The 72,089-nt window shown below is 29.1% G+C and overlaps 1 long non-coding RNA gene and 1 other non-coding gene across 3 annotated transcripts; both read right to left on the bottom strand.

Moving 5' to 3' along the window:
• Positions 1-20,897: 20,897 nt before the first annotated feature.
• LOC136087451 (uncharacterized) lies at positions 20,898-57,845 on the bottom strand. 2 transcript variants are annotated; one of them, XR_010641804.1, is made up of 6 exons: positions 57,501-57,845; positions 54,604-54,714; positions 53,363-54,461; positions 41,995-42,054; positions 21,068-21,168; positions 20,898-20,989 (listed from the first exon to the last, which is right to left on the bottom strand). It is a non-coding gene; the product is annotated as an uncharacterized LOC136087451 (long non-coding RNA). The 2 variants fall into 2 exon arrangements; XR_010641803.1 differs by having other exon boundaries at positions 54,608-54,714; positions 57,501-57,844.
• A 75-nt stretch (positions 57,846-57,920) lies between these two features.
• On the bottom strand, positions 57,921-58,059 carry LOC124814203 (U4 spliceosomal RNA). The gene has a single exon (XR_010641973.1). It is a non-coding gene; the product is annotated as a U4 spliceosomal RNA (small nuclear RNA).
• Positions 58,060-72,089: the final 14,030 nt, after the last annotated feature.

The raw sequence follows: 72,089 nt of genomic DNA, 5'->3' as shown, positions 1-72,089 counted from the left end.
GAATAGTACTTTATTTTAGCTTGTTTTAAGTTATTTTGATAAAACTTTTTATATGATTTGTACGCATTTTCGTCAATTTCCTTTTTAGATTTTAGAAATTTTATATAAAGCTTTTGTTTTCTTTTTGATGATTTTATCAAATTATTTGTCATCCATGGGTTTTTAAGTTGTTTATTTTTTATTTCAGTGGTTAATTTTGGGCAGACATAGTCATAAACATTTTGAAAAGTATTCAAAAAATTGTCGAACGCGCTATTGGGGTCTGCTGAGGAATAGACATCTTCCCATCGCTCTTCGTACAACTTCTTTTTAAGTTTATCTAGGCTTTTAATACAAAGATTTCTTTTAGTAACAAATACTTTTTTATTGCCGTCGTTACATGAAACTCCGTGCGCAATGTGATAGATAGGAAAATGATCAGAGAAATCTGAAATAAAAATGCCAGATTCGAAATAAGTATCTAAAAAATTATTAGTTAAAATATTATCAATTGAGGACGAAGTAGTTTTTGTAATACGCGTTGGCTTAAAAATGGTAGATATAATGTTAAATTCAAGTAGTAAATTAAAAAAGTTTTTTGTATTTAAAAACTTTTCATAACACATAGCATCCAAGTTTAAATCACCAGCGAAAAAAATATGCTTATTCTGAATGCTCATTTGCGATATAATTGCTCTAAGGCTATTTTGAAAGTTAATTTGCTTACCGCATGGTGGTCGATAAAGCGAGGAGATTAAAAAAGGCTTACCAGTTTTATTTAGAATTTCAATACACAAAGTTTCAATATGTTTGTTTGCTTTACAAAATGTTTTTTTTGCTTTAAATACAAACTTGTCAAGAATATAGATTGCAACGCCGCCTCCCATGCTTCCAACACGTGGTTGACTTATTATTTTGTATGATGATAAATTGTACAAAGAATTTTCTGACAAAGGCATTTTTGCATCTTCCCAAGTTTCTGAGATACATATAACATCAAAAAGATAGTTTATAGAGTAATAAAAATGTTTAAAAGCCTCAAAGTTTTTATTCATTGATCTTATGTTTATACTTAGGATACTAAAATCTTTATTGTTTTTTTCTCTATTAAACCCATCAGGTTTATAGTATGAGTTGTCGAGACAACTAATATTTATTTCAGTCAAAAAACTATATTCATTTTTGTTAGCTCTTAAAAAGTTTAAAACTGGAGACTCTAAGTTTTCAATATTAATTGTTATATTATTCTTGTTAGTTAAACTCATTTCTTATTAGATCGTTTAATAATTTTTAATCAAGTCAATAAGTAATATAAAAATAAAAACAATAAAAATAAATTTGTTTTCACTTATCTTTGTTTGACGTCGCATTGCTTATACTCGGCATTTCTCTTACGATCAGGTGGTTGTATACTACCTTCGCATATTTTCCCTGACTTCGATGGATTTTTGCTTGTGCAAATAATTCTTTGCGGATTCTCATAGTTTCTTCACTAAAGTCTTCATTAATAAAAATATTTTTCCCCTTAAGATTTCTTGCCCTAGCCAGAACGTTTTCTTTTTCCTGCCAGTTTAATAATTTGCAAATAATTGTCCTAGGTTTGTTTTCAAATTTTCCAACCCGATGGGCTCTTTCTATCATTATTGGTTCATTTATTTGAAGATCCTCTTTAATAAGCGTTTTCAATTTTTTTAAAACTTCCTCGCTTGTCTCATTGGGTCTCTCTTCAACACCCACAATTCGCAAATTGTTTCGGCGATTTCGATCTTCCAAGTCAACTGTTTTCCTTTTATTCTCGGTGGATTCGCTGACTAATTTTCCTTGAAAAGATTTGATTCCGATTAACGAAGTTTTAATTTCGTCCATTTTTTTGTCAACTTTGCTTATTTTTGTCTCAAGTTGATCACCGTTAAAATTTAGGCCACGTTTAAGGTCTTCAACATCTCTTTCTAAGCTATCAATTTTTTCTTGGAAGCTTCTGAAAGTTTCTTTAAAGCACTTTAAAATTGTGTCAGATTGAATTGACATTAATTCCCTTAGCATTCCCATAGTAATTACCTTTTCATTCTCCATAACAATAATCAAAAAAATATAAAAGTCAAATATAATAAAATATCTCTAACTTTCTTCGTTTACACGTGCGCTCTGCTCAATGCTCAATGTAAATATGTAATCTTTTAGAATCTAGTCATAAAAAAATATTTGGAATTGAACTTTTTGAATAGTATTATTTTCAGTAAATGATATGCCCCACAAAATGACTTTGTGGGGCATATCGGGACAACAAGCTATTTATATAATTGACTAAATTACTACCATTTCGTGATGTTGTTTACAGTTTGATGATTTTATTTTAATCTAAAATAATATTATTTTTATTTAGAAAATCAATTTAAGTAATAAATTCAAAGAAATTCTTATAACTTAGCTTATATAACTTAGCTTCGATTATTAATAGTGTTTAATGTCAACAAAGAAGTTAAGATATTATATTAGGCACTTCAGTCCATTTTATGATCTCGTAATATAATTAAGCTAAAATGTTAATTTTAATTTTATTGCATTCAAAATGTTAATCTTGTTTTAAAATGGGTTTAACCAATTTTGTAGCACTTCTGGTTGTCAAGAAAGTTGCATTTTTATATTACCTAATTTGGCATTTTTTTAGACAAAAAAATGCGTTTTTTTTTTTTAGTTTTTTTTTTTACATTTTTTTTACCATCATAACTGCGTAAAAATTTTACGCAACGACTTTAGGCAATTATCTATAACTTACAGGGTTACAGTAAACCCTGTTACAGGGTTGCCAGATAGGCCACTTGGTGGCCAAATCCGTCAATCTGGCCACCGCAAAAAATAATCGGCTAAACGGCAATTTAGCTATATTTGGTTTTTTATTATATTTCTATTTTATTTCTTAATTGGCTTACTAAGATTTTTATTTTATTAAGTGTAAAATAATGTTATTTTTAAACTTTTACAATGTTATAGTTATAATTTTTTTTTTAACTTTTCATAAAAATTCTATTAAAAAACAAAGCAAGAACAACAGTTTCATTTTATTCATTTTTAGAATCTAAAAAAATTTATCAGTATGTCTTCAGAAAAATGGAAGACTTCTTATGATGTTAATCGCCAATATAAAAAGATATGGGAGCAAAAGTTTTCATAACTTCAAATGGTTGAAGATGGTACCCATAGAGCATATTGGAAATGGTGTCACTGCATTATTAAGCCCAAAATGACCAATCTTGTCAAACATAACAAATCTTTGAAACACAAACAAAGTACTCCATTAATTGAGAATTTCATTTTAGAAAATTTTAGTTAAAAATACCAATGGGTTCCAGAGATATCGTCACTTGAAATAATGCTGACTCAGCATTTTAGTGATTTTCTGAAGTGACTACAAAGCAACTTTGACATACAGTATCTTCATAATGGCTTGGGAAAATTTCGTAAAATTTGGTACTCTAATAGATTTTAACTTGAGAAATCCAAAAATAGCACTCTTAAGACTCGACGATTATCTCAAGAAATGCCTCATTTATCCAATTTTGTTCAAAATTATTGACTTGTAAATTAGTGATTTTTAGAGGTAAAATGAAGACTGTGGCCCGAAATCCCGAGTAAAAAGTTTAATTGTATTTATTAGATTCATCAATTGTCTCTCTAATACGTGATCAAAATTTGCATTTAAAAATGGTGTCTTTTTAGAAAAATTTAAATTTCGTAACAAAAGCAATTAAAATATTTTTTAAAACATTTATTTGAATAAAACATCAAATAGTGTAATTTATTGACTAGTTTAGGACATTTATAGTCATGGGCCAAGGGAGATACCCTCCCCTCCCACGGGAGGCCCCTACGCCAATCCCCCAATCTCCCTAGATTTTTTTTTTTTTTTCATAAAATGAATAAATAATGTAAAAACATACAATTTAATTTTAATTTTGGAAAAAAAGAAAATTTCATTATTTCAAATTGGTGACTTAAAACCTCCTTTTATATAAAAAACAAACATAAGTTTTGTTTTGTTCTTTTTAAAGGTATTTACTTAATTTTATAGTTTTTATACTATTTTGTTAGGTAATAAATAATAAAAATAATTAATATGGAGAAATGTGACATTGGAAAAAGTCTTAACATTCATTGCCACAAAACTGGATTTTCAAGAAAACAAGGTTTTGTTCAATTTAAAGATCTTCCTTGTGAAAAACAAGAAGAAATAATATGGCGAGCAAATTTAAAGGAAAAATTTATAGTTCAATAAGAGTTATATGTTGTTATCATGAGCGATTCTATGGAAAATATTTTGAGAGAAAAATTACAAAGTGTTGCAATCCTTTTGGAACACACAAGGAAAGTAAAAAAATTGCTATAAAAGGTAATCTTACCTTATTTACAACAGAATTGATATGGAAATTAAAAGAAAACAATTTATTTATAAAATGTTTGATAATTTCAGTTATTTTAACCACGTAAATCTAAATTTGTTTTTTAGGTAATATAAAGATTTCCATAGACATGGCAAACTATTTGCAAAAAAATAATGTTTATGTAACCCCAGGTTGGAAATTCTGCAGTAAATGTTACAAAAAAGCAATAGAAACTGATGAAGATTTAAATTTACAGGAGGAATGGGAATCCAAAAGTGAGAAAAAAATTAAGTTAGATACCACTATAGAATTGCTTGGAATTTCACCAGTCAAACTAAAAAGTCTTTCAAAACACAGCAAATTGCCTGTAGCAAAACAAAAGTTTGAGAACACTATTGACAGAGTTGCAAAAATGGTCTCATTAGCATATAATATTAAAGAAACTTTTTTAACAACAGAAATAAAAAGCCCCATTTTAAACAACAACATTAACAATGACCATGATCTAGACATTTTAATGTATGAAATAAAAAATAAAATTTCATAGACTGACTCTTATTGCCATAAGGTGCATATGTTAACACTCGCACCAAAATCATGGACACGTAAAAAGATATCAAGCTACTTTGAAGTGTCTGAGTATCTTGTTCGAACAGCAAGAAAAGTTAAAAATGAGAATGGAATTCTATCATTACCCGGTAAAAAAACTGGAAACCCACTTTCACCAGAAACAGTTAATTTAGTGATTAACTTTTATCAAAGTGATGAATTTTCAAGAATTATGCCAGGAAAAAAAGATTATGTAAGTATTAAGAAAAACCAACATGTTCAAAAAAGATTATTGCTACTCAATCTTAATGAATTACATGTTGCATTTAAAAAAGACTACCCTAACGTCTAAGTCAGTTTGTCAAAATTTTGTACTCTTAAACCTACATGGTGTATTACAACTAATGCGTCAGGTACCCACAATGTATGTGTTTGCATACTTCACCAAAATACAAAATTTCTCATTGATGCCATTAGGTGGAATAAAAGTTATAAAGATTTCATGGCATTGATTGTTTGCTCTTTTGAAAATGCAGAATGTATGTTGCATCGATGTAACCAATGCCCTGGTATTGAAGCGTTAAAAAGTTTTTTAGTGCAGGAGTTTATGGACCATGAGCATGAAGAAGATGTAGTATTTAAGCAATGGCAGAGTACCAATCGTACACTACTTTCACAGTCATTGCCACTAGATGAGTTTAATGATTTATTATGTGACAGCATTTACAACCTTACTACTCATTCATATATTGCAAAAACACAAAGTAGATACTTGAAAAACTGTAAAGAAAATCTTAACCAAAACGAATGCTTAATTTTAGGAGATTTTGCTGAAAACTATCAATATGTTGTTCAGGATGAGGTTCAAAGTTATCACTGGAGCAAAAGTCAATGCTCACTTTAAACAATTGTACTTTATTTTATAGAGAACAAACTTCTCAAACATAAATCTTTTTGTTACCTTTCAGAAGATGTTGATCATGACACAGGATTTATTTACAAGACTCAGGAAGATATAACTAGATATATCAAAGAAAATCTACCTGATGTGTCAAGTGTGAAATACTTTTCCGATGATTGTGCAGCACAATTTAAAAATTTTAAAAATTTTATCAATCTTTGTCATCACAATAAAGACTTTGATTTAAATGCTGAATGGGTATTTTTTGCTACCAGTCATGGTAAATCCCCCTGTGATGGTATTGGTGGGACTGTTAAAAGAGTAGTATGTCAAGAAAGTCTAAAACAAATAACTACTGGGCAGATTTTAGATGTTAATTTAATGTACACCTTTTGTAAAGCCAAGATAAATGGAATTTATTTTAAGTTATTTTTAAAAGAAGAAATTGATCAAACACGAGCACAATTAGAAAAAAGATATTTAGGTGGAAGAACAGTTCCTGGCACAAGGATGAATCATCATTTTATTCCAATTGCTCCAAACACTATAAGTTATAAAAAAGTAAGTACTGATGCATGCACTGAAATATTTGATATCATTCCAAAAAGCAAACATTATGTAGATATTTCATTAAATATTAAAAAAATGGATTATATTGCATGTTTTTATGATGGATTTTGGTGGGTAGGGATTGCTGAAGATGTAAGTGAGCTTGATATAAAAGTCAGATTCATGCATCCACATGGACCAGGTAAAAACTTCTTTTGGCCAATGAGAACTGATGAGTGTTGGATGCTCAATTCTGAAGTTATATGCCTAATTTCTACACCGCGAACAATACAGGTCGAACATACAACATATCTGATTTAGATTTGAAGAATATAAACTGTTGGTTACAAAAAAAATTAATTATGTTTAAATTAATTTTGTTTTTATTTTATTTACTTATTTTGCATTTAAAATGTCTTTTATTTTTTTCAAATTCTTGAATTGTAGGCTGAGAAGGAGGGGTGGGGGTTTAAATAAATCACAAATCACTCCCATCTTATTATGTCAATGACTATATTAGTCTAAAACTACATAAAGATATTGATTGTCAAAATGTTTTAAAAACGTTTTAATATCTTTGGTTTTAAAATTTATGACCTAAAATCGTAAAAAGATCTTTGAAATAAGAGGTAAGTATTTATCGATTTGAAGTAACGCAAATAAACTGTTTCTCAAACTTAAACTGAAAAAATATGTTCTTAAAATGTATTTTAACAATCAACTATTATTTATTCATTTTATGTAAAAAAAAAAATTAAAAAAAATCTAGGGAGATGGGGAGCGGCGTGGGGGCCTTCCGTGGGAGGGGAGGGCGTCTTCCTTGGCCCATGACTATAAATATCCTAAACTAGTCAATAAATAACACTATTTGATGTTTTATTCAAATAAATGTTTTACAAAATATTTCAATTGCTTTTGTTACAAAATTTAAATTTTTCTAAAAAGACACCATTTTTAAATGCAAATTTTGATCATGTATTAGAGAGACAATTGATGAATCTAATTTTTTTCAGTAGACCTAAGATGAAATAATGATATACAATTAAAATTTTTACTCGGGATTTTGGGCCACAGTCTTTATTTTACCTCCAAAAATCACTAATTTACAAGTCAATAATTTTGAACAAAATTGGACAAATGAGGCATTTCTTGAGATAATCGAGTCTTGAGGGTGCTTTTTTTGGATTCCTCAAGTTAAAATCTATTAGAGTACCAAATTTTAGGAAACTTCCCCAAGCCATTATGAAGATACTGTATGTCAAAGTTGCTTTGTAGTCGCTTCAGAAAATCACTAAAATTCTGAGTCAGCATTATTTCAAGTGACGATATCTCTGGAACCCATTGGTATTTTTAACTAAAATTTTCGCAGTTATTATTTTTTTGATATGGACTGCAAGTGGTGTAATAATAAACAAGTTCTGAGACGTAAGGGTGTCGAAAATTATTTTTTTTGGATGATTTCATATATTTTTACCCGTTAACTATGACTTGCCACTGTGCTGTGCGTACTGTTGATCACTTAAATGAAGTTTTTGTTGTTTATGGACGTGGAAGTTTACTTGAACATGTAAAAATCCATAGAACTAAATGTGTGGGATTGATAAAAAATGTTATTTCTCCTTCATTGAGAGATGATGTTGTTAAAGACTTTAAAAACAAAAAATATGCCTTAATAACAGATGAGCCTACTGACATTTCAGCAAACAAACATTTGTGCATTTTAGTTCGTTTTTTTAGTGTTTTAAAAAATGAAATTGTGACGAAATTCTAGTCCATGAGACTACAGGAAAAAATACATTTCACTTGCTTGATGAAGAAATTAAAAAATATGGTCAGAGTCTTGCTAATTGTATTGGATTTGCTACAGATGGCGCATCAAACATGACAGGATGTAATAATTCTGTTTGGACAAGAATTAAAGGTGTTTCACCTAACTGTGTTCAGTTTAAGTGCATCTGTCATTAATTAGCATTGTGCATTGAAAGCGCAGTCTAAATTGCCTTCTAATATTGCATTTTTATTATCAGAAATACCCCATTGGTTTCGTAATAGCTCATTAAGACGTAAAAATTACATCGATTTGTTTAATGTAATAAATGCTTCTACGGAATCTGAGACAGCTCGATATGCCCCTCTTCCATTTGAAAAATCTTCCTTTACAAGGTGGCTTGCTCGTGGAAAAGTGCAAGCCTACATTAAACAAATCGATGTAATTTTCACGTCTTAATGAGCTAATTAAGTGCACCATCATCAATGGAGACATTTAAAAATTTATCGAACTTGAATCCAGACATTATTTTAAGTAAAGAATCAAGACCCGATGTTTCTGAACTCCCATTTTTACATTTATTGAAAGATGACTTGGGCTTAATAGAAGAACAGTATCGAAAAATTATATATGTAGATTGAAAAGAAGAAAAACCATTTAAAATAGGTGGTTTTCCAACTGATACTGAGCAGTTTTGGCTAGGTGTACTCCATCATAACACTTTTAAAAACCTTGCAAACTATGCCTTAACTTGTTTGATAACACCTGTTAGCAATGCTGTTGTTGAGAGGATATTCTCTCTTGCATCTGCCACTAAAACAAAAGCCAGAAATAGAATTTCACTAAATATGTTAGATGCAGTAGTAAGAATAAGATCGGAACTAATTTTATCAGGAAAGTGTTGTCAAGATTTTATAATATCAAAAAAAATGTTGACTAATTTTAGTTCAGATATAGTGTATAAACCTGATATTGGAGACTCTTCATTTTCAGAAAATATTGATGACTTTGAAGTTGATATATAGGACGATTGTGTAATTGAAAACTTTTTAAAAAAAAATTAGTTAATGGTTTTATTTCTCTTAATGAATATGTTTACCCAAAATCAATATAATAATGAAGAAATCTATATAAAAATAGTCAGAGTAATAACAAAGCTTGGTCTAATATTGTATAATTATGTCGACCAAAATCAAAACAAAAGTTTTATTTAGTATGTTAATTTAAAACATTTGTTTAGAAAACTCTTTCAAATAAACTTTACTATATTTCTGGGGGCTATTCAAGTTATATAAAAAACCCTTATAAAATGGAACAAAAGATAATAAACTCTCAATGCATTGTTTTCTTTCGTCTAAAATGGTAAATATGTGTTACTATAATATGAGGATTTTTTTTTAATGATTTTTATAAAGAGGATACATATTAAATTAAGTAAAAACTTTGATTTTTTTTTTAAGATTTAACATTTTGATAAAAATATATAATAATAATTGTTTACTATTAAATAGTTTAGAATTTACTATTCTCCATAAAAAGAAGTTTTTATTTATTTAACTAGTTAACTTAACTTGCTTTTATATTTCATTTAATTTTTATAACTACGGTTATGTAAATATATATATATATATATATATATATATATATATATATATATATATATATATATATATATATATATAACGACAGTTTTTACGGTATGTTGATATGATCTAAATTATCATTGGTTCAAATTTATCCGATTGTCGTATTATAACCAATAAAATTTACATTTTCAAAATTAAACCAATGCCATCGCGGAAAATTTGGCTACTTTTTGGCCACTTTTGGCCATTTCTGGCTACTTAATTATATATTTCTGGCTACCGCATATCGCGAAATATCTGGCAACCCTGATCTGTTATCATTAAACAATATACAAATAAAACAACTTTGAGTTTACAACTAATCTTTAGAAAAAATATATATAGAAGAAAAATATATATACATTAATATGGTTATAGACACATTACATATTAATATAGTCATAACTCTATTACAAAATTAAATTGTGAAAAATTAAAACACAAGGTTGCCCAATTTTAAATTTTCTTAAATATTATAGATACGATATTATAAATATCATAGATCAATATAAACGATATATATCTATACATATATGATATATATATATATATATATATATATATATATATATATATATATATATATATATATATATATATGTATATAGAAGTATATATATACATATATATATTTGAACAATATAAATAATATAGATTAATATATACGAATAATTTATAATATTACTAATGATGTATAATAACTATATACGATACGTTGTAACAACTATAAACGTTATAGATATAAATATTATAGATTAATATATACGACTAATTTATAATAATATTATATAATTTATTATATATTTGTAATATAATATTACTAATGATATATAATAACTATATACGATACGTTGTAACAACTATAAACGTTATAGATATAAATATTATAGATTAATATATACGACTAATTTATAATAATATTATATAATTTATAATATATGTAATATATTTCTAATGTAATTTATAATATATGTAATATATTACTAATAATATATATAACTTGTTATTATTTCAAATAAATTGTAAAATAGGCTTTTTACAAAACTATAACCTTTCCTTTTTCAAGGTCAACAAGCAATGGAAAAGTCCATACTTGATTTTCCTTAGTCTCATAGACCACATCAAACAAAGTTTTTTTTAAGTTAGGAGTTGACTTGTTTACTCGAAGAACTTCACCTGTACACCAAAAGTATTTTTTAGTGTTGATTTTCATTATTTTATGTTGAATAAATTTCCCAACAAGATAATTAACATCATTTAGAATGACAGCCAAGGTGTTTGTTTTTTGTTGAATTGCTAATTGAGACAGTCTTGCATTCTTTAATTTTTCACTTAACTCTTCTTTCTGTTTTGCAATCAAAACATCTCGTTCTTTTCTTTCAATAAGAATAACTCTTCTCTCAATGGGCTCTGGAAAAGTCCTTGTTCTAATAACTGATTGTAAATTACTGAACAACTCATAGTTTGTTAAGTCTATTCGCTTACTACCATGCATTTTAGTTTTGGAAAAATATTTAGGTTCACATTTAACTTCCGTAACATACCTATAAAAATCCAACTGTGCTCTTAATATTTTTTTGCTTTTAAATGTGTCAACTAACAAAACATATTCATCATCTGCTTCTCTTGAGGTCAACCACACCTTCGTCCTCAATTTTAACAACTCATTAACCGATTTAGCTATTTTTAAGAAGATTTATCTTCAGCTGTTTTTTTAGCTTTATGCTTTTCAGACAACTTTTCACTCATTTCAAACTTTATTTCTAAATGACGTTGTTTGTATTTATCTTTCATTTTATTAAAGTTTGTTGAAGCTTTTTTAAGCAATGAATCACGATCATCTAAAGTCTTTTTATCCAACCAGTCTAATGTTTTGTTTTTATACCACATAGTATAAGCTTGTATAGTTTGTATTTTGGCATTTGGCTTTGTACGAATTAAAAGATCCAATACTGCAAAGCCACTTTCTGACGCTTTGTTTGTTGTTGGAACATTCTCTGCAGCCTTTCTTATATTATCAGAAGGATGCCAATATTTACCTCCAGGAAGTTGATCAGCAGGTTGTCTTTCCAGAACAACTAACAAAGAATGACAAATTACGTCTAATGTCTGCTGTGTTAAAATTTTTAAATCAGTATCATTAGTCTCTTCAAATAATTTATCATACAAAATATCTTTATGAATATTAACATCACTTGGACTGAATATAGGTGTTTTCGAGATCATAATCGATGATGCATTTTTACACAAATCTGAAAGTTTCATTTTTAGGGTTAACAAAAATGGATTCATATCAAGAATACTCTTTTGTGATTCAATTATCAGCCAAAGTGGACCTGTAATTATTTTATCAACTATTCCAAGATCCCGCACTTCTGCTAAATATAATTTGTTGCTAATATCTTCTTTAACTGCAAGTAAAAGATTATTTTGATTTGGCCAATTTTGAAGAAACTCTAAAATATATTTTGAATGAAAATACAAAGCTGCAGCATTATAATATAATATATTAAATCTGTTACCAACAAAGGGTGCAAGCATACACTTACTTTGTCCTTTACCAGCAAGAAATGCATTAAAATACCCAGCAACTTACAATGCAATTTACAAAAAAAAATTAGACATTTCAATGAAATATGCTTGCTTGCTTTTAAACCTTTCCAGTTCTTTATAGCTTTAGGCAGTAACTTTTTCTTCATATCTTTAAGCTTTAAATTACACAGTGGATTAACTGGCCCAAGATCAGACATGGTAGTTTTAAAAGAAAATACAAGGTTAGAAAAATTGTTTTCCTTGATGCTACTTTCTAAAATGTCACATATATCATCTAATGTTTTGGTTAACACATTAATAGTACTATCTGCATCACTGCCAGCCATTTCACATAATCCAAAAGATAAAGTACATTTGTGGTAGTAACTTGGAAATTTTGAAAATGTTCTCCATAATATCCATAATAACTTCTCTTATATCATTAGAATACCTTCCGTTTTGAAATGTTATTATTCTGCAATCATGGAGAAGAGAACTTAAATTAAAATCTTTATTTTTTTTTGCTTAATACTCTAGTGTTAGGAGAGTCGGTATCCTTTTCAGAATTATTTAAACTATTAGAAGACAAATTTTCATGTTTATTTACTACCATGCTAAACTTCTTGTTTAGATACAATTTTTTGCATGTAATTCTTTTTTTCTCATAAAGGAGTGTAACTTTATTGTCACTTTTTTTCAAGCTTAACTAACAAAAGTTTAACTCTTTTATTAAAATTTTTAATAACTTTATTATAAAAATCTTTTAATTCTTTTATTCCCTTATTTTGTTTCTTTTTTAATTGATGAATCTTTGCTTTTATATGTCCTTCTAGGGTCGTTAGATGTAAATTTTCTTTTCATATTACTAATACGAACATTAGCATATTTGAACTTATTTATACAACCAGATGAAGCAAATTTCAATTTTTTTAAACAGTTTTTCGAGGTTTGCTGGTTCAATTTTCTTTTTTTACCCTTCGTTTTATTTTTTTCACTTGATATGCATAATTCACAACTAGTTTCTGAAATAGGCGCTTTAAAGACTTTATATATATCTTTTTTTTTTTTGTTTTTTTAAACGATTTAAATTTATCTACAACAATTTTAATTGTGTTGTACAAGCTCAAATTATTTTCAGTTTATGAAAACAAATTAGAGAATCGGCTTCTGAAATTCGAGCACACCATTTTCAAAGATTTATCACTCAAGCATAGATACCAATCATATAATTCTTTATTATTCATTATGATAAGGCTAATTTTATACAAATACTGTATCATACAATTAAATTATTATATTGTTTTTGCAAATTAGTTACCGAAATAATTTTTGAAACAGTGTTAATACGGACTCAAAGGAAAAAGAGGACGGGATTTAGCAGGTTTTAACTTAAATCTAAAAGTTAAGCTGAATACCCGAATATTAGCAAAAACTTAGTTTTTTAAAAGTTATTTTAGACCAACTTATTCATCACAAAACCAAAACCAAAAAAAAGATAAAAACAAAGAATAATAGTTAGGGGAAAGGCGCCTATGATGGCATACTTAACTTTGAAGCTTCATTATTCAGTATCCTGAAGACCAATAATAAAAGTTTTGATATGGATACATTCCTTGTTACATCTAGAACAATAATTACCCTGGGAGTTTTCATCAGTTTTATCTTTTTTATAAGTTATTCTTATTGTAAAAAAAAGCACAAGTACGCCATCATAGGCAACTACTGCTCCTATGATGGCATAGGGGAGGATGGGGCTAGTTAGGATCGAGGGTAACTTAATGATTTCATTTAACCTTAGAGTCTTCCCTTAGAAAAGCCAGAAATTACTCGAAACCATCCTAATTTACCATTTCTTGCTACACACCAGCATTTGAAAATTTTGCGCATGCGCATAGGATGTATTGCGTTTTTCGCATTTTTTGGACCAAAAAAAAATTTTGGAGCATCGCTTTCTTTTAAATGTACTTAAAAAAAGTTTTTCTTATAAAAAAAAAAGGTTTTCCCAACTCGTCAATATTTCAACACCCCCAACTCGTCAATATGCCATCATGGGTAAAAGTCATCATTTTCATTAAAACAAGCTGTGTCTGCTTTGTTCAAAAGATAAAATTAAAGTAACTATTCCACTAAATGCACTAAACTTGAATATAAAATGCATGAAAATTTTATTTCTGTACAGTTAATAGTAAAATCACAATCTTAAATATATCAAGGAAATAAAACTACAACAGCACATCCCAAAATCGATTTTTGTTGATTATAAAAACAATACTTGTGCACAAGAGACGTTTTTTCACTAAAACTAATGTAAAGTCAGTATAATCATGTAGGTCTAATCGTTTTTTTTACCAAAACCAATTTTAATGGAAATATGACCGGTGTGTCATCATAGGCGCTATGCCATCATAGGCGCCTTTCCCCTATATATTATTTTAAAGGATGCTAGAACGCAAATAAAATAACTTTAAGCTAAAATAATTACAATAAATTAATTAAAACTGCTCCTACAGCCAGATTAACTGATATTGAAAATTCTAGGAGATTATTTATGAAAAATTAATCATTTTACTTTTCGTAAAAGGTTTTACTATGGCATAATAGATTTTAAAAATTGGTCTAAATTTAATCTGAAAAAGTCTTCTTTATATATAAAAAAAACTTCGCAAATTTTGTATACGGAATTTGTCACGTGAAGTGCCTACTAAAGAAAATATTGAACAATTTTTTTTAATTTGGGAGAAAAATTTTAAACAAATCTTGCATCTTGGATGATATAATAAAATGTAAAACTGTATATAAAAACGTTATCGAACATAATTATAAAAATATCAATAAAAAAACTGCGATATATGAAAATTAATGCAGTAAAAATAACATCTAAACTAGTATTTAAAATATCCCCCTCGGGCTTTTTTGCAAGCAACATCTTTTTTGCATTGATTTAACAAGATTGTTGCAAACTTCGTTTCGAATATCTAAATTTTAGTCAATAGAGCTAAGTAAAAAATTCTTTTTGATAATACTGTTCAATGGGTTTTTATCTCACTTGTACTCTCTAACTCTATTAAAGATAAAGTTTGTCTGACATTTTTTTAACATCTTCGCTTTCAACAAGGCTGCAAGCAACCACTATTAGAGTTGGAAGTTACTGGAAGAGATAAGATGAAGTTTATAAAGCAAGATAATGGTTGACAGGCAGATAATAGAAGGAGTTACCTAGTCATAAAAACAGAGACACAAGCAAAACTCATGGATTGAGTCAAGAAGATCTAGCATTCAACATCCTAAACTGGAAGCAATTTATTATAAATTCATCTTCGCCAGCCTAATAGATGAAAAAGGGGTGCGAGGCTGGTCAACATATAGAATCTGTTTACCCCTTAAAACATTATGCTTATATCAGAGTATTACTTTTTTTGGCTCGGAACAACATCATGATAATATACTGTCCGATCTTTTTATCAAAAACCACTGCAAACCTTCAAACCAAAATCAAACAAAGAACCATCTCTGAACATTTTAAAGTTGTCTTGTTAAGTTGACGGTTATTCTTTCACACTTTTGTGTTTGTTTGTTTTTTTGTTAAAATTTAGTAGTCAAAGAATACAGATTGCAGTATATTAAATTTTATGGAGATGGTGACAGTAAAAGTTATCCAGCTGTGAAATTTATTTATCCTGCTGTTGAAGTTGGAAAGTTAGAATGTGTTGGGCATGTTCATAAATGAGTTGGACACGTCTAAGAACATTAAAAAAAACATGAAAAACTTCTCTGGCCGTGGAAAGTTAACAAACAGTTTTATTGATAAGCTTCAGAATTATTATGGGATTGCGGTAAGAAGTAATAAAAATAATCTACAAGGCATGAAGAAATCCATTCATGCTACACTTTTTCATGCTGCCTTATCAAAGGAAAATAACTTGCACACTCACTGCTCCATTGGTGAAAACAGTTGGTGCAGATATCAGGAAGATAAAGCAACAGGTAAATCAACATACAAACCAGGTGCAGGACTTCCACTATAATTATAGAATATTTAAAACCAATATATGCAGATTTAAGTGAGGAGTCTTTATTACGTAAATGTTTGCATGTTCAGACACAAAATTAAAACGAAAGTCTAAATTCAATGATTTGGGATCGAATCCCAAAAACAAAGTATGTCAGCCTAACACAGTTAAAATTTGGAACATACGATACTTTAGAAAACTTTATTATTGGGAGAAAATGTTCTCTTTTAATTTATAAACAGTTAAACATGACACCTGGGAAATATACATCAAGTTTGTGCGATAATCAAAATCGAAAACGTATTTATTTAGCTGGATATAAAAATCTCGAGTCATCCAAGAAGCGGTGAAAGATTCTACGAGGGTTGTCAAAAGCATCAAAGGACAAATATGAAAACTTTGAAGGAAGTCAATATGCCCCTGGGTTATTCTGAAACTTTATTTTAAACATAATTTAGTTATATTTTTTATTTTTTGTAAAATTTAAATTTTTTTTTTGTTTTTGCGTTTTTCTCAAAATAAGGTTTTTCAATGCCCCGGATGAGATAACTTTGGAACCGCTTGGTGTTTAATGATGAAATTTTTAGTAATTGTTCTATTTTAAACCTTCTGCGATTTGAAGCTTCACTTTTATGAAATACTTGACAGAACACGTTCTACGCCTATTTCAGTTGCCTAATTTTGACCAAAATTCATTAAACGACAATATATTTGCCCCCTGAAGAACTAATTGTCATAGTTTTCATAATATTTTAGGTTCAGATCACAGTTCAAAGTATTAGTTAAAGGAAGTTGCAATATGACAGTTTGATTATATGAAGTTCTTCGGAGAAGTTAGCCGGGGCATTAACTGTTTTTTGGTAATTTTTTCAATATTTTCTTGGTTACCATGGCAACAAAATAAATACTTCAAAAAAATTTTCTGAAATATAAAATTTTGACATTATATATTGTTTAAAATCAATTTTACTGTTTGAACATGAGTTTTAACATTTTTGGCGTACTTTCCCCTTAATCAACCATTCATTACACCTCTGAACCACCAGGTTAATATCATTTTGAAGAGTGTAATAATCATTTAAACTAGCTGTCTGGACCCGTAAAACGGGTTGCATTAAGTCTGTTTCGCTCCTACTATTTATATTTTATATATTTTTAATATATATATTTTTAGCCTATTTATTTCAATTAAGACAGAAAATAATTCATCTTGACTTTGAATTAATGATTAACACTTTATAACTATAAATTGAATTTATATTTTTAATTAAACGCCGGGGTTGGACGCCTAAAATTAATATCCTTTTCCAATTTCCACTCCCTACCCCCCCCCCCCCCTCCCTCCTCTTATTGCTTATGAGTTTTAATTTAAAAACTCTTAAGTGCTTAAGGGGGAAACCCCTCTAAATTTACCCAAATTTTATAAAAAAAAATTTTATTTATGCATTTTAATGTATGCAGAATTCAAAATTATTTGTGTATTTACTGATTTTAATAATTAAATCCTTCAAGTTTAGCATTTTTTTAAGGTACCTTAAAATTTATACTATAGCAACGCCCATAGTAACGGTGTAGCACCTCATTAAAAAACCTAATAACTTATGTGTATTTTTAAATAGCTGCAGTAAAATGTTTGATTTGGCTTCTTTACTTATCCAGCGAGCAAAAAAAGTTTGGTTTATCAGTCAGATTACAGTTTTCTTTTATTCTGAAGCTTTTAAAGTTGTCAATTTTTTTAATTTTTTTTGAAAATGGGTAAAGCGTGTAGAATAAAATCAAGAACAATAATTAAAAAAAGGAGGAGAGGTTTGTTAGGGAAGAAATTTAACAGTCTTGACAAAGAAAATATTGAAATGGATTTAAATGATAATCCTTCTGTAACAATTTTGATTGATTCAAATAATACATCTGTCAATAATAACTCTGTAAATAACGAATCTGGATTAAATTTATTTTCTACATCTGTATTTGCGAAGAAGGTAAAGCCAATTGAATGTTCCAGAGCTTTTACAAGAATGAAAATATCTGGATATAGGATTATAGATTGCTCTATATTATCTGATGTATTTAGTGCTTTAACATGCCCTCAATGTGGCGAGTGTTCATCCTTGTCATTGTCCAAAAAAATGCAAGACAAAAAAGGACTTGCCTCAAAGTCACTTATCAAGTGCTTTAACTGCAAATATGAAAATGAGTTTTATGCTTCAAAACAAAGTAACAGAGGATATGATATTAATTGTAGAACAGTATACGCAATGCGAGCACTTGGACAGGGACATTCTGGTATAAAAATATTCACCACTTTAATGAATATGCCACAACCAATGACTCAAAATAAATATGATAAGTTAGCTGTGAAAATAGGTGCTGTCACACAAAAAGTTGTTGAAGATACCATGTTTGATGCAGTAGCAGAATTGCGTAAACATGTTGCTAATGATGAAGTTTTTGATATTGGTGTGTCGTGTGATGGTACTTGGCAGAGAAGAGGCTTTTCATCATTAAACGGTGTCTTTTCTGCATTATCAATGTGCAGGTTCTGCAAAGGTAGCTTGATAAAGCAAGATCTTTTAAAAACAAACCCTACAGCCTATGCCCAATGGAGGAACTTTCACATTTGTAAAAACAATTACAAAGGATCTGCAAGCGGTACGGAGACCACTGGTGCAAAACGTTTTTGTTTTTAAGATCTATTGACAAGTACAAACTGCAATATGTGAATTTATTAGGCAAAATGCTGGAAACTTAGTAGGTATGAAGGCAAGCGTATTGGCTACATTACTTCATGTTGCATCTTCCAAAACAAATAACTTGGACTTTACTCACTGTCCTACCGGCATCGATAGGTGGTGCAAGTTCAACTTTGATAAAGCAAATAAAACCAACACTTACAAACCGGGTCCAGGTCTTCCAATGAATATAATTTTGAAAATTAGACTTATTTTTGAGGATCTTAGCAAAGATTCAGAACTAAAAAAATGTTTACATGGGAAAGCTCAAAACGCAAATGAATCTTTCAACAGTATGATTTGGGACCGATTACAGAAGACCAGATATGTGTCACTCGATAATTTGAAATTTGGTGTATACGATGCGGTAGCAAATTTTAATATTGGTATGAAAGCTTCAGTGTTAGTTTTTGAACAATTAAATATGTTACCAGGTGCTTTCATGGTTAAAGGTTCCAATAAAATAAACAATCAAAGAATAAAACAATCTAATTATAGAATGAATGAAAAGAATAAGTTGAGGCGACAGTTAAATAGAGCAAAAAAAATTTTAAAAAATGACAGTAATTTGGAAAAAGAGGGTATAACTTATGAACGAGGAGGATTTTAAATACTGTTTTTTAGATTTAATGAGGTTAATGATTGCTTTTTTATACATTTTTTGGTGTTATTTAATAAAAAAATTATTAATTTGTTTTTTTCTCAGTAAGAAGTATTTAAGACGCCATGCTCGCCAACCATTCAAGAGTCGTTTCTAAAATTTTCAGTGGTTGTTTATTAACTTGTATAGAGTGTTTTAAGCTGCATAGTTTTTGTTTTTTTTTACACCTGCTGTTTATGCTGTTTTAGTACCATATTATTGAATATTGGACTTTGACTTTAAAATACCTAATTTTATATCTATATAAACACCACATAAAAATTTCAACTTGGGTTATTTTGCTCCACAATATTGGCTGGCGTGAAACCTGTTTTTGCTGTTTTTTGGTAATTTTTATGGTTTCCATAGCAACATGTTACCATTTTATTTTTTTTTGATACTTTTTTCTTATTTTTATTATATATGCTATTGATCTGACACATTTTTTTTTCTAAAAATTGATTTTAAAATTAGAGGGGGTTTCTCCCTTAATGGGGGAGGCTCTGTTGGAGGACGTCTATTAATTTTTACTTGTTATCAACAAAAAAAGCAATATCACAAAACTTAAAAATTAAAAAATTATATATCAGACACTAATAAGAATAAAAATTTTAATAAGGCATTAAAAATTGCTGACGAATTCTTTTAAAAAGTTTCGATTTGTCAAAATTAATAGACGTTTATTTCTCATCATAATTTAAAACTTATATTAAGAATTATATCCAACCAACTGTAAAAAAAACAAAAAAAAAAGCATTTGACCGCAAGCCACACTCTAGACTATCATTCCCCACACTCTCCCTTCCTTTTGCTACGCACCCGAGAATGATTTAATAAAAAATGGTTTCGCAATATTATTTTTCAAAAAAAATTGTTTCTTTTAAGTTTCTCAAGTAGAGTCGTTAATATCTCAAATCTCTCCATCATAGATAAAAAAGGCATTATCCTAACAATTTTGTGCGCGTATTTTTATGTTTTAAGATGTTTTTGAAAATTAAAAAACCTATTTATTAGATTTAAAATATATTTCAGCAGCAGTGATCTGTGAAACGGGCCATGAAACGTCGCTTTCACATTTAACATTTATATACTGATTTCTTTGTAGTCTATTTATTTCAATAGGTTTTAGTAAATGGTAGAAATATTATCTATTCTTAAATGTATTAAGCCACTCCTCCCTGTTTATCGTACAGGCAAGCATAGTTATTTTAAAACTAAATGGAAAAAAATGGAAAATTAAAAGTGTATAAATTTACAACCAAAATTAATACAACGTAACTGTGTCAATGTCAATTTAGTTCTCTAAAACGCCCAAATACGTCATAAATCTAAAATAAAAAAAGTAAATAAATTATGATATATAAAAATAAAAGTACATCACATAAAAAACCTGGATATCGATATACCTGTTTTCGGTAACCTGTTGTGATACAACAACATCAGTTATTGGCCGTGGCGTCGCTAGGGGATGCGATCCGCACCGAGTGACATCATCAGAGGGGCGACACTAAAATGAATAAAAAGCAAATTTGCCAGAACTTTTTTTCTAAAGTTTTTTTTTTTCCCCCTCAGAAATTTCTAGATCTGGAGGACATTTTCAGTTTTTAGTCTAGAGGAGTGAAACCAAAAGTTTACCGCTCTGGGTGACACCAACCTCAGCGACGCTACTGGTTGTTGGTGTTGCTAAATAGCATAATACAACATTAAAGAGATCGCAACTTTAAAGAAATCACAGCTTCTGTTACAACAGCAGTTTCCATTTAAAAAATTAGAACCAATATTTATTGCTAATAGCGATGATGATTAAATATCTATCAATATAATTGTGTGAAAGTAAATAAAGTTAGTTAAAACAAAACAAAACAAATTTATATCACAAAATTAGAAAACAGATAAACTTTATAATGAGATCTTTTGGGAATGGTTACAAAATATTTGTTAAAAAGCTTCTATGTTTAAAAGTGCAAACCTATTAACACCAGTTAAGAAAAGGAAAAAAAAAAATTGTGTAATTAACAAATGTAACATTTTGCTATTTTAATGGATATTTAATAGCAAAATGCTGTTTTGGTTTTTAGTTAATGATAAGAAGCAGTGAGTTCAATAATGAAACTAAGTAACTTCAATTTATTATTTTTTTATGATTAAGAACGATAAATTAGGAATTAGTTTACTATATTTAGTTACTCTCTAAACTTTTAGCATGCAGTGTGTGTATAAAACGTAAGACTAAATAATACAGATTTTTCTTTTTACTGAAGCTGCTGTTTTTTTCTAAAGGTTAAAACTTAAAATTTTGTTTTAAACGATATTTTGTTAGGCTTACGTCTTATAAAATTTATTCTATTAAGGCGCCAAAATATTTTTTTCAGACACCGTCGGAATGTTTAGCGCTAGGCTTGATATATATACATAAAAAAAATATATATATACATGTATGTACGTAAAATTTTATATATACATAAAATTATATATATATATATATATATATATATATATATATATATATATATATATATATATATATATATATATATATATATATATATATATATATATATATATATATATATAGGGGAGAGCGGGGTTGGTTGTCACACATTTTACATTTTAGGCTGCTCAGCTTTTAATTTTCATCCAATCAATGCCAAACTTTGCACAAAGCTAGTTTAACTATTTCCAGTAACTATTATAATATTTTTATGACATTGAGTGAAATATTTATTGCTGTAAAATCATTTTTCAAAGACCACTTCTGTGTGACAACTAGCCCCGCTCACGGGGTAGGTTGTCACATGGTGCGGGGTTGATTGTCACATTTGGATTTTGACAAGTTTAGATAAGAATTTAATGTAAAACGAGTACAAATTAATTTCGTTTATGTTTTACTAAGAAAAATAAAAATAAAATACTATAAACTGAAATATATATATTTTAAATATAATACATTTAACAAATTTAGTTTATCACTATAAATGTTTTTAAATTTGGTTTTTTAAAAATTATTGGATAAAGAACACAATTCACAAATAAACTGTTGTAAGCCTGGTGTGCATTCTTCATGAGCCCATTTTTGGCAAACCTGACATTGAATCCACTGTTCTCTTGATCTGCTGTTAGAAAATGATTCAAAACAATAGATGCATAGATACTCTTCATCTTCAGATGAATTTAAGACTATAGAAGGTTTTTTCATAGCAAGATTTGCTTTTATTAATTCTTTTTTACTTCCATTCGTAAATGATTTACAATTCCTAATAAAATTTTTTTTATTAGTTTTCTTCTTTTTATAATTAGCAAGCCATGCTTTGACAAGCGTGTTAGTAAGAATCATAGTTGACCGCTTTTTCATACCTCTTTTTGATGCTAACCTCGGGCCTGCTTTAGGCAGAGGCCTAATACTCTCAGGTGGTATGATTGAATTGTTAAAACCTAATGTAGTGATTGGGTTCTGATTAGAGGTTTTATTTGATACAACTGGATCTTCTATTGTTATGTCTACCTGATTATCTGGTATCTGAATAGATTCTTTAAATCTTTTATTTGCTGGTTCTGGTTGCATTGAATAAGATTCACAGTCTTTTTTATTTGAATCAGCCTGTGAACAAGGTGGGTCAGGGCGATCAGTTACATAGTTAGGACAGTAATCAATTTCAGTAAAAATATCAGGATTTAACGGGTAAATACCTGTTGCAGCAAAACCAATTAAAATATTGTGGGGAGATACAGCCTTTGGAAATGCAATGTTTACTATTTTTGGAATATCATATATTGTAACAGTTTTTCCAGGATTCATTACTAACCATAATGTCATAGCAGTATTTATATAGTTTTTGAGAGGACCATAAACTGCCTTATCCAAGGGCTGCAACTTATGTGTGAAATGTGGTGGGAAGGTAAGCATTACTATTCCATTATTTTTTGCCAAATCTAATCCTTCAATACTAAGATGGGTTTCGTGATTGTCAAGCAACAATAAACAAGGCTTTTCTTTAGTACATTTTGTATTGCCTACAAAATGTTTTAGATATTTCACAAAGTTTTCTTCTTTCATCCAACCACTTGGATTTGCATCTCCTGCACTTCCTGTTGGTGCACTGATTAGGAAATGATCTTTAAAGTTTTTACGAGGAAAAATAAAAGAAGGTGGAATGCTATTTCCAATAGCATTTATTGTGCATGCTAATGTTACAAGAGTTCCTCTTTCAGCTGACGTGATGGCTCCTACTTGTTTTAATCCTTTTTTCGCAATAACCTTTTTAGGTTGCTGTACAGTAGTTACAGCAGTTTCGTCCATGTTCCAAATGTCATTTGGTGAGAACGAGTATTTTTGCATACAGTACTGCAAATTGCTAAAAAATGATGCAACATTCTGCTTATTGAAACTTGTCGCTCGACTTAAACTAGTAGCTTCAGGTTGCCTAATGGAAATATTTGAATGGCGCTTTATAAATCCTGTAAACCAATCCTTACCAGCTTGTTCCTTTACAACCCAAGAATTGGGAACCTTCATATTATTTTTAATTGCTAGCTGGAAAGCAAGTTTTTTTACTTCGGTAGGAGTTAAACCAAAATATATATCTGCTGCTCGCAACAGGTAGGTGACCAGTTCTTTTTCTACTTTTTCTGGCAATATCAATTGACTTTTGTATCCTATAACATTCAGGGAGGTGGGGTTTTCATTTTTGTCAATTAGATCTGCTATAGAACCATGTGATGGGTTAGTAATAATAACTTTTTTACAATAACGTGCTAATGTTCTGTAATTAATGCCATGGTTTTTTGATGCTGATCTAATAGAAATGTTATTAATCTTTACATCTTTAACAGCACACATTATGACATCTCCAGAAGTATAACCTCTATTAGTTTTTCTTTTAAAATTTCGTACCATGTTTATTACTAAGCAAAGAAAAATATTTGCAAATAATGTAAACAAAACATTAAAAAAAAAAAATATATATATATATATATATATATATATATATATATATATATTATATATATATATATATATATATATATATATATATATATATATATATATATATATATATATATATATATATATATATATAAACCCACTAAATATAAACAATGCACAAACAAAACAACAGACAGTTTTACAAACTAAACAACAGCTAGTTGTTTAGTTTGTAAACAAAACAATAAACAGTTGAACTTCTGTAATCCTTTTTCTATAATTATACTAAACATTGGATCGCAATCTAAAGTTATGCACGTTGAAATAAAAATAATTTAGATTACAGATATTTAGTTAAACAAATATAAGACTTTGACTTTAGATTTTTAAATAATATCTTAAACATTAAAATAATGCGGACAAATAAATAAAGCCACTAAATAATCTGCAAGCGGCGTTTAATTTGCAGCGCATGGAGTCGAGGCAATTGTGACAACCATCCCCATATATTTTGTGACAAGCAACCCCTTCTGAGTAAGTTGCTGGACACCTGTACATTTACCTAAAAGCGTGAGAATTTCATGATAATTTTTTATGAATTAAGTTACTCAAATGAATAAAGTACTTTATAAATCTACATTCAAAACACAATAAAATAATTTTCGTTTGGTAAAAGAAAATTTCTGAGTAGGCGAAATTTAACTTTTTCATATCAAAAACCTATAAAAACGAATAACTTTTCTTCTACACGCTAAAAAAAGATGAAAATTACTGTAAAAATATTTTTTTTATATAACATTTCGATTGTATGATTTGAAATTTCTATATCTTATTTACATTTCCTGTAATAAACTTTTTGACAACCAACCCGCGTGACAACCTACACCGCTCTCCCCTATATATATATATATATATATATATATATATATATATATATATATATATATATATATATATATATATATATATATATATATATATATATATGTATATATATATATATATATATATATATATATATATACACACACACTTTATATATATATATACACACACGCACTTTATATATATATATATATATATATATATATATATATATATATATATATATATATATATATATATATATATATATATATATATATATATATATTAAGTGTATTAATATAACTAACTTCCAAATTTAAAAAAAAAAGTTAGTTGAGAAGTGAAGGTTTAAGCAAGAGATTTAATTTAGTTTTTAAAAAATTGTTCGTCGATGTTGTGTAACAAATTGCAATGGCAATTATAATCCTCAGAATAGAGTTAAAACATTTAGACTTCCAAGAAACATTGAAGAACGAAAACGTTGGATTGTTATAATACCAAGAGATAATGTTCCTGATACTAATAAAACCGTAGTATGTGAAAGACATTGGCCAAAAAATTATTCAACTGTTACTGATTATGGAAAGCTGAGACCTCGTAATGCTCCGTCAGTATTTGATTGTATAAAGCCAAGCTTAGTTCCTACTGTACCCATGCCACTTAGAAAAACATCAAAAAGTCTAAATAATGTTCGCTGGCAAGAAGAGGGCGAGTTTAAATATTTAATTCACAAGAAAAATTAGAAAGTATTAATGTTTTATATGAAAAGTTAAAAACTAATGAATTTAATTTTGCTATTATTAATTATTTATGCAATGATATATTATATATTCAGTCTTCAGACTTTTAAAGGAAAGTGCTATTGCTAGATTTCTTCTTTGCATATATAAAGATCTCACTTTTGAAGCATTTCATTGTGGATTTAAAATTAGTGTTATGACTTTATCATCTAACCGAGTTTATATTATGAACAAATTTTCTCATATCCAAGAGGCATTAAGATTTTTAAATTGTTGTGTAATAACACCTAAAAAAGAAGTTGTATATCAACTAATTTTGTCAATGAATAAAACATGTATTGGGGGAAAAAAGTATCCAATTGAAACAATTGTGCGAGAATTTGAGTATTTTTCTCTTTCACGATCAGCCTACAATCGCATCAGAGAAGATTTTGAACTTCCAAGTTTACGTACTTTAGGAAGAATGACATCTAAATGTAAATCTTTAGATGATACCACTTATATCAGACATATTTTCTCTAATCTTAGAGATGATAGACAAAAAACATGCATTTTACTTCTTGATGAGGTTTATGTTATACCAATGTTGCAGTATCATGGTGGCATAGTATTTGGTAAATCAGTTAACAAACCTTATCTGTTAGCAAACACAGTACTGAGATTTTTGGTTGTAACATTGTTTAATGGGTCATAATTTCTTTACAAAATGTTACCAGTCAGAGAACTTGATGCTGAGTTTCTTTTTGAACAGACAACCGTGATTCTTGATACAATTAAAAATAATGGGAGCAATGTTGTTGCTATTGTCTGTGATGGTAACAGAGTCAATAAGAAGTTTTATAACTTTTTTGAAAAAAAGAAGCATGTACTAAAGAAGGTGTACTAAAGACAATATTTTTCTTTTATTTGATTATGTTCATTTATTAAAAAGTATACGTAATAACTGGATCACAGAAAAAACTCAAGAACTTGAATTTTATATTGATGGAGAAAAAAAAATAGCACGGTGAGTTGATATTATTAATTTGTACAAGCTTGAAACGAAAAACATTGTTAAAATGACTAAATTAACAGAAGTTTCTGTTTATCCAAAGCCAGTTGAAAGACAAAAATTTATCACTTGTCTGCAAGTGTTTTGTGATGAAACATTGTCAGCATTAAAAAGTCATCCAGACCTGCATGAAAATGAAGGGACAATTATTTTCATAGTCGTCTAAAGTCGTTGAATTTTGGAAAATTTGTAATGTTCACAGTCCATATGCAGACATTTGTTTGAAAGATTCTAATCGAGCTGCTATTGCTTCTGCTAATGGTGACAATTTAAGCAAACTTTCTGCAATGGGTGATTTTGCAATACAAATGAAAAAAATAGAAAAAGGAAAAAGAGTCAAATTACTAACAAGTGACACTGCTAATTGTTTAGCTCAGACCTGTTATGGTTTGGTTCAGTTGTCAAAATATCTTTTAGATACAACTCATCAGTATGTATTATTAGGCAACTTTACAACAGATCCATTAGAAAAGCTCTTTGGAAAATTAAGACAAGGCTCAGGAGGAACTTATTTTATTTCCGTTCAACAAGTTCTTGAAAAAGTAACTATATACCGTACAAAGTTCCTATTAAAGTTTGAGAAAAGTTCAGATGTGTTAGCCAATCTAGGTTCAGATCACTCTTGTCCAAAATGTAAATTTTTACCAAGCGAGGGTATTTGCAACGTTATTTACAACTTACCTGCTCTGTGTGATTCATTGACTGTTGATATTAAAATGTCATTAGTTTATATTGCTTGGTACATTATTCGTGAAGATAAAAATACAGATGACACCTTTTATTTCATATGGAAATTTTGTAAAGGACATAAATCGAGGAGGTTTAACAATTCTTGGTGACAAAGTTTGTCAATGGGCAACTTACTGTTACATTCTTTTTTATGAATTATATAATGACACTTGTCGGTCATCACTGTGTAACCTCCTTATGATGCTATCAGAGTTTTATTCATTAGGTATGCAAAGACATCATGGATTAACAATGACAAATATTTTATTTAATAATTATTGTCGACTCTATTCACCTTGTTCCCAGACGGAGCCAAAGCAGAAGTTGATAAAACTCAGCGCAAAGTAAAATTTTTGCAATGTTTTTAACAAAAACTGTAAAATAGTGTTTAGTAAAATATCTAAAAAGCTTGTATTTACTTTTTAATCTCTAAAGATTTTATCTCTTTTTTCTCAAAAATTTATTTTTTATACTTAAAAAACCCATTAATAAACTTTGTGGTAAATGCTAATATTAAATTGTTTAAACAATTAGTTTTAGATTTAAGTTAATTTATTAGAACATTTAAGTTAATTTATTATAAATGTTATTCATTAGTTATATTACAATGTTAGTTATAAACAAAATTAAAAAAAATAATAATAATAAATTCATCTTTTCACTTTTTATAAGTTACTTTTAGTAGATATATCATACAAATATTATATTCATGCGAAAATCACCTAACTGAAAATGTAAACTACTGCAAAGTAATATTTTTAATCTTGCCTCCAGTTTTTTACGCAAGCCGCGTAACCAATTTTAACGAATCCCCTATATTAGCATGGTCTATCCTAAAGTCTGTACCCCCCTACTCAAATATTTCAAAAAGGTGCCCATTCTGTCTATATGAGAAATTTGCTATTATATCGTATCCAAAACCCGAGGAACTGCTAAATAAAAGGACAGAAATAATATCAAAGTGCTGCCACGAAAAAAAATTCTTATAAAAAAAATTACAAAGCTCAATAAAAACCTAACTACCAACTAACAATAACTATATTACTGTACTTCATATATCTACAGGCTAACTAATAAATTACTCTCTCACACACATCTATTGTAATATATTTTATAATATTATTTATATTTTTATATAAATTTTTAATATTGTATATTTTTAATATATAAATAATGCACATTATCACATAAATGAATATTTTTAAACAACCATTAAAACAATTAATAACTATTACCTAACTAAAAAACAAATTAATAATTAACATTAACCTAACTACTAAACAATTTCCGTTCCGTAACGATTTAAAATATAAATCGTAACATCCACTAAACATATTGTAGCAAAATTAAATTTTACTACTTGCCTGAAGATTTCGGTAACACACGAAACTTGAGTTGCAATTTAAATTATATTATGATATATTATAACATGGCCTACTTTATTTATACGGCCGGATATATTGTATTTTGAAGAAAAAAATAGAAGGCCAGTTTTTAAAATCGTAATGTTTCAAAAACTTAATACGTTTTGAACATTTTCTAAATTATTTTACTTTCTAAATTTAAAAAATCCACTGAAGTAGTATATATTCATAATTTTAGATATTAAACAAACATTTATTAAGAAATAAATAAATAAAAAGAGTCTTTATTTTAAAATTTAGAATCAGTAAAAACAAGAACAGTTATAAAAAATATTGAAATATTTTTCTTTTTTCATTAAAAAATAAAATAATTATATTGTAAATAAGTTATTAAACTTTCTCAAATTTTCTCTTTTTAAAAGATTTTACATGATCAATAGCTACTTCGTTGGTAGAGATATTTCTTGTATTATTAAGAAAAATGTTGATAACAACTCTTCCAGCAAGTTTTATCTCAGTTTTTTTATGCATGGGACAAGAAAAAAACCGAAAAGAGTCATAAAAGTGATTTAATAAATATTCTAAAGCTTGTTGTGCATGTAAATTAAATTTCTTTATTTTGTTATAAGAGTAGTCAATCATAGCAAAGGATGTGCAAACATAATCCAAAAGTGATGGTGAAGGAATAGTGAGTCCACCCCTAGAAATAACGGTTTAATTAGTATGATCAGGATTGCTTTCATCAATATTGACACAATACAAAAATTCTTTACAACATGTATCAAAACTTCCAAAATGTCTAATGTGCCATTTCCCTATGAAATTTTTTTATTTTTAGAAATGACTGCATTACCTAAAATATTACATGTTGAATACAGGCATTTAGAATTTGATAAACCCCACCATTTGTTAAATGTAAGAAAATCTGCACAACTTTAAAGATCAGAAAAACATGAGTGAATCACTGTAGATATAGTTTCATCAAAAATTGCAAGTGCTAAAGTAACATTTTCTTTAAAATTGCCATGATGTAATACTTAAATTGTTATTTTAACATTCAAACATAATTTTTTAATATTTAAACATAAAGAAGACATAATCGACAAGTATGAGTCTAGTCAATTTGGAGCAGAGAGACAAAAATTAAGTTTCCGTTATTAAAGTTGATAAAGCTTTGATTCTGTTGATATAGCAGTATATAAATGATTTATATACTGCTATATCAACAGAATATATATAATCTAAGGCTTTCTCCCTAATGAACACATCATTAGGGAGAAAGCCTTAGATTCAGCAAAAGAAATTAACACTGCGCATTTTAAAGCTTCAGAAGGGTGGCTTGATCGATGGAAAAATAGACATAATGTTGTTTTCCGAAATATTTCTGGCAAAGAAAGGCTGTGTACAGAGAAATAGAAATCAAGTTGGGAGCAAAGCCATTTGTTCGCGATCATCTTAAGGTATGAATTGAAATGGATTACTTTATTTATTCGACCAGGAATAATGCATTTTAATGGAAAAAACTGTAAATTTCTCACAGTTTGGTATTTTTTGTGATTGCCAAGCTTCAATCCAATGGGCCATTTCACTAAAAAATTCAGGTTTTTTATTACCAGAAACGACTGCATTACCTATAATATTACATGTTGAATACTGACATTTTGAATTTGATAAAACCCACCACTTGTTAAATAATGTAAGAAAATCTGCACAACTTTTAAAATCAGGAAAATATGAGTGAATCACTGAAGATGTAGTTTCATCAAAAGTTGCAAGTGCTAAAAAAACATTTTGTTTAAAATTGCCATAATGTAATACTTTCATTGTTATTTTTGGTGCTTTACGCAAGCCAGCATCAAGAGCGAGGTCTTTTTTATAAATCTTGTGAAAGGTGCTCAATTTAATTTCTCCCCCACATATAATTATAGGATCTTTAAATCCATTAAAGTTAAAATCTGGAAATAAAAATCTTTTGCAATTTAACAAATTATTTCTGATGTTTTTAATAAAATGTACAACATCAAAACAAAGGTAAATTTTTTTTAGATTGTAAATAAAAAACAAATCTTCGGCTTGTTGATTTGATGCACAAAGAATTTTTTTAAAACAAGAAACATTAGATATACATTAAATAGAAACAATAACTCTAACATTAAATTCACATTCAGTTAAGATACAAAGACATTCAAAAATTTCTTCTTTTAACCATTCAGCATTGATTGTTTTTTCAGGAGATGTTTTAATCACATATGGAATATTTTGTTTTAGGCCAACTATTATAAAACAAACTATTCCCTTATACATTTCTCCAGACTCATCACTACCAATCATCTCCCCAGCAAAATACTCCTCACATTTTTGCAAATACATTTCATCAAAAATCAAGCAAATGTCTTGAGATATCTTACCTTCTAATTTTAAACGTTTTGCACAACTTAGAGCATCAATATTTCCACTAGTTATTTTTTTAAGTAACAATAATGATGGTAAAGACAATTCTTCACGCAAAAGTTGGTATGACTGCATAGAAGTATATAGTAATATTAGTGAATACTTTATGGTATTGGCTGAATAAAAAGGTTTTTCATATTTAATTTGCTGTAATTCAGTTAATTCAGATGAAAATTGTTCAGCTTGTGATTTAATGTAGGTAGGAAAATTATGAAGCATACTTTTACAAGATAAACGACAATCTCTACCTTGACAAAACCACTGAGGCAATGGCAAAGGTGAACCTTTGTGAAACAATTTAACATGCATCTCATTGTTTACACGAATGCACTCTGTAACTTCTGGAATAGATAAAGTACTATGACTCAATTTATAAAAAATTATATGACCATGATGCTTCAAGAATGAAAAACCATCTGGAGCAAGACTTTCAGTAATATCATCAAAACTAATCAAATCATTCAATAAAAACTGTTCATATTGATCTGGCTGAAATATTCTTTTAGATGGTGATTTTCTTAACGTATTAGAAGATTTTATAAGTTGTGATAAACCTTCTTCAGTCAAATTTGTGCAATCAAAAATAGTTGGAAAAGGCTTTAGTTTTTTTATTAATTTAAAACGTTGATTCGTGTTACCTTTCTTAAAATACTTTTTTTCAAAGTGTTTGATGCATATAACAGAAGAATTAGTAGGTATCCAATCTTTTCTATTTACAAATTTAATCCAATTTTTTTTTAACTCTACATTTTTTGGAAACGAAAATACAACTGTAGATACTTCACTATAATTATGATAATTTGAACGACAATTTACAACGCAACATTTGTTAACTATCTTTTTGAACTTCCAAAGCTGCTTCTTTAAAAACACTTTTTGAGAAAACTGGCCTTCTATTTTTTTCTTCAAAATGCAAAATATCTGGCCGTATAAATAAAGTAGGCCATTATTATAAACATTAGCATTTAGCTTTTTTCTGGTACTGCGGGTAACAGGAATTAGCTAAATTAGCTTAATAATTTAATTGAAACTCGCGAGCAGCTGGTGTTTTCAAAAGAAAGTTAATTGGCTAAAATAAGACAATCTAACTTTATTATTTCGGCACATACGTTTTCTTTTATATAAAATGTTTTACGAATACACTTTCATTATGGTCCCAAATATATGAATCCTAACTTGCCTATTAATTACGGGTGATTGTTTATTTCAGCAAAATTTTTAGTATCATAAACATATAAGTTACTTTGGTTTTGCAGTACTTTTGCATAAATCATTAATAAAAATTATGAACAATAATGGTCCTAAGACACTCATTCCCAGCAAGCAATAGACGTTTTTTTCGACCATCTAATACCCCGTTCATACTGACGATAAAACACGTTTTATCTTAAAAGCGTATTAAATTGTTATTGCAAAAAGCTGTATAAAACAACAATAAAACAATACTGCAAGGTTGCTTTGTCAATATAAAAAGCATGTGTTAATATAAAACAACCTCGCCATGTTGTTTTATTACTGTTTTGCAGAGTTTATAATATTAAAAACACATAACACATTTAAAATAAAATGTGTTTTATCTCCAATGTGAACGGGGTATAAAATTGATCTAAGGGATCGTCCATAAACTACGCAACGCCTAAATTATTTAAAAAACAGAAGAAGGAGATCTTTAGCTCTTTTACGCGGCGATTTTTATTAAACTTGATGTGCTATTTTGATTTTTTAATTAACGTAAGGCTCTGCGAGGGGAAACTTTTAATCTTTTTTGTTTTGTTTATTAGTAGAATTGAGCGTTGCGTAATTTATGAACAATCCCTAATTTGTATCTATCGTAGATCCGTATATTTTAGACGTATATTATAGATCAAAAAGACGTCTGATTAGAGAGATACTATTTCAATTCTATTTTAGACGCATAAAATACACTCATGCGTAGATCATTTTTTATTAAAAATGATCTATGCATGATCATAGACCATATTTTATCTAAACTTAGATGTCTTTGATATGTCTTTTATAGATTTGTCATAACAGAAAGAAAAAGTTATAACTCATGACAAAATGATTTTATAGAGCGATGATTGTTAATGACCACCATATAAAAAACATGCGTCAGGATTGGTGGAAACTTACTTCAAGAAAGGAATGAATAATAGCATAACCTTTTATATAGAATATATTATATATTATAGAAGTTTTTCCTATGCATTTTATTCTATGCAAAATAAATATTTGATAATGATGCATCGTTTTAGAGGCATCATTATCAAATATTTATTTATTTAAATGCGAAATATAATCGAAAAAGGTGTATGGTAATACATCTTTGTGAGATGTTGTTTTTATTGGGGTCTAGTCTTCTGGTATATTTTATGTTGTTTTTAAATTGGTTTAACATAATAGTAAAAGTGAATAATGCTAGACTGAATGAATAATGCTAGACTGAATGACCCAAAGAAAAATAAAAGGAATTTATCAGTAATGGAAGGTCAATGCAAAATAATGTAACTTTTTAAGTTGTTAACTTCTTAAAGCTGGATAAAATTTGCTAGAACAACCATGTTTATTTTCATTCCAGCATGTTAAACTCTTGAATATTTATTTAAGAGTTTAACATGCAAGAATTAATATTATTCAACGTAATATTAACTCTTAATATTATGTTGGCGTATGTACCAAACAAACATTTGAATCTTACAAATAAGGTAACGGTAGTAATAATTGACCATTTGCCAGTAGTTGACCATTTAGAAGAAAAAACCTTAAAATAAGCCCTAATATGGTAGAACGATTTTAAAAACAGCGGGAAAATACTCTCCTACCATTTGGTTACATACGTACATACATAAATGCAGCAAACATTTGACAGCTTTGAACAAAGTCTTACAGTTACTGTGCTATGTTCTTGTCTATTTTTTTAAGTTTTCTTCCGCAATTAGAATTAGTCTAAAATATAAATTGGAAGGCAAGTCACCCACTGAAAGAAAAATAGAACCTCAAACCATCCTAAGCTATAAAGAGGAAATAGTTATTGCTAACTGGGTCCTAAAAATGGTCGAAGCAGGATTCCCTGTAACTGCAAAACAACTTCAAAATAGTGTGCAACGGTTGGTGACTGACCTTAGTAGAGACAATCCTTTTACTAACAATTCTAGACATAGATCTACGGATTTTTAAGAAGAAATGAAAATATAACTAAACGTATAAGCCAAAACCTAACAGTTTCCTGTGCATCAGGACAATACTTTACGGTGGTTCACGGAAGTTAAGGAATACTTAAAAAAAAAGATATTTTTACAAGTCCTGATTGACCCCTCACGGCTCTTTAACTGCAATGAGACTGCTTTTTTTCTTAACCCGAAAGGAACTAAAGTCCTTGCAAGAAAGGGAGATAAGACAATATATCAACAAGTTAATTCAGATGGCAAGAAGTGTCTCACAGTACTGATTACTGGCAATGCCAACGACAGTGTTGTAACACCATTAGTGATCTTCAAATATGCTGCCTATGGAAATAACGCTAAACTTTCCTTCCAGTTGGGCACTAGGAAAAAGTGATTTCGGTTGGATGCAATCGTAAATATTTTAAGAAATCTTGGCAAAACTTTTTCACCCTTGACTTAAAGCAAATAATATAACTCTATCCTGTTAAATCATTTGTCGATGGGCAAGTTTCCCATTTAAGTATGCAAACAAGTCAGTTCTGCGACCAAAATGGGATTATTTTGGTGGCTTTATGTTCTAATACTATGCATATTTTACAGCCTAAGAATGTTGCAGTGTTTGCTAAACTGCTAAAAGAAATAGTGGATAACCATGTTACTCATTCTGTGTTGGCCAACGGTTTCCGCAAATCTGGATTCTATCCAGATTTATGGAAACCTGGGATCCAACCATACCGAGGGTTCCAGGACATAAAAATAATATTACTGCGCAGAATGCTGTGCCAAATGACAACATACATTGACATTTGAAATATGTTAATAAATGTGATTGAAATTCTTGAATGAGAGTATGGGATTGAAATTCTTGAATGAGAGTATGGGGAAAGAAAAATTGGAAGTATACGATTGATTGGAAAAGGGAATCCTTCTGACAGATCACTTTTCCGGTTGTGGAAGAAAACTGAGTAAGAACTTAAAAAGCCTTCTCCTATAATTGAAGGCAATAAAGATACCGCAATTGCAAGAATATCAAATGTACTGTCTCCCATAGTTGATTTCAATGAAAATACCGTAATCGCAGGATCATCACATGTACTGTCCCCCATAGTTGAAGACAATGAAAATACCACAATAATCATGAAATGCACTCCCATAGTTGAAAGAAATGAAGATAATGCAATCGCTGGACAGTCAAGAAAAATCCACAGAAGAAAAGTTTAAAAGAAAGAATACCCGCTATAGCGTTTGGAGAACTTGGCCAATAGTATTTCCAAACAATAATCGAAAAAAAAAAATGAAATGGAAAGACTGAAACAAGATAAAGCAGCTGAAAGGGAAAGAAAGAAAGAAAGAAAACAAAATGAAAGAGAATGAAAGGTAAAAAAAAAAAAAAAAGTAAGCAAAAGTTAAAGACTTAAAGACTTAAAAATTAAAGAATAATTCAGACTCGTCTATTTCTATTCCTGAGCTAAGCGATGGTGAAGATTCTGACTGGTATAAATACTCTTTAGATAACAATTTAATTAGCCTGGAAAAGGATGACTTTGTAATTGCAGAGTATGAAGGGATCCATTTTCTGGGGAAAGTAGTGCATGCTGTGGCTAATGGCTACAAAATCAGAGTGGAATTTCACAGCAAGCTGAGCAATTTATATATATATATATATATATATATATATACATATATATATATATATATATATATATATATATATATATATATATATATATATATATATATATATATATATATACATATACATATATATATATATATATATATATATATATATATATATATATATATATATATATATATATATATATATATATATATATATATATATATATGTATGTATGTATGTATATTTAATATTTATTTAAAAAAATTTATATATATGGTGCAAACAGATTTTTAGAATCATACAAGTCATTAAAAGAAATGCATTTATATTGTTTTTATTATTACATACTTGTCATGTTTTTATCATTACATTATATTTTAGGTGGCACAGCAAGTAGGCGGCCTCAATACAGAACTAGTTTTGTATATTTTTTAATGTTGTTAAAAGAATTTAAATAATTCGAACCTAATTGTTTCTTTACTTGTTAAAAAGTTAAGAAACATCTGATGTGAAAGAAATGATGACTATAACGATGCATTTTTTATTTTAGATGTCTTATTGAAGTCTTAAATTTTGTATGGAATATAATGCTTTTAAAAGATATCTAGATGTCTTTTAGAAGCTTTATATTCCATACAAAATTAATGTCTACAAATAGACATCTAAAACATTTAAGGGATATCTTATAGCTATAAGACATTTCTTAAATTTATTTGTAGACATAAATTTTGTTTGGAATATAAATCACATAGAAAGAGTCATACTTCAAGACAAAAACTAGACAAACTTTTATAACGTTGGGGGCTTGTGATAAGACACCTGTGAAGTCGCCATTTAAAATTTTTTAAATGACTGCCTTTAAAAATGGATTTTATTAAATATTTCAACTTCCAAAACAGCCAATTGATTTTGGTGTCTACTGCTACACATTTTGATTCACAGAATTCATCGGTGACATTTTCAATTTTTCCATGTAATTGATTCCAAGATGGCGGTTAATATGACAGAGAAATCCATAATAAATGTAATTATTTACTTAAAACAACTCTGATAAATCTCTTGTGACAAATTTTTTACACCTGCTTTAAATGAACTATAGCAAAGAATGTTTTACATCATTTTCTTGTTTCAATAGAAATATTAAAAATAATGTAAAAAATATTTTAGTCATTTTCACTTTGTCAGTGGCAATGTCATAGGCCAGTACTCTTGCCTGCCTAATACAAAAGGGGCTAGGAATAAAAGAGGTTGTGGAATTTTTAGTTCAGATCTAACAAACAGGGGTCTTAATAAAGGGGTGGCTGGCAATTTTTTACAGACACAAATAAAACAATTAAATTTTAGTGTGGCTAGCGGTCAAATGCGAAATTTTTAACAGCTGAACGATATTTACACCGGGTTACACTGAAAGACCTTATTTTTTTCACTAACTGATATATTTTCAGATTTTTTTTAGTTTTGAGATGTTTTTTTGTTGATAAAAAGTAAAAACTAATAAACAAGGGGATCTTTATAAGCTTGGGGTGGGTGGGGAAAATTTCTGAATATTAATAAACATCTCCTCCCGTGTATTTAGCACCTAGGAGTAAGTTTCATGCTACAATGGGCACAATCGCATTTGGGAATGCAGTCAGTTATTAAACCTGCTTATCTTTGATCACTTGCAACTCAGTAATTAAAGGGCTTAGTAATATAAGTGCTTAAGTAACAAAATAAATGCTTTGAGAAAATCTACTCTGATCAGCCATTTTAAATTCTTATTTTAAAGTGTTATACCTATGATCAAAGCAGATTTTCTCAAAACGTTTACTTTGTGACTTAAGTACTTTTAGCACTAAGCTCTTCAACTCCACACTTGATGGCATTGCTTCTGAAGAAAATGTCCATATTGGTCCCCACTTGCTACCAGGTTATTTTTTTTATCTCCAACCAATGTTTTGCCCCAGATGTAATCTAAAGAAACGAGGCGCTTTTTATTTATTGCAGAAGAGCTGCTTGTGTTGGAGGCAAATCTTCTATAATTTTTCCTTTCTAATAAACAGATGTTTTCTTGTGGAGTCAACAGATAAGGTGATGCTGCTTTAGTCATTCATAATAATTGTGAACCTTTCAAAAAATTTGTTCAGCTCTTCTGTAATAAATATTGGTGAATCAGAAAGAATTTGAAAGATGGACATGTTTCCAAAACGTATTCCAAGTAGATTTGTAGTAATAGCTTGGCAACCCATGAAATAATGGGTTGCCGAGAGCAACCCATTAGAGATTTGATTGATGAACAACAGTAATTGATAGCACCACTAGTCTGTATCCACAGTATTTAAATTTTTGTAATTCCGGATTTAACAGCATTTGTCACATGATTAAGTATTCTATTTTGTTTTTTGTTGTTGCTTTTTTTGCTAAGTTAACTTCAAGTTAACTTTTTCCTAAGTAAAGATCAAAGAACCAAATTATTCAATATAAATAGTTTGGTTTTTTGATCATTAACACTAAGGCAATTTCACCAGTTGTTTGGGATCTGTCCAAAAGGCTCAATAACGATTATATTTGTTTGATTTGCTCAGTTGGTATCCAGAATTAAATGCTAATGGGTTATCAAGAATTCTGACTGCTCCACCATTCTCTTTAATGACCGTGTTCGTGGGCTTGATTTAGTGATATAGATGGAAAAAAATTTATAATGCTTCTATCAGAACTGTCACGTCTACAGACATATCTATTGAACTGTATGAGTTCAGATATTGTCATGAATTGTATGAGTACTGATATTCAGATATTTATTAAAAGTTTTATGCTTGTGATATGAGTATGAAACTTTCAATAACGTGCAAAATTTTTTTTTTTTACAGTACTTCTATTTTTATTTCTTTAGTAAGATATCGAGGGTATACTTCCAGAATGCACAGAAGTCATTTCTCATTGTTTTGAGATAATGGCAGTTTAATGAAAAAATTTTTTTTCATGCAATGGTGTATATTCCCATTGTATATTTGAGAATGATCAATAACTTGGTATTATATAGAATATAAGGTCTGGTGCATTTTGGAAGTGATAAAGCATATAATAATGAGTATTTATGTTGACTTAACTCAAAACCAACAAAAAATGACTTAGTGCATTCTGGCAGTATACCCTCGATATATAACCTAGTAATTAATCAACTTTAATTGTCACAAACTTAATATTGATATACACCATACTTGTATATATGATCTGCAAACTGAACTTAACTTACAGACGTTTACACTACTTAGGTTTATATATAACATTATATAAATAGAACTATTTTGTAAACATAATTTTAAATGTACAGTGGGCAAAAAAATTAATGGCAAAAGTAAGTTTTGTAAAGCTTTTTCTTTTAAACTTCTTTATTTACTCATATTTACTAAAAACTCTAAAGATTTAAATGCACATCAGGTTCTAGGAAAAAATCCTCTGGAAATAATCTCCTGAAATTTTTATTGAAAAAATTTTTTTTTTTTAAATACTTTTTTGAAATTGATAGTTTGCCTGCCCAAACCAAAATCCTCAGTCAATGTAGCAGCACTCTTAGCATATTCTACCTATTGGTCAGTCAATGTATGTACACTCCTAGTATGCTCTATCTTTTTGTCAGTCGATTTTTGAAAAATGAAGGATTAAAGTTTTGCTTGTAACATAATATATACATATAAAGTATTTATACTATAAACAACTATTATATTGATATATCGTTTATTTTATGCGCTGTAAAAAAAAAATCCTGGGGGATTTTTCCAAGGGGATTATTTTGGGGGATTTTTCCTACTACCGTACATCAAAGAGTACTACTATTATGAAGATATTTATATATATTTTTGCGTGATTTTATCAAAGGATTATTATTTTCAAAAACATTAAAAGTACACAGATCTTATGTATTGGAAGCAAAATAATTATTGGCACAAAAATTTTATTTAGTATTTTTTGGAAATTTTGTGAGAAAAAAGTCAAATTTTAATGTTTATGTCTAAAATTATATTTACATATGTAACAAATAAGATACTTACATATGTAACAAATAAATTATATATGAAACACATGAGGTATTAATTAATTAAATAAAATTGATTAATTTATAGCAACATTCGGGTTGTAAAACAACATTGGACAATTTCTCAATGAAATGGTAAGACCTACAAAGAAGTTATAAAGCAGACTGGAATCCCTTTTCGAACAGTCAATAACATTGTAAAAAAGCATAATTTGGCTGGAACTATAACTGATATTGCAGGAAGATGCTATAAAAGAAAAACATCTGCTGTTATTGATTGAAAAATAAATTTACAAGTCAAGGAGAACAGATTTGAATCTGCTCAAAAGATTGCAGACAAAGTTCAAAACAACCATAAGCTCATGATTTTAGCTCAAACTATCCAAAATAGAATCTGAGAGCAAGGATTTCACAGAAGAGTATGTTGCAAAAAACCCTACTTAACTCTTTTAAAGATATATGAAACAAAGATTAATATTTGCAAAAAAGTATGTGGACATGCATATTGAGTACTGGAAAAAAGTAATTTGGAGTGATGAATCCAAATTTAACATGATCTTATCGAATGGTGAGCAAAAAGTCTGGAAAAACAGTAAAGGCATACAAATTAAGTTGCAAGAGAGGAACAATAAACATGATAGTGGAAATGTCATGATGTGGGGATCGTTGGCTTGGCGCTGGCAAATTGACTTTCATTGAATTGACTATGAAACCCAGTTCATATATGGATATTTTAAAGCAAAATTTGAAGCCTTCTGCTCATAAATTGGATTCGGAAATAGTTTCGTGGTACATTCTAGACAAGAAAATAGGGGATGGAGCTTACAGAAGAAAAAATGATCTAAAAGCAGCCATAGTCAAAGCATATGAGAAAACTATAGAAGAAATAAAATCTCTGGTGGAATCAATGCCTTGACATTTGCAAGCAATTAATCTGGCAAAGAGTGGCCAACTATATGTTGAAATGTAATTTTTTGCCTAAATTTAGAAATTCTTCTTATTTGTACCATTATATTTTTTTTTTGTGCAAAAATATTTAATGAATATAAACACATTTGACTTTTCCATGTCATATGAACTTATATTTAACAATTTTTAAATACAATGCTTCAATTTAATGGTATTTTCAAATAAGTATTAGTTTTTTCCTGATAAAATAAAAACTAACTACAATTTTTTATCATTTTATACAAATTAAAGAAAAAAAATGCCATTAATTTTTTTGCCCATTGTACATAAGTTACATAATTATGTTTGCATTTTCTTATTAAAAAATGCTAAAAAACTTTTCCTGGCATTTAATGGATGCCGCCAGCTCTTTGTCAAAATGCACGAATGGGCACTACTACTAACACTATTAAGTATATTATTGTAGTTGTATTGTTATTGTAGATATATAAATACCTTTAATGATGAGATGCATCTTATGTAATTCTAAATGTAGCTTACATGGATAGAGGATAACTAAAAATAGATTAAAAGGTGGAGTTTAAAAAAATACAATAATCAATCTAAATTATTATTTAAAGCTATTACCATTAATGAAACAGCCAAAAGATATAAAAAATTGTAAAATAAAAATGAAACTTTATTAATATAACAAGGGTATTATATATTTTTATATTATATATATTTTTATTATATTATTAGAGTGGGGCAAATCTAAATGTTTTCTAATAACAAGTTGCTTTTAAGGCAAAATATGACGCTGAATTCAAATCTGGAAGAACTTTTGGCCTGTGACAAAAATTTTGGTTGGAAATTTTCTTTTTTTTTAAATGGTTGCCAAAATTTGGTGAAAATATTTTTCTGCAAATATATGTGTGATATATCATTCTATATGTTTTCTTGAAAAACAAGGCATTCCATTATAATAATTACTACAGGTCTTTCTTGGCAATTTGTACATTGACATTTTCACGGAAATGGAAAAACCAGGTAAAAAGAAAAAAGGAAAGGCATCAGTCAAATGGAAAAAATGGAAGTCTATAGAGTAAACTGCATATATGGATGCCTTAAACACAGATGATGTTTAAGGAACCAATTTGGAAGACGAAGATTAAGACTTCATTGCCGCACTTTTAATCATGCCAGAAACACCGTCTTCAAGTTGGAGAAACATGCCTACTATTCAAGGAAACATGTTCCCAAAGATTCAGGTAAGAACTAGTCATAAATGCTTGGACGAATGTATAATAAGCTGCACAATCCAATCCTTGTATGACCACAAAATCAGTTGCGGTGACGTAGTTGGTTTCATCATAAAAACAGATGACAGCATCTTTGCTTAGAAATGAATAATCAATTGAAATCAGCAAGATGAAGAATTGAATGATTCTCAGTCAGACTCAAATGAACTTGAAAAGTGCACAGTTGCCGACAACCTGTAAAGGTTTCACTCTACTAGAGATACCACCTATATTTTCCCCTCAGGGAAGACTATAGATAGTATTTGGAAGACGCGTCTTACCTCAATCTCCACATAAAGGCAAATTGCCTTTTTAACAAAGACACTACAGGTGTTGTTACCGTTGACTTAAACGATATGACCAAAGCTGCTGGCCACAAGTTGTTAAAAATTAAACATTCCAGATTCAGAGGTTTTTTAACCAATTGCTTTGGGCGCATTACTGAAACAGCTAAAGAGTTCGTAACCAGGAGACAATCAATCCAAGACTTTTTTGAAGCGACTGTGGACAAAAACTCATACAAACTTGTACTAACCATATCAGTTTATATACAGAACCATTAGTTCATTCTCTGTTCAGATGTGTATGCTTTGGTGAAGTGTATTACTTGGAGAAACCAGAGATCTTAGTAAAGAGGAGAACAGACAAAACTCAGTTTGTCTGTTCTTCTCTTTACAAGAGAAGAACAAAAAAAGCGAGAACTACTAAATATGATTCAAGCTGGAGCGGTGTGCTGGAGTTTATCAAAGAAAAAATTATTAAAACTGAAAGAAGCTAGAAGTAACGCTGACTTTAATTGTGGAAGAGGAAAGCTTCTTGCTGCTAGCTTGCTGCTGCAGTTTAAGTCACAATTGCTACTTGTTTTTTCAGTTGTGATAATTTTTCTTTGTAAAACTTTTGCACACTGCTCCAGCTTGAACCATATTTAGTAGTTCTAGACTTGTCTGTTCTTTTCTTGAAAAGAGAAGAACAGTTAAACAGAGTTTTTTTCTGTTCTTCTCTTGTAAAGAGAGAAGAACAGACAAACCAAGTTTTGTCTGTTCCTCTTTTTACGAAGATCTCTTGTTTTTCCAAGTAGTTCCATTGAAAGAATTACTTGGAAAAACAAAAGATGGTAGAAACCATCTTGCCTACTTCAACATTCGGTTAGTACAAGTTTGTTTGAGTTTTTGTCTACAGTCGCTTCAAAAAAGTCTTGGATTGATTGTCTCCTGGTTACGAACTCTTTCACTATTTCAGCAATGGCCTAAAGTGATTAGAAACAAAACCTCTGAATCTGCAATGTTTAATTTTTTGAAGATCCATCTAGCCTTTGTATTTGGTGTATAAGGGTATGGAGTGACTTGCATGACTTTTTTTTTTTTAATTCACCTCCCCAAGGCCGAGAAAGCCACTATAGAAGAGGAGGCTACTTAATTGTGGTTATAACCCTCTCTCAACTCTGTAACTCCGAAACACGAACCTAGACAAGCAAGGCCACTGCGCGGAGAAACAACTTGAGCGCAGTATTACCAGGGACTTGGCAAGAGTAACTTGGCTATGGCAATTTGTCCAAGAGTGTGTACTGAAGTTACCACCTTGACATCGTACAACTTGTGGCTGGCAGCTTTGATCATATCATCTAAGCCAACAGTAGCAACATCACTAGTGTCTTTATTAAGAATGTAATTTGCTGCTATATGGAGATTGAGGTAAGATACGTCTTCCAACATAGCCAAGAAAATAAGAGACAAATACCAAATAATTTTGTATTTGTCTCTTATCGTCTTGGCTATCTTTTGTTGACACAGCTAATATGATAGCTTTCACAGAGTTTAGGAAATCTTTACAGCCTCATAAGGCCATCTTATTAGATGACAGTAGAATGAGTTGCTTAGTCATATAATAAAATGTCTATTTTAGTCAATGTAGCAGCACGAAGTGAGTGCTGCTACATCAACTGAGGGTTTGGTTGGGGCAGGCAGTCTATTAAGTAACAAAAAAAAATTCCCCTCTTGCATTTTAATTTTTACTTTTTGTCAACGAAACTTTCTGACAACCAGTTAGGAGTTTTATATATATATATATAATATATATATATATATATATATATATATATATATATATATATATATATATATTATATATATACATATAAAATATATATATATAATATATGTATGTATCTATATCTGTATATTATATATATATATATATATATATATATATATATATATATATATATATATATATATATATATATATATATATATATATATATATATATATATTATATATATATATAAAATATATATATATAATATATGTATGTATCTATATCTGTATATTATATATATATATATATATATATATATATACATATATATATATATATATATATATACATATATATATATATATATATATATATATATATATATATATATATATATATATATATATATATATATATATATATATATATATATATATATATTGTTGCATTTGGGATTACAGAAGGAAAAAAACAATTCTTATGCCTACAAATATGTTACTTTTAACTACTTTTGACTTTCATCCAACATTTGCGTGTTGTCAGAAAGTTAAAACTATTAATTTAATTATAAATAAATTGTTTTTTAAAAAAAACGCAATAACGCATATTTAATTGACCAGAATGTTTTTAAAAACATTCTGAATGTTTTTAGTAATATAAACAATGTTTTTTTTTTTTGTTTTTTTTTTTTTATATTTTTTTTTATTATTTTTTACTATAAATCATGCATGGAGTGTTGCTACATCGATTATCTTATAGCTTGACTTGCAACAAAGTGCTGCTACATCAACTGACAAATAGAGTGTCTCACAACGGACTGATGCTACATCGACTGACAAATAGTCTGACTCGCAACGGAGTGTTGCTACATTGACTATCTTAAAGCCTGACTCGCAAGGGCGTGCTGCTACATCGACTAAGGATTTGGTTGGGCCAGGCAGTCTATCAAGTAACAAAAAAAAATTCTGGTCTTGCATTTTAATTTTTACTTTTTGTCAACAAAATTTTCTGACAACCAGTTAGGAGTTATTTCTGTATATATATATATATATATATATATATATATATATATATATATATATATATATATATATATATATATATATATATATATATATATATATATATATATATATATATAAATATATAAATGTTTATGTGTATGTATATATATGTATGTATATATATATGTATATATATATACAGGTCAGGTCAGGTTATTCTGCTACTGCTAATGTCAGGTCAGGTTATCCTGTTACTGGTAACATGTAACCCAGTACAATTTGCTGCCTTGTAGGAAAAGGCTTTTTAGGCAAAGGCTAGGAGATGTCAACTCCGACTTAAAACACCCCCTGCCTTGGGGCTCTTGGTTAAATAAGGCTAGAGATGGTGTCTCAAAAAAAATACTCATCTTGGGCAGATGTTAAATGCATCCGGCTACTGTCTTGTAGAAAGCCTCCTAGGCAAAGACTTAAGGGGTAAACAGATTCTATTTGTTTACCAGTCTCGCACTCATTCTTCATCTATTAGGCTGGCGCAGATGTATTTTTAATACATCAGCCACAGATGTATTAAAAATACATCTTAATGTATTTTTATGACTAGGCAACTCATTCTATTATCTCCTAATGAGAGTACAGCTCTAAAACTCAGTTTTATGGTTCTAAGGCCGGCTGGTAGTCAGGTTTCCGGAACACTGTGGTAGCTCTCAGAGAGGCTGATTCCATCAACATCTGAAAAATTTCCATCAACATCTGAAAAATTTCATTCCATCAACATCTGAAAAATTTCAAAGTATTAACAGTGCCTTGTTGTACATAGATGGTGTCCCTGTTTGTACTTTTGTTGTGCATTGCAGAGGTCAAATTTAGAGACCGTTGTTACGGCTTTGGGTTTATTAATAGTAATGAGGCAATTGCTTGGGCTATTAGGCAGTGTTCTTAGTATTATCTATGCTTTGAGTCAAGTTCTTTATTAAATCTAAAAATGAATAAAGTACCAAAAACTATAAAAAATAAAAAACCATCATCACCAAGTTCTCTAAACCTATGATTCACTAATATTTGTGGTCTTTGAAGTAACTTTTCTTCTGTTGAGTCTTATCTCTTGCAAAAGTTCACCAGACCTACTTGCTCTTTGTGAGACTAATTTGAGTTCAGCTGTCTTATGTTGTGATCTTAGTGTTAATGGTTATCTTCCTTTAATTCGTAAAGACTCCAATAGTCAAATGCTTGGCCTGGGCATTAACATTCATAAGAGTTCACCCATTTGTGGGGAAACTAGGATTGAATTCACAAACTATTCTTTAGTGTGCTTTCATTTAGCACCACTTCACTCTATCGCCCTTCTCTTTGTTCTATATTGCTCTATTTCATCTTAAGACTGCACACATTTTGATGTTATTTCTGATCATATTGACCGAGCCCTCTTTCTTTATCCATCAGCCAATATTGTTGTTGTCAGTGACTTTAATGTTTATCACACTGAATGACTTGGCTCCAGTGTCAGTGACTCAGGCATTAAAGCCCACAACTAGGGATTGAGAAAGGCCCACAACTAGGGATTGAGAAAGGCAAAAGTTTTGGGCTTTAATGCAGGCATTAAAGCCCACAACTTTTGCCTTTCTCAATCCCTAACTCAAATAGTCAACTTTCCAACTCGCTTTCCAGACAAACTGAATCATTTACCTTCTCTTCTCGTCCTATGTCTTGTTTCTGATCCTAGTCAGTGCTCAGTTTCTCCACATTCACCCTTAGGTGCTTCTGATCATGGTTTGATCTCTCTAAAACTATTATCTCATTCTTCTTCATCATCTGAATCCCCCTATTATCGTAACTCTTACAACTACTTTAAAGCTGACTGAGATTCTTTCCGTGATTTTCTTCGTGCTGGCCCTTGGGTGAAAATCTTTCGTCTTCCTGTCGACAAATGTGCTTCTTACATAACTTCGTGGATTCAGGCTGGAATGAAATCTTTTATTCCCTCTCGACGAATCCAGGTCAAGCCTCACTCTCCTCCATGGTTTTCCTCACACTGTGCTGCTGCAATTGCTAATCGAAACCGTTACTTCCATATTTATCAGCAAAACAATTCTCCAGAAAACAGATGTCTGTTTATTACTGCTAGAAACAATTGTAAAAAGGTTTTGTCTAACGCCAAAGCCCGCTATTCTCAGGTCATGAAATCTTGTATCTCATCTCAAAAACTAGGCTCTCGTGACTTCTGGAGAATTTTTAATAGTATTAATAAGGGCAAATCTTTAATTCCACATCTCTTGTATGGTTCAGACTTTGTCACCTCACCTAAAGACAAAGCTGAATTGTTAGCTAAAAACTTTTCATCAATATCATCTCTTGATTCCACTAGTTCCGTTCTACCTGATATTGCCAACAAACAGGTTGATCTATTGCTTGACATTCTTATCACTCCAGCTTCTGTATCTAAAGTGATTTCCTGCCTAGACTCTTCTAAAGCTAGTGGCCCGGACAACATACCTGTTATTGTCTTGCAGAAGTGTTCTCCAGAGCTGTCACCTATCCTCTCAAAACTATTCAACAAGTGCTTATCAGAGTCTTGTTTTCCAGCCTGCTAAAAAGCAGCATCTGTTATCCCTATCTTCAAAAATTCTGGAGAGCGATCTGATTCGTCTAACTACCGTCCCATAAGTCATCTTCCTATCATTAGAAAGGTTTTTGAGTCTTTAATTAACAAACACTTAATTTCTCATCTTTAATCTAATAACTTACTTTCTGACCATCAATATGGATTTCGATTTTCTCGTTCTACAGCTGATTTGCTAACAGTAATAACTGACAGGCTTTATCGTGCATTAGATGAAGGTGGAGATGTTAAGGCCATCGCTCTTGACATTTCAAAAGCTTTTGATAAAGTTTGGCATGCTGGTCTTCTTCATAAGCTTTCTTCTTATGGTGTATCTGGCAACATCTTTAAGATCATTGAATCCTTCCTTTCCAATCGAAGCATAAAAGTTGTCCTCGATGGACAACACTCTTCTTCTTATTCTGTAACTTCAGGGGTTCCTCAAAGTTCTATCCTTGGCCCTATACTCTTTTTAATTTACATTAACGATCTTCCAGATATTCTCACATCTAAGGTGGCATTGTTTGCTGATGATACTACCATTTATTCTTGTCGTGATAAGAAACCAACACCCTCTGATTGCTTGGAGGGGGCATTTGAGCTTGAAAAGGATCTCACTTCTGCTACTGCATGGGGCTCACAGTGGCTGATGAACTTTAATTCAGATAAAACTCAATTTTTTTCAGCCAATTGTTATCGCAATAAGTTAGATCTTCCTATTTTTATGAACGGTGATGTACTTGATGAGTCATCGACTCTTTATCTTCTAGGATTAACTCTTACTTCCAATCTTTCTTGGAAACCATATATCAAATCAGTTGCTAAATTAGCATCTGCTAAGGTTGCATCTCTTTATCAAGCTCGACACTTTCTTACTTCGGATTCTATTCTTTATCATTATAAATCTCAAATCCACCGTTGTATGGAATACTGTTGCCATATCTGCTCGTCATTCAATTAAGTCTCAATCGTTTCTGTGACTGTTCCTAAGTGCTCTAAAAATTCTTATTCCTCTAGTTTTTTTCCTCGAACATCAGTTCTTTGAAATTTACTTCCTTTATCTTGCTTTCCTGATTCATATAATTTGCAATCTTTTAAGTCGTCTGTTAAACATTATCTTGCTCTACAATCTTTATCTTCTCTCTTCCAGTAACTTCCAACTTTAATTAGTTGCTTGCAGCCTTGTTGGAAGCAAAGATGTTTAAAAAAATATATATATATCTAGTTGTCTGATAGTTCCTGCACCACTATTTTGCTTGCACCATTATATAAGAAAACTTAATAACCAGGTCTCACTGACCCCAGGTGTATCACCCGTCCAATTAAATGTACACCACTTTGCAGCTTAAATTTACAGATGAATACTGGTTCTTCTCAGTACACTAGCCTCCCCCCTGATTTCGCGAGTAAAGTTTTAATCCATTAATTTCAATGATACTTTTGGACCGGAAACACATGAAAAATGATATTAAACGCACAAACTTCTCTAATATTTGGATCCAGCACCTAAGAAAACATGTAGAATGATATATTACACGCATATATTTGCAAAAAAATATTTTTTCACAAATTTTTGAAAAAATAATTTTTGCTATTTTGAAAAAAAAGTAAATTTCTAACCAAAATTGCTGTCACAGGTCAAAAATTCTTCCAGATTTGAATTCAGCGCCACATTTTGCCTTAGAAACAGCTTATTATAGAAAAACATTTAGATTTGTCTCACACTAATAATGTTTAATTAAGTGTTTTGTCAATGAAGTGGGAGCTATATCAGTCAGTAATTAAAACTCTGACTACAAATTTATTACACATGCTTACCTAAAGTAATAATTAATTTGTAATAATTGTAATAATTAATTTGTAATAATTGTAATAAGTAATTCATTTGAAAAGATGGCTGATTTAGATGAGAAATAGATGTGTAAACCTGACAGTTTTTGTTACGTTTGTGGATTATTCAATACAAAGTCACATCACCTCTTTGATCCTCTTTAAAAGTAAATCACCTCTTTGATCCAATTTATTTATAATGCTTACTTTAGTATAAAGCTTGGAGACCAAGCAAGAAATGAGCATCAGACGTCATCTGTGTGTCATGCTACTTGTATTAGATGCAGTGGCTAAAAGGCAAAATAAGTTTGTCATGTGCAACTCCTATGGTTTGGGGAGAAACAAAAGACCATAGCACAGATTGCTACTTTTGTATGAAAAAGACAGCAGGATTTTTTGGTAAAAACAAGGAGAAGATTGAATATCCTGATGTACCTTCTGCAGTTAGCCCTGTGTCTCACATTAACACCTTGCTGTGCCTCCTAGTGACATTGTCAAAAGTAATGAATCGCCATCTATTCCTTCCACTCATGAAAGTGATGACAGCTTTGATGTACCAAATGACTGCAAACGTCATCTCACCCAACAAACTGAACTCAATGGTTTAGTACAAGATCCGAATTTACCGAAGGATAAAGCGGACCTAGTTGCATCTCATTTTTAACAGTGGAACTTCATGTCAAAGGGCACAAAGGTAACTGTTCACAGAAAAAAAAGTGCGAATGTTTCACAATTTTTCGAAGAACAGGACAAATGCTCTTACTGCAAAGATATAGAAGGTCTTCTGAATGAGCTTGGCTGTCATCACAAAGCTCATGAATGGCATCTGTTCATAGATGCTTCAAAGACAACGCTTAAGATTTTTTTTTTACAATTGCAACTCAATGCTTTCAGTGCCAATGAAGTCATATGAGAGCATTGAAATTTTTTTTGCAATAATCAATTATAAAAAATCTGTCGAGAATATTTGTGCTGACTTTAAAGTTATTGGAGTGTTGGGCATGCAAAGTGATGGGCATGCAAAGTGTTAGGCATGCAAAGTGATTACACAAAGTACTGCTGCTTCATGTGCTTGTGGGATAACCATGCTTATAAGCAGCATTATTAAGAGAAGCAGTGGCCAGTGAGATCTAAATATTTCCCAGGAAAACACAATGTGAAGCACAGTCCACTAGCATAGCCACATAAAATTTACCTCCCACCTCATTACATCAAGTTGAGATTGATGAAGAACTTTGTTAAAGCACTTAAAGGCAACTCAGATGCTTTTCAGTACCTCAAAGAGACATTTCTAAGGATAAGCAGCCCTTAGAATTAGGGTCAGCATTCGGCAATGCCAACCTAACTGAGGACCTAAAAGTGTTTGAGGTCGGTAAGAAATTGCCAACCTTGTTTCTATGTTTTATGTGCTAAGACCCTTTTATTGAATTTTTTTACCAACCTGATGCTGACCTCTAAAATATTGAGGTCGGCAAACTATTGTCGACCTCATTTTTTTTAATTCTGAGGGTTGGATGAGTGATGCAAAAATCATAAAAGGAGTCTTTATAGGACCTCAAATTAGACATGTTATAATATATATAATGAATGACTCCATGTTTACATTAAAGCTGAATTATTTGCAATGAATGACTTTTTTTGGTTGGGTTGATGAGTTTCTTGAAAACAGAAAATTGGATGATTACAAAGAACTGGTCAAAAAACTTATAAAGGACAATGAGGCCATTGAAGCAAAATCTCTTAAGATGCGTTTCATGTATTCTCATATTGACTTATTTCCTGACAATTTACGTGACATAAGCGACGAGCATGGAGAACATTTTTACAAGGACATTTCAGTGATGGAACAGCAATATTGAGGGAAATATAGTCCAGCTATGATGGGTGATTTCTGTTGGTTTCTGCAGAAGGGCAGCAGTTCTACAAACAAAAGAAAATCAAGAACTAGTCACCACTTTCCCACTTCTGCAAGAAAACATCAAGACATTGACTAGCTAATTTGACAAAAGAAACATTAACTTTCTGAGTGAAGCTTTTTTATGGAAAAATTACATAGTAGGACTAAATTTTCAGACTGGATTAACTTCACTTCTGGTTGTGCTAGAGACATTCCAAAGCGTTCTGTTTATTATATGCAATGTTCTGATTACATTGCTTATAATAAAAGACACTCTGTTGTTCAAGTTGCAGAAATTTATTTTTATTTTGTTGCACAGTGTAATTGAAGTAGAAAACTTGTTTAAAAGCTGTTAAAAATGACAAAAAAACCTTTTTGCTTTTAGAGTGAAATTTCATGCAAAATAATTTTCTCAAGAACCATATTAGATATTCGATCCATATTAGATATTCGATCTGAAATTTTAAAAAAAATCCTTTTCGTACATATATGTACAAAATTAAAAAGTTTCAGCAAGATCTGAGATGGTCCATGAGGGACCTTTGCTCCTTTGCCATGGAATGACTTAACGCTGGTTTCAATTAAAGTTTATATACATATATATGCATATTATATGCTAGTGTACAAATAAAGAACACTTATATACATAATTAGATAATATATATAATGTGTTATTTATTACATTATAACTTTTTAACTGGGTTCAAGGATGCGAAAAACTTAATATTTAGCTGGGCCAAGGACATTCTTGTAAGTAAGTGATTGGGTAACTTATTAGTAGGAATGTCAATCTACGCTAATAATATTATGCTAATATTAAACTAGCACTAAAATCTCAAATAAACAAAAAAAAATAAAAATAAAACAACAATTCGTTATTTTGTTTTGATTTTTATAAAAACAAATTACATAACAACAAAATTTTTATAAAAACAGAAATACATAATAACAAAACTCATTTTTATACAAAACATTGTATTAAAATTTTGTTGTTATGTGTTTCCATTAAATGTATTTTTTTTATTAATTTTATTACGCTAAATGTGTTTTTATTATTTTATTACGCTAAACGTGTTTTTTTTATTAAGCTTATAAAATTTATTAATTAACATATTCATTATCTTAATAAAAAAAAACTCAAATAAGAAAAAGTGTCTTACACACAATAAAGGAAGACAGCAGAGTTTAACAACTTATTCAATTTAACTTTAAGACACTCACCTATTTGCTTCTTTTAAAACATGCACAATAACCAAGCTTTGATCACCAATTTCAGGTCACTTTTAAAAAGCTATTAACATTGGGTCTCTCCTAACAGCTATTTACAAATGTAATCAATACTTTTTTCTTCTTCAGTAATCTCTATTATGTAATTCTACTGTCATCAAAAAACCTCAATTTATATTAAAAGTTGAGTAGTCATATTTCTTGAAATTCCTAATTATATAATTTTAATAATGTTGATAATATTGTGGCAAATGACTCTTTCATAGTTCAAAAATAGTAAATGAAATGACTACAGTAAAAAATATATCGTTAAAATAATTATCTTAAAACAGTTTTATGTTGCTGTAAAATATATTTTTATGATTGATTTTATGTTTCTAATGATAATTACAAAAGTGATAAAACTTAAAATCTTGCTTTCAGATAGTAATAAAAAAACAATGGTATAAGTAAATTCATTAGGTTTTGAACATATAATGGCAATTCTTAAATTAGTGAAACCAGATAGCTATTTTTTCAAACACATCAATTGTACAATCTTTTTGGATATTTTACAAAAAACGAATTAAATTTTCATTTCAAAGCACTTTTAGAAGCTTTAGTAAAGTGCACCAAAAAATATTAATATTTATTTCTACAATTGAGTAAAAATATATTTCCATTATAAAATAATATTCCCTTTCTCAAATGAGGTTTTGATTTAATAGAAGTTGCTGATCAAACCAAAATGGACAAACAAATAAACAAAGAAAATAATAAACTATTAAAACTATACTCAAAGAAATTAAGCCTGATTTTTCAATAAAAAATGTAAAATGAATAATTCGAATATAAAAATATACCAAAAGACCACCTAAACTCATTTTTTTATTATTATTTTAATTCACCTCCCAAGTCCATAAAAGCCACTACGGTCGAGGAGACTACCTTTAGTTATGGTTACAGCCCTCTCTTAACTCTATAACTCTGAAATATCAACCTTGACAAACAAGGTGGCTGCACGGAGAAACAAGTTGAGCACAGTACTAGCAGGAACGTGGTACGGATCAAACTTGGAACTTCTCGCAAATGAGACTCTACCACTACACTACTACTGCATGTTGAATTCGAAAACAAAGAAACAAAAAATTTTATGATAATGAATTCCAATAAGTTAAAGTTTAGAATAATATCAATTACAAAAATTTTTTTATTAATAAAGACAAAACATAAAATGAGAGAAATAGAGCACTTACTTACAAAATTGAAGGAACAAATGATATACAACGGTACAATGTGCATAATGGAAAAAAATACCATTAGGGTGCATGTTCAGGTGAGCTCAAATGGATCAAAATCAAATCTGCCTAAATTATATAAAAAAATTAAAAGAACCACTTCATAACCTTCTGCGCAATATCTAAAATGTTTGATTGGCTATAAAGAAATCTAGCATCATTGATTATATAGCACAAAATCAATCATTAGATATTTTTATAGTGACTGAAACTCAAATAAAGCCAGACAACCTTGTTGCAATTCAAGAAGATATGACACCACCAGGTTTCAAAAGAATTCAACACTGCCGATCTGACTATAATGGGGAAGGCATTGCAATAATATATTGAGACAATTGTGACTTAAACTCAAATAAAGCCAGACAACCTTGTTGCAATTCAAGAAGATATGACATCACCAGGTTTCAAAAGAATTCAACACTGCCGATCTGACTATAATGGGGGAGACATTGCAATAGTATATTGAGACAACTTAAACCCTTATCATTATCATCTACTTGTCTGTCCTATGAACATACGTTAGCTAAACTAAATTTAGTAAACACTATTTACAATGTTGTTGCTATTCATTGATCATATCCAATTATGCCGACTAGCACTTTCTTTTTAGAATTCTCTAATTTTTTAAAAGAACCTCAAACATTGTCTGGGGAAATGCAGCAACTTTAACTGACCAGGTACCACTCCCACAACTATTAATCCAAAACTTGCTAATACTCTAGAGACCTACATCATGATACAACAAGCTCAATCTCCAACTCGCATATCATCAACTTCTGATATTGCCAACCTGCTTGATCTAGTAATAAACTGCCATGATAATATTTCACTCAACAATACTTAAGTATCATTTCGGACCAGTATTTAGTCTGAGTAGCACTCTAACATCGACCTTTAAAAAGTAAAACTGTTTGGTTTTCAAAAACAAAATTTAAAAAAACTTAACTTATTATGTTTTATAGTAGAAATGCAAGTGATGCCATGTTGTTTATTACCAGAAATTATTGTGGGTGATTATGCTGAACAAATATGAACAAATATAACAACTGTTCTTGATAATTTGGCACAAATTCAGAAATATTCAATTAGACTTAGCAAGCATAATAGTAAATTGTTATCTTCAGATGTAAAGATTGAAAAAAGCCTCCATCGTAAACTGGAGCGCTATTTTAGAAAAAATGATAATTTGTCAGATCAAAAACTATATCAAACTGCAAGTTGAGAGGCATTTAAAGCAAAACACCAATCCAGATGTAATTATTATAAAGAAAAACTTAACTCAGCACATGGTAATTAAAAAGAAACACAGAATATTGCCAAGGAATTCATTTGTATAATCTTAAAACTAATAACACAACACCAGAGGCAAAATGTGACACAAAAAGTCAATATTTTTTAAGCAAACTTGAAAGTATAAAAAAAAATATCAGAGAAAGACTTGCAAAAACTGACAAAGAATAATAAAGAAAATAAAAGCATTAAGAACATGAGAAAATTGAAATTTGCTAAAATGAATAGTACAGAAAAAGTTTCATTTAAAGAAAAAAATAAAATAAAAAACAAAATCTAGACAAAAAATTAAAGACCAACTAAATGAATTAATAGCTTTAAGTTCAAAAAATTGCAGTCCTTATCAATGCAGTCAAACCTTTGAAAAAACTTTATCAAAATCTGTGCAAACTACCAATATCTCATATCATATCAATAATTAATTAACAAAAAAAAAATTAAAAAAAAAACAAACAATAAATAATCAAGTTGTATTAACAAAAGGAAGTTAGTAATTGATTTTCCACTTTTTCAATCACTGTATGGAAAAGCAATGCCTTTCTCCGTGTTTTGTAAACTGAGGTCTAAAAGCATACTTCTTTTACAAAATACACTTGCAGACCAGTGTAAGTGCAAACTGCTGGAAAATAATTGCTTATTATTTAATGCACTATGTATCAGCTATAGTTCATAGTGGTTTAATAAGCTTTGTATGTTACAGTCACTTAATTCATCTTGTAAAGTTAGATAAAAATAGTGTTGATAAAGTTAGTTAAAAATAATGTTTCTTTATTGAGAAATCATATGAAATACTTATTGATCTTCACTCATCTTCACTGACAGCCCATCTTCATTTTAAAAAATAGTTGCTGATGAAATTACTCGATCCTTTTTTATCTTTGCAATATAATAAAATATTTGAACAAAAATACTTTGCAATTTTCCATGGTGTTGGAGGAGAAGCCACTACTCTTCTCCGGATGAAATGTATGAGCAAATCAAATGAGAAAGTGCCTTTACAAATATCTATGGCTTCTTTAAAACCCTTAATGACAACTACTTCTATTCTCTATGTAAGCAATGATGACATCAGGAGTAAAATAGACAACAAAATAACTTGTTTAAAAGTCAAAAAAAAACTGGAAATATGGAAAATCCAAGTTAATGCTTCAAAGGAATAATTGTCATTTTTCAAAAAAAGTGACTCAACATCACCTGATTTTCAAATAAAGTATATTAATGACATACAAGCACCCGAAATAATAGGCCAATCTCCAGAAATGACTAATAATGATTGGTGCTTTGTGCAGAACATTGCTACCATATATCCTGGTAAAAAAAAAGCTTAAAAAGTTGAAACTTTTAAAAACTATAAAACAAAAGTGCTACTCTGTTCAATCTTTACTTCAGTATATATGTTATGTTAATAAAATATGAGTAAAAAAATTTGCTTCAAATTTAATAAATGTGTCACACATGTAACACTTAATTTTTTTATTTATATTTAAGTTTTTTTATTTATATTTAAGTGAAATTATGACAAATAAAATTATATTTTATCTACAACAGAAAAAAAGTCATTATACCAATCATAGTCAAATACGCGTCACACTTAACATAATTAATCAGTTCTTTAATCAGTATGTGCAATATACTTATATCTCCTATATATCTTATATATATTAATTGCAATATGAATCTTGCATATCTGTAGTAAATTATTTTTTATAACTCCTTAAATTGGAAAATGTTTGTACCAGAGTCACACACGCAAGATGAATTACTTCTTAAATGGTATTTTAGTGTTTTCGATATCATCGGAAATTTTTGTCGACAAGGTGTTTAATATGAGAGACAGTTTAATTACTTATTCATTAAGTTTGGGCGTCACAACCAGTAAAGGCTGAATTTTACACCAATTCACGGTGACCTAAGGCAACACCACCGTGGAGTACCTATTACTTGGTAACTCCTAATCAATAATAAATTTACTTTCAGTTAGAAGGTCCACTAGTGGACCGTTAAAAATTGCGTAGCCGACGGTATTTCACGTCGTCTAGCGGGGTATTGGGAAAAGTTTTCAACTAGCAATAACCACGACTCGGTTTAACCTCATTGTCTATGGTAATGCCACTGCGCAAAGCTAATAATTATGGATACTGCGAATATTCATTAAATTTAATCTTTTGAACTACTTGTGGGTTTTATTTATAAAATAATATCAAAGGAAGACTTATAAAATATCCATAGCAGTTTGCTAGAATTTTCCTCTTTACCTTATTGTGTTCTTGTTTGGCATATACGTAGTAATATCTTTAACCCTCTATAACCTGTTTCACCTGTCGAATAACTGATGTCACGTTAAATAAGTAGATCGATAAGTAGACAAAATGATACTCTGCGCATGCGTTAGTTTACGAATACTTATTCAGCACGATAAATAAGTAGACAAATTGAACAGTCAAGGCATTTTTTGTTAACCCAGGCAAACAAATTAAAAAAAAAAATGCGTTAACCAAATTAAAAGCATTTACTTAGTTTAGCGAATTAATATTATTTTACGGCATTTTTATAGTAATAATTAACTACTTTTAATAATATTTTAAAAAATATTTAACTCACGATATATATTCTAGTCGAAATTTATATCTTTGTACTGTTGTATGACAAGAAACATATTTTTATGAAAAAGCTTTTTTTTTCCTTAGGTCACCAACTGGATAAGTCTACTATAAAAGTTAAGTTAAATTGTTTATCTTTAACTCTTAAACTTAACAATTTTAAAAGTTTGTGATCTATATACGCAAGAATATTTAATTAATGAAGATATAATTAAAGAAAAGTTCTCACTAACAATTAAGCTTTTTGATTAAAAGTAATTGTTACTCGTTTCTACGCAGATAAATAGTAAGGAAAGTATTCTGATGTTTTCGCAGAAAAAAGAAAAGAAGAGAATTTGTTAATTTGTGTCTGGCCTTTTTTTGTGTGTGTGTTAATTTACCTCCCCAAAGCCGAGAAAGCCACTACTGTTGAAGAGGCTCCTAGTTGTGGTTACAACTCTCTCTCAACTCTACAACTCCGAAACACAAACCATGACGAACAAGACCGTTGCGCGGAGAAACAAGTTTAAGGCGGTAATACCAAGGACGTAGTAATGATCGAACTCAAAACTTCTCGATTGAGGCAAGCCCTCTACCGATACACCATTACCGTCGAATAACAACCTAGACGGGTGTTGTTCGATTCAAACGGTGAAATATATATAGCACAATAATAATAAAATGTGAATGTTTTAAATAAAATCGATATTAAAGAAACAACACATTTCATGCAAAAACTTTATTTTGAAAATAAGATCAAAATATCCTTAGACAATATAATTAAGAAAATAAAGTAACATGGTTTCTAAGTCCTTTTGAAAAAAATTAACTTTGTTGAAACTTGGGCATTTTCGTAAGAAACACGAATTTTCCACATGGAATTACAAGCCTATATAGTATAGAAATATAGTATAACATGAATAGTATCATAAAATCGCAATGTAAAAAGAAAATAAAAAAAACCTGCTTTTGTGCCAGAAAAGTATTTAATAAATGCATTGATCAATATGTGTCAAATTGATTTACAAAATAAACTCTAAATGTGTGCCAGAAGGATTTGAATCTTTGAATCATATGAATGTTAAAAATGTTAAAACAGTCAAGGGCATCCTCATGCCAGAATAGTCTATACTTTCACAATATTCTTTAAAAAAATAATCAAATATCTCATTAAAATTAAAAAAAACATAACTATATTTTAAAAAATACTTTTGTTGTAGTTGTAATAGTAGCTATAGTTAACTGCAACTGCAATAAATGTATGTAAATAAAGAGCTAACTTTAATAACTTTGCCTATTAACTATATCTTATATCGATAACCCTAGTTAATAAAATGAATAAATGATGACAGTAAGAAATAAACTGCAAAGTGAGCAAAACAAATCATCACGCCAATAAAGAAACAAAGAACAATCAATATTTGACCTAAATGAATCAACTATACAACTTTAGACATTTATAAGACACTTATAAAAATAAAAAAGATAATGAACTTTTAAATAATTAACTAAAACATAAGGTACATAAACAATCCAGTAATAAAAAACAAAAAAAACATATTTATGTATATTCATTGAATTTAAGTATTCAAATAAGGCGTAAAAACAAAAACAAAAAAACAGCAAAAATAACAGGATATATTCACAACAATTATAGAAGCCACACCTTTTACGACAGTCTAACACAGTAATAAAAGAAAAAATCTCTAATTTACCATTCTAAAATACATTTTAGTTAATGCTGCTTCATATTATTATCTTTTGATTATGTTAAACTAAGGTAGATACTGCTACACAAAGCTGTTGCGTTTCCATTAACGAAAAGATCACAATCGTTTCACGTGCAACTCTAAGCACTAACAATGGTGCATCATCTTTACTTAAACTATTAAAGAGTAAATCATAAAACTAAACACACTTCGAATGTAAAACAAAATCAGGACACATTAGTTAATACACTAAATATGATTTTATAACATTAACCATTTGCATAATACTATAACTTTCTAAAAAACCACTAATTAAAACAACTAAAACTGCACAACCCAGTGGGCTCGGTACGTTTTTAAAACGTTTTTTAGACGTTTTTATAAGGTTTAAACTTAATAAAAACGTCCAAAGAACGTTTTAAAAACGTACTGTGCCCACTGGGAAAAAACCCAGATTTTTTAAACTTTGAAACCCAGATATTTTAGAAAACTGATTTAAAGCAAATTTTGTGCTATATCAATCAAGGTGTCATCAAGCCAGCCAGATAGATTTTGTAAAATATCTAAGGTCTTGTCTTTAGACTGTATTGACAAACTTTAAAGAAAACTTTGAACTTCTACAGCCCCTTTTTACAATGATACTATCATGAACAAACAGCTTTAAAACTTTTCCATTACCAGTTTAAACTCTGAAACTTTTTCTCGTTGATTGGTTTGAAGGAAATAAACAGAGTTTATCAAAATAATTAAAATTTTTTGAGTTTTTTAAAGAGTACCAAAACTATAAAATAAAGTAGTAAACCAGTAAACACAGGTTGGTTCAGAATCGGTCAATATTAGTCGCAATTGATCGAAAAATGGATAAAACGTTTAGCGACCTATTATTGACTAAAAATCGACGCTTGATTTGAAATCTATATTTAAAACTTATTTATATATTCGTTTAGTAAACTTCGATCTAAAGTTTAGAATATCGACTTACATTAGTCAATATTGTAAACCTTTAATCGACCTTAATTAAACGTAAACATTTAGAGATTTAAAATCTACGCTTTAAATCTTATAACATATACGTTTATTAAACGTCGATCAAACGTTTACGATATTGACTAATATATGTCGTTATTTTAAACGTTTGATCGACGTTTAATAAACGTATATTACATTATAATATAGTAATATAGCCATTGGTCAGAAGAAACGCATAACAGCTTAAGTCACGCTGTTTAAATAGGCATAATTAAAGCGAAATAAAAAACTTACTAAAAAAATTTTTTTATTGGCTAAATAATTAAATTAGACTTAAATGCATTTTCAAGATTCACTTCCTCACAACAACTGAAAGCAAAACGACTGATAAATAAATAATAAACGAGTGTCGGGTGCACCATTTTAATTCGTGGAAGTTGAATAGCTCTTATCGCGACAAATAACTTTCCTAAATGCCAAAAAATCAATGGACTCCGATGTTTCAGAAATTAATGGTGACAACATTGACACAATTAAAAAATATGAGTTGCTGATCTCTCGTTATGAAAGTCCTGCTGCAATAACTTTTTTTGTAAGTTTTATAAACGCTATAGCGTTTATAAAACTTACAAAAAAAGTTACTGTTAAACAATCATACTATAGTATACTATAGTAAAACTTACTGTTAAACAATCATACTATAGTATGATTGTTTAACAGTAAGTATTCATCTTTGAAATAATCAAGAAGTTTTATAACTAAATGTTTATTTTTTAATTTTAGATACATTTTAGCTTAATTTAGTTACATTTGCTAAAGAAAATTGGTGGAACAGAGCTGGTAAAAAGCACTGCATATGTTAAGTCGCGACGTTACTAATTTTTTAATGTCAAAAATAAACATGAATGGTACAGTAAATTTCGGAAACTTCCATTCAGAAAATCCTTCATATGTAAAGTTGTTGTGTATAAATCTAATTTTGATTTATGAACTTACATTTAAAATGCTAACTATTTTAAGCTAGTTTTTTGCGGTTACAAATCAGGTTACGAAATCAGACGATCAGGATACCAATGTAGAAGTTGATGTTGCACAAACAGGTGCAAAATGAACAAGCGGTAAATGGTATTCTAGAAAGATTTTTGATAATGCATAAACCAGAGAAAACAGTGATTCAAAATAATTGTTTATCAGCTTATTGATTTTATAAGTAATCTTTGAGTTAATCTTAATGTAAACTTTTATTTTCTTCTAATGAGATTAAATTTTAAAAATATTTGATAGAAATTGTTACTATAAAATTTCCACTGCAAAAAGCTTGATCATTTAATTTTTTTTAATTATCGAAACATAAACAAGTATAGTGCAAAAACATTTTTTCTATAAATCCCCACTATATGAAAACGTTTTATATAAATTTCTAACTTTGTATGAAGTTTTATAAAATAAAAGTAACATGGTATAAAAGTTTATAAACATATTATAATAGCTATAAAAAATATAAAAAATAAGACCAGGTCTTTTACAACTATATCTTATTTATAAGTTTCATTACTTTTATAACTATATCTTATTTATAAATTTCAAGGCCTATATAGCTTTTATAACTTATATAAAGTTAAAAAGTTATAACGTAACTTTAATTTATATTAGTTTTAAAACTTAAATAAGTTGAAACTATGTAAACTAAACCGAAGAAACTATTAGACAAGATCTAAAAGTTTAATATATGTTTACTTAGACTAAATCTAAACACTTTGTATAAATTAATTAGACTAGATTTAAACGTAAATTAGATAAAATCTAAACGCTTTATATACGTATAATAATCCTATAATAGACGTCTAAAATACGTTTGAATATAGACGTTTAATGGACGTTTGTTCTAAACGTTTATCTGGATTTCATTCCAAACGGATAATCAATCAAATCTGAACGTAGCAAGATATAATTTTTGATTCGAATACTAGTTTTCTTTTTTAATTATAAAGATAAATATTTATAAAAAAAAAAAAGAGTCATTTTTGACAATAGGGTGTTTGAAACCATCACCCGTACATCCACCCAAAGGCAATGATTAAACTTCTATATTTGACTGTGGTCTGATAGCTAATTGCAAAAACATCTTGCATATAAAAATTTACATTTTCATGATAAAAAACACGTTTTTATAAATATAGTTAGTCTTTATTGCCGGTAAAGATAGTGATTTGTACCCCCTCTTGTCCCCAGATATGCCCGTAATCTAGAAACCTTTATAAATTTGTAGATAACTCTTCCCAGCAAACATGTCAGCGTTGAATCAACGTTGAAAACCGGTCGCAGCGTAGAAAAAGCGTTACAGTCACAAAAACAACGCGCTTTCAACGTTGAATCAATGTTTGTTATTGTATACTAAATCGCGGTAAATTTAAACGTTGAATAAGCATTGAAATTGTAACGTAATTTAGCTTCTCAAAAAAAGACGTTTTTTCAACGTGGAATCAACTTACGCAAAAAGCCATTTTAAAGACGATTCAAAATCTATGCTTTATCAACGTTAAAAATAAACCGCTTTTTAAACGTCACATTTTTAACGTTGAATAAGCGTATAAATATCAACTTATATTAACTTCTCAAAAAACCGCGTTTATTCGACGTTGAATAAAAGTACGCAAATAATCACTGTAAAAACGTCGCTAAGTTGAAGGTTTATCAACGTTAGACATTAGCTGCTTTTTCAACGTATTTAAGCTATTTATGAAACAACGCTTATTCAACGTTACATATCGATGGCTCCGCGCAAAATCGGACTATCTGCTATCTCCGCCCATTACAAAATTGATCTATCTGCAATCTCCGCGTAAAACAAAATTGGACTATCTGCATTTTCCGCCAGCTTCATTTTTGAACTATCTGCATTCTCCGGGCGTTTAAAGTTTTTATTGCATGAAATTTTGCGCCTTGACAAATTGTGATTTCAGTACAAATGGCAGATCTGATGATAAAAGTTGTAAATAAGAAAACAGTAATGGCATTATTTTCCATCTATTCCTGAGATATAAATCTGTTTAAGTTTTAACACAAAGTTTAACGCGCCACATTTGATTTTGTTTAGAAGTAATTATCTTAAATAGTTATATGACATATAGTATGTTGATGCAAATGAAAAATTTACAATACTTTTAAAACGTCATTTTAGCACCTAAAATAAGAACAGTCTGCATCTACTTTAATCTCAATTCTGAACTTAATTAGTAAGCGTATACATCATGAATTGATCAATGTGTAGCTGATCGCAAACCACCTTTTTATGTTCAAATTAGAATGCTACTGGATTAAGAAAGCGTTTTACAATTTTACGAGGCTTATTCGAGACATTGTTTGGTGTTTTTCAAGTTTGACTATTTTCAACAGAAAAAAAACAAGTAGTGTTACTGTGTTATCTATATTTTTTATGGTATACTATAAAGTATATAGCAGTCAGTCATGTTTTGGTTAAATGTGTAAATAACAAGTTGGTTTGTTTAGCTTCAAAAATTAATTAATTCAAGTGTATTATTGCTATCATCAAATAAAATATGGTAGATCTTAAAAATATGTTAGGACTACAAAGTTATAGATGTTTTAGATAAGTTGTGTTAGTATGTTAAATTATAATTTCTAAAGCTACCTAATAGTTACCTAAATGTGACTATAATTTAAATTCAAGTAAATAATATTGTCTATTAAAAATGTGATGATTTATTATATTAGATATACTGTAAAAGTAATAAAAGCCTGATATTCAGATCAATGTACAAGTTAAGGATATGTTTATTTAAAACAGCAGTTTTTTGTTATTTTGTAATTATTCTTTTATAGAAAAAATACAGCTATTTTTGATAGTATCATAGTTATTACTATCATAGTAAAAAAAACAACCCTTTTTATATATCATTTTATCCCAAAGACTTGGGTATATAAAAATTATCAAATAATATTTTTTGATCATCACTACAGTTGACGTGACATCTGATTAAGCCAATGTTTAATGGTTTAGAGCTCAAATCCAACTGAACCTTAGGTTCAGTTTGATTTTGATTCTAATTATTGATAAACCAAATTTAAGAAAAGTTGGTAACAATAATGTTTAATATTCATGCATGAGTTTTTAACTAGTTTGTGTTTAGTTAAATAGCATCTCCAAAAAAGAATGGTTTTAAGTAGACAACAAAGAAAACTCCACTTGGTTTGATTGCTTATTGAACTAAAATAAGTTAATAACAATAATTTCGTTAGTAATGATAAAGGTTACTATATATATATATATATATATATATATATATATATATATATATATATATATATATATATATATATATATATATATATATATATATATATATATATATATATATATATAGTAACCTAGATCGTAACTATACGATCTGGGTTACTATATACAATACGCTAACTTTATATATATATTTATTTAAATATATAAATATATATATATACATACATATGTATATATATATAAATATATATATATATATTTATATGTATATATATATGTATATATATATATATATATATATATATATATATATATATATATATATATATATATATATATATATAGATATATATATATATATATATATATATATATATGTACATACATATCTTTTGTATAAAGCTATAAAAAAATTTAAATTTATATTTATACTCAAGTTTTCCAAGTGAATTAAACAAAATGAAATAATTACATACAATTTTTTTTTGAGGCCAGCTCATAACTAACAAAATTATCATTGTTAATCTAATTTGGTTCCATAAGCAAACAGGCCATGGTAAATTTTCCTTATTGTCCATATATAAACTTTTGTTTTTGTAGATGATACTTTGCTAAACACAAACTGCTTTCAAACACATGCATAAGTAATTATCTGGTTTAAAATCAGTTTCTCCGCATTTGGTTTAGTTAGGTTAGAGCTGTAGTTGGTTTGAGCTTCAAACTATAGTTTGAAGCTCAGCCCAAAGTAAACTACAACCAGATGTCACCTTAACTATTATCTTGATCAAAAAAAAAAATCTCTAGGCCTAATAATAAAAATTTTTCTCTAGGCCTAATAATAAAAATGTTAATAAAAATTATTATATTTTTTTAATACGCTTCTTAACAAACTTTTTATATATATGAAACCACTTCTTTTGAGACCCAAGTTAATATACTTTCGAAGATAAATAATTTCTGGTGATTTATGGAAACCACCATATTGTCAGGGTCCTTGGGCTGTGACATTTTTTAGAAGTGTATATATATATATATATATATATATATATATATATATATATATATATATATATATATATATATATATTTGAGGAAATTAATGGAAATTAATACAATCTATTTTTAATATAATTTTAATCTATTTATTATGTGAGTAAATTTAAAATTTTTATATAATTTTAATGTTGTAAAAACAATTTTTCGTACCTTAGCAAATTTCTTTGGACACATCAAAGTATTAGTTTTTAATAAAGGTATCATATAATAATACTTATGGATAGAGGTGTGACTAGGCTGCCCCACACCCAAATTAGGGGTTCTAACGAATTTAGAGACCCACTTGCAAATTTAAGGGTCGTTTTACAATGTTAAGGGCTTTTTTAGCATTTAAAATTTTTAGGCCTTTTAGGGGGAGGGGGAGGCTCTTAACCTCTATACGCGGCAGTACCCTTGTAAAAATCTTGTGTTCAATTAAATTTGACGGAAATTAAAGAGAGTGACTAGAAACAGTCAACCAAGGTATTAAATGCATCCGGTTTTCATAAGTTTAATGTCATATAACCTTATTAAAATGACGTATTTTGATTGCAGTATGGCTCAAATAGTAAATGATGATGGTTTATCGGACAGAGAAAGAACATTTTTAACAGTTGAACTCCAAAATAACTTTGAACTACCTAATATTTTTGACAAATCAAGTAATGCATCTTGCATTACTTGCATTAAATGCAAGGAATGATCTTAACAACGCATTAAAAAAAAGTATAAAAAAAAGCACTTTTGTGAACGTAAACAAAAGGCTGCGCGAGCAAGGTAAAGAATATACCGGTACTAAACTAGTTGATGGGGTTCGAAAAAAAATTCAAAAAAATGCCAAAGAACTTGGTCCAAGATGCGAAAGTACTATGTGTTTTCAAAAAAATCTGCGGTGTTGTGACATTAATGACGAGACAAGACAACATATTTTAACCGAGTTCTGTCTACTTGATAAAAATCTGAAAATTGAAATGGTTAAATTGTTAGTTTGTATAAGCGATACTAAAAGAAGAACAGTATTTAACCCATACGATAAATACACAAGAAATAATGAGTATGCATACCACCTTAAAGTTAAAAATACTATACAGCCTGTATGCAAGCAATTTTTTTTAAACACTCTGGCATTGTCTCATAGCACAGTAAGACGTTTTTGTCTAACAGAATTCCCAAAAGCAAATCCTTACGTATTATCTAAACCAGATTTATTTACTAGTCTTGATAGTTTTCAATTGAGTAAACAGTATGCTGATGAGTTTATTGATTCGTTAGAAAAATTGGAGTCTCATTACTGTCGAAAAGACACCAAAAGACTCTACCTTGTTGATAACTGGACGTCTAAGGCTGAAACATTCAGGTACAATATACTTTGATTAAGGGTTTATAGCTGTTGGGCCAATATATTCTTTTACATAAAGTTTAATTAAGTTTAGCGTCTTATTTGAACTTTCAATTCTAAGTTCCGTAATCTGAACTGTGGACCATAATATAAAATTGATTTTATATTATGGTCCACAATTTGATTATTGATAATGCGTATGTTCAGAGTGGGGAGGGGGGGGGTTGCGTATGTCAGTGTGTTATAGTATAGGCGCAAGAAAATTTTTAACTTTTGATACATTACTTCCTACATTTACTTCAATACAATACATTTTTAATAATGCGATTGACAAAAGATTTTGACGTTTGCTTAGAAAGAATTCATACTTAAGATACTTGAAATTCGAGATCGGGGCTCAAAATATTGTACCACGTTTTTTAAATTCTCAATGCACTGTTGTAACTATAAAAATCACCATTACAACATTGAGTAATAACATAATGAGTAATCAGAGACGTATTAATTATTAATAATAATATCAATACCAATTATGCACTAGCCCCTAACAATTCAAAAAAAAAAAAAAAAGCTTGAGCCTTAAAATCTGGATTTTCAACGGGAATAAAATGGAGAGCACAAACATTTAAACCAACGCGCAACAATGTTCAAATAAGTAACCTCGCTCTGATGCAAAAACCAATTGATACGTGACCGTGAGTAATTATAAAATACTATTCAGAAACATATATATATATATATATATATATATATATATATATATATATATATATACAACCCTTAGATGTTGTCCGAAAGTTTTTTCGATATTTTGTTGACAAAAAGTAAAAATTAAAATGCAAGACCGGAATTTTTTTTTTTTTAATAATGATAGACTGCCTGCCCCAACCAAACCCTTAGTCGATGTAGCAGCACTCCCTTGCGGGTCAGGCTATTTGTCAGTCGATATAGCAGCACTCCCTTGCGAGTCAGGCTATTTGTCAGTCGATGTAGCAGCACTCCCTTGCGAGTCAGGCTATTTGTCAGTCGATGTAGCAGCACTCCCTTGCGAGTCAGGCTATAAGATAGTCGATGTAGCAACACTCCGCGCATGATTTACAGTAAAAAAAATAAAAATAAAAACATTTTATTAAAAAAAATAAAAATAAAAACATTTTATTAAAAAAAATAAAAAAAAAACATTGTTTATATTGTTAAAAACATTCACAATGTTTTTAAAACATTCTGGTCAATTAAATTTGCGTTTTTGTGGTTTTTTTAAAAAACGATTAATTTGTAATTAAATTAATGGTTTTTACTTTCGTCCAACACGGAAATGTTGGACGAAAGTTAAAAGTAATTAAAAGTGACGTATATGTTGGCGTAAGAATCACTTTTTTCCTTCCGCTCTTCCCAAAGCCAACAAACTATAGATCTATATATATATATATATATATATATATATATATATATATATATATATATATATATATATATATATATATATAGATCTATAGTTTGTTGGCTTTAGGAAGAGCGGAAGGAAAAAAGTGATTCTTACGCCAACACATACGTCACTTTTAATTACTTTTGACTTTCGTCCAACATTTCCGTGTTGGACGAAAGTAAAAACCATTAATTTAATTACAAATTAATCGTTTTTTAAAAAAACCACAAAAACGCAAATTTAATTGACCAGAATGTTTTTAAAAACATTCTGAATGTTTTTATAACATTTTGAATGTTTTTAACAATATAAACAAAGTTTTTATTTTTATTTTTTTTAATAAAATATTTTTATTTTTATTTTTTTTAATAAAATGTTTTTATTTTTATTTTTTTTCTGTAAATCATGCGCGGAGTGTTGCTACATCGACTATCTTATAGCCTGACTCGCAAGGGAGTGCTGCTACATCGACTGACAAATAGCCTGACTCGCAAGGGAGTGCTGCTACATCGACTGACAAATAGCCTGACTCGCAAGGGAGTGCTGCTACATCGACTGACAAATAGCCTGACCCGCAAGGGAGTGCTGCTACATCGACTGAGGGTTTGGTTGGGGCAGGCAGTCTATCATTATTAAAAAAAAAAAATTCCGGTCTTGCATTTTAATTTTTACTTTTTGTCAACAAAATATCGAAAAAACTTTCGGACAACATCTAAGGGTTGTATATATATATATATATATATATATATATATATATATATATATATTGCAGATTCTACAAGACTAAAGCAGCAGAAAAACACTTGGTTCCCGTGGGCCACACAGTTTTTTATGAGTTGCTTGACAAGAAAAACGTATTTATACACAAACCTAAAAAAGATCAGTGTGATGTTTGCGTTGAAATTCGTGAAAGAAAGAAAGATACACCTGACTATGTTCTTCCATCTAGTTATACTGATCACTGGTATTTAAAAACGCAAGCTCAAAATAGTAAAGATTTTGATAAAAAAAACGTTGCCCTTAATGAACTAGTTTTAACAATGGATTGCCAGCAAACTCTTTTATGCCCAGTTTTATCTGCTGGTGCTTTGTACTTTAAAAAGAAGATCAAAATTCATAATCAAACTATCTATAACCTCCACACAAAAGAGGCAACCAATTATTTATGGGATGAAACCGAGGGGGGGCTGGAAAGTGATGTGTTTGCTTCGATATTATTTTATCACTTATTAGAATATAAAGAAAAAAATCAAAACTTAAATAAAGTGACAATATATTCTGACGGCTGTACCTACCAAAATCGTTGTACTGTAATAGCAAATTCACTTCTTTTGTTTTCTTTTCAAAATAATTTAATAATTGAACAGAAATATTTGGAAAAAGGACATACACATATGGAAGGAGACAGTGTACACGCTAATATTGAAAGAAATCTAAAAGGAAGAGCAGTACACGAGCCTCGCGACTACATTGCTTTCATTGAAAATGCAAAAATTTCTTTTCCAAAGTATAAAGTAAAATTTCTCAAATACGATTTTTTTAAAAGTTTTTCAAATATTAAATATTACACAGAAATCAGACCAGGTAGTAAAAAGGGTGATGCAACAGTTACAAACATAAGATGTCTGAAATACACTCCGGAGCCAAAAATATTTTATAAATTAAGTTACTCTTCCACTGAAGATTACAAACCTCTTCCGCAAAATCTTAACATTAACACGTCAATTGAACTTATTGACACTTATCAATCCAGAATTCCGATAGGAGAGTCAAAATATAAAGACTTGATGAATCTTAAAACATTTGTGAGAAAAACTGCTTGGGAATTCTACGCCGATTTGCCTTATAACCCCAAAATAACAACTTAAATGATTTCCTGCATAATATACTTTTGATGTTATATTTAAAAATTATATTTATGGTAATATTTACAGTGCTGGATTTTTTTGCCCAATAACAGATTTAAAAAAAGTAGAAAAAATAAAGTCCAAAATGGGGTTTTTGAAATTTGATTTGTAAGGAATCAACCCTTAAATTATTCTAGATATAAAAAAAAATTTCAATGGCTGACCAATATCTAATGGGTGTAAAAATACCTAAAGCCAATGTCAAATCCGACACTGTTAATTAGCATACTAAATTAATTTAGTATTATTTATATTGTTTATTCAGTTTTGACTATTTTTGTCACTTTATGTAAAAATTGTGTTTTTAGTAACGCTTAGGATTATTTTCAAAATCCAGGGGTCATTCCCATCCTACTAGGAAATTCTTTTTCTTTTACTAATATACTATAATATTGTATATTAATTTATTTTAAAGTAAACAGAATTTTATCTTTGTTAGTCTAAAATTATTTTTCATTTACAAGTTGTTTATATAATGTAATAATATATATATATATATATATATATATATATATATATATATATATATATATATATATATATATATATATATATATATATATATAATATACTGTTTCTATAATATTAAAACTTCTTTTTTAAAAACTTTAAGTTTGTATGCTGAAAGAAAATGTTTATGTTTGAAAGTAGATAAGGTTTATGACTGAAAAAAAATCATATATTTACATTTATGGAACTAATTTAAAAAAATATTTTATTTACTACAAGAGAAAAATATTTGTGCATTTGGCTTCTTAGTCCTTAATGATCTGAGGGAAAAAGTTTAGATATGAAACCTGTATTTACATGAGGTTAAAGATGTAAATATAAATAAATATTTTAATATAATACTACTGTAGCAAAATAAAAAAATGATATAATCAAAAACTGTATAACTTGCACAAATAAGAAATGTAAAATTGAGAAAAAAA

The sequence above is a fragment of the Hydra vulgaris genome, chromosome 11 (genome assembly GCF_038396675.1).
Source record: "Hydra vulgaris chromosome 11, alternate assembly HydraT2T_AEP".
NCBI classification, from domain to species: Eukaryota; Metazoa; Cnidaria; class Hydrozoa; order Anthoathecata; family Hydridae; genus Hydra; species Hydra vulgaris.
This window is presented reverse-complemented; position numbering and strand designations above follow the sequence as displayed.